The sequence below is a fragment of the Cupressus sempervirens genome, chromosome 2 (genome assembly GCF_028749045.1).
Source record: "Cupressus sempervirens isolate cs-2001-9-10 chromosome 2, ASM2874904v1, whole genome shotgun sequence".
In the NCBI taxonomy this organism is placed as follows: Eukaryota; Viridiplantae; Streptophyta; class Pinopsida; order Cupressales; family Cupressaceae; genus Cupressus; species Cupressus sempervirens.
The window spans coordinates 131773152-131845240 of NC_143119.1; positions in this window are offsets into that span (position 1 = coordinate 131773152).

Below are 72089 nucleotides of genomic sequence, written 5' to 3' on the forward strand. Positions count from 1 at the left end.
GATGTAGCAGTTGCAGATCTAATGAAAAAGAATAAAACCCTAGCTAAAGAAATTAAAAATCTTAATAGAGAGCAAGAACCTCGAGCCATATTACTATTGGAGTACTTTAGAATAACTAGGGGAATGAATCAATTATCCAAGGTCTAGATGTATAAATAAAACTTTTCATAGCTTAGTGAATCCATAAAAGATTTATCATCATGCATGCATCCATGAGATTATGAAATCACTGGAAACTTGTCGATTACTATCAAATCAATTTGAAAAAATGTAAACATGAAACATAACAGATTCAAAAACACATTTGACACAATGATTTACATGGAAACCCAATTTGGAAAAAACACCAATAACATGCTACCCTTTTTCACTCATCTGAAGTGATTCCCTATGAAAGGCCAACCCTATTAAAGGTTATAATACACATTGTTTAATGTGACCTTGTTAAAGGATTTCAATCACCTTATTAGGAGTAAGCTTTTTTAGAGGACCTTAAACCATTCACTTGAAATGTCACTCGATTAAAGGATTCATAAATGACTATTAGGTTAACCTTAACCCAAAATATTTACCTTAGACTAATACAATTATTAGAGAGTAACACAAAGGCTTGATCTGATAACAACTTACAACTTTATTTGTAGATTACAAATCTCTATTTTAGTCACTCATTCTACTTGGCCTTTATACATTTTAGCTCTAATAGCTTGTTCATCCTTAAAGCATTCATACCCTTAAGCAGTCTTGCTTAACATGCCAATGTAGACTCTTCTCTTAGGTCAATTCATGAAGAAAAGTCCTTGACTTCTTGTCTCCCTTAGGTTTTCAACCATGACTACTTTGCTTCTTACCATCCATTCCTATAAATAGGAAATTAATATCTTTTTCCATTCATTCTCCATCATCCCATTTAGGGTTAGGATATATTAGGTAGGATATAATGAATCTACCTCATATTTCATATATCTTCTAGAAACTTCTCATTTAATTCTCTTTGAATTTGCCTAAAAACTATTTACCTAGAGTTATGTTCCACTATCTCATCAATCTTATCTTCCACCTATTTTACACAATCTAAGAAAATAAACTTTTTAGATTAGATACATCAAATTCATGATCTTTCAAATAATGCAATCACTCACATTAACTTGCATTTGATGCTTGGCATACACTACATTGCTCGACATCCTTTGTAGTTTACTAGTGCTCGACATTTACTAAACTTTACTCAACATCCACTATTTTTCTCAGCATACAATAGAATGTACTTTTACTTAGCTCCAACTAATTTTCTAGTTGCCTTGCACTGGCTTTACTCGACACCTACTTTCCACTCGGTCAAGCTTGGCAGACAAGCTTTGTTTAACTTATTCTTCTATACTTGCTTAGTGTAACCAAACTTTATAACCTTAAGTAGATTATCAATACATCATGTTATCACTTTCTTAATTGATTCTTGTACTCTTTTACATATCATAACTCAACCTTTTCTCTAGGTGCTATTGCCACATATTTTGATCAAATCCTCTTCATTAATAAATTAAATGATAGTACTTAAATCATATAAGAAATTGTCCTACCAAAAAATAGAAAGTTTGACATTGATGAAAATAATAATGATTGAAGCATATTGATCATACTTGTATCAGTCTTTTCTCAACAACCTTCTTCTTCAACAATGTCCCTCAATATATTCTCTACAATCTCCCTCTTTGGAATCAATGGCAAACCAAACTAATCAACCAAATTGACTAGGTTAAAATAGTAAGACCAAAATAATACCAAAAAGAAATTAATTTATTCTATTGAAATCTCTCCCTCTATCAACAACTTCCATCTTTTGAATAGGTTACAAAACTCCTTTCTACCATCCTTATAACTCCCTTTGAATTTCTTCTTATATCTCCCTCTTACTAGGTATATGTTAGGATTTCTCTATCTTTGTTAAATCTCCAATCTCTTGTATATCTCTTGATAAATAATTATTTCCCTCTTTCTTGTATTTCCCATGATCAATAATTATCTCTCTTTGACAACATTGCCAAAGACTTTCATCTTAACATGTAGATATAAGCTTCTTTAGTTTCTTCCTTTGTCATCTTGCTTGTGACTAATTTGTAGTATCAGTTCTTAGATTACTTTATGAAGCTCCTAAAGTGAGATCCTCTACATCAATTTTTAATATATGAAAATTATCTTGTTTGATGTAGGGCACTCCTTTTGTTACTTAGATAGCCTTTAATAGGGGTATTACCCCTAGTTTACCTCTTAGATACTCATGAAAATCCTTAGGTAATGCTTTTGTGAAGATATCAACGATTTTCTCTTTTATGTTAACATATTCCATATTCACATCTTTATCTTGAACTAATTCTCTCAAGTAATAATACTTGATTACAATGTGCTTAGTCTTTGTATGCATCATAGGATTCTTTCATTTGTTTATAGCAATTGTATTATCACAATAAAGTGTAACTAGTTTTGTGATCTCTTCCTTCATACCTTTGAGTAATTATTTGATCCATACAATGTTTGTACAATTTACAAAAACAACAACATATTCAGCTTTAGTAGTAGATTATGAGGTGCAATTTTATTTTTTGCTAGTCCATGTAACCAACCTCTTGCCTAAGAAAAATTCTCCTCCACTAGTGTTGTTTCTGTTATCAATGTTTCTAGCCCAATCAACATCATTATAGGCTCTTAATTCAAATTTCTCATTTTTATTATAGTATAGACCATACAACTCTTTTCCTTTTAGATATCTCATTATTCTTTTAACAACCATCAAATGATTCTCTCTAGGATTAGCAGAGAATCTTGTAACTATCCCTACAAATAATGCAATGTCAGGTCTACTATGTACTATATATTGTAATTTGCTAATCATAGACCTATACAATGTTTAATTCACCTCAGCTAAATCATCATTCTTTGACAATTTGTGTCCTATTATCATAGGTGTACTTATTGGTTTGGAATCCTCCAATCCAAAAGTTTTCAATATTTCTTTGACATATTTTGACGAAGTGATTTATATACCATTTTTCATCTGATATACTTGTAAACCCACAAAGAACTTGATCTCTCCAAACATAAACATCTCAAATTTTTGCTTCATTTCATTTGCAAAAGCCTTACATAAATCATCTTGACCTCCAAATATGATATTATCAACACAAATATTAGATAAAAAAATACCTTTCCTTTTCTCTGTCTTCATGTATAGATTGTTGTTACCATCATTTCTTTCAAATCCAATCTTCACAAGATAATTCTAAAGTCTTTCATATCATTTTCTCGGTGCTTGTTTCAATCCATATAGAACTTTGTGTAATCTACATACCATGTTCTTATTTTTAACATCACCAAATTCATTTGGCTATTCTATGTAAACTTCTTCCTCTCATATGTCATTCAAAAATGTAGATTTAACATCCATTTGATAAACTTTGAAACCTTTGTATGCAGAATAAGCAAGTAGAGTTCTTACTACTTCTAATCTAGAAATAGGAGCAAATGTCTCTCCATAGTGAAGTCCTTCTTGTGCATATCCTTTGCAAACTAATCTTGCCTTGTTCCTTGTGACTTCACCATTTTCATCTAACTTTTTTTTGAATACCCACTTGGTGAAAATAAAATTTTTGTCCTCTGGTCTAGGAACTAGAGTCCATATTTTATTTTTCTCAATTTTTTTAATTTTTTCTTCTATGGCCTTACTCTAGTCTACATCTTCTAAGAAATCTCTTCCTAATTTATGTTCCTTCATGCTTAGTTTACATGTATCATTTTTCAATCTATTTCTTGTCATTGGTCTAGCATCTTTATCTCTAATAATTTGTGCAATAGGATGATGTCTCTTGACATATTTGGAAAATATTAGTTCAACTTTAGTTTCTTCATTTTGTCTTTCAACTTCTGAGTCATTATGTACATCTCTGTTAGGTAGTCTAACATCTCTACTAATTCAAAATTAGAGTGTGCTTCATCTTCATTTTGTAACTTGGCATCTGAATGTATCTTAGTTCTTGAATGCAACTCAACATTCATAATATGTGACTCGAAAGTCAATGAAACTTACTATTGATTTGCAGCTTGATTTACAAAATCTTCTTTAGTAGGCATTACCTCATAAAAATATGCAAAATATTTGTATTCTTCTAATTTTATCATAGGTTCAACCTTATATACTTCTATGTATTCATCAAAATTCACATTTTCACTTTCCACAACTTTGTTAGTGTTAGTATTTAAACACTTATAAGCTTTACTTCTTATGGAATATCCTAAGAATATATGTTCTTTAGTTTTTGCATCTAGTTCACCATTCCTAAAGTCTTTGAGAATATAACATTTTCTTCCAAATACTTTAAAATATTTTACATTTGGTGAGTATCCATACCATAGTTCAAAATGTGTTGAATGCATACCTTTTTTTACTTGTACATGGTTCAAGGTATAGAGAGATGTACTTACAACTTATCTCTAGTATTTCAAAGCAACATTTTTCTCCATCATGAGTGTTTTAGCACAACCCATTATAGATCTATTCCTCCATTTAGCAATTCCATTTTGTGGAGGGGTTCTAGGTGTAGATTTCTATCTTTTGATTCTTCTATCATTATAGAACATTTCGTACTCATGTGATGTAAATTCTCCTCCTCTATTAGATCTCAGATTTTTTAGACTTTTATCTGTTTCCTTCTCAACTCTTACTATGTACCACTTAAACATTTGGAAGGCATTTGATTTCTATTTAAAAAACATAATTTTCATCATTCTATAATAATTATCAACAAATAGTATAATATACTTATCTTCTTTGTAGCTTTGCATAAAGTTGGTCTACACAAGTTAGTATGAACAATCTCTAGTATTTTTTAGAGGTATAAGATTTACTCTTAAAACTTGACTTTATCATTTTACCTAACTGACATTGTTTGCACATTATATTATCAGGCTTCTTCAACTTAGGAAAACCTCTAACTTTTCTCATGTTACTAATACTAACTAAGTTATCAAAATTAACAAGACATAACCTCTTATGCCATAGCCACACATCATCAAATTTTACAACTAGATAAGTAGCATCCTTTATGTAAAGATATAATAGATTACTCTTGGTTTGATCACCCTTTCCAATCAATGACACCTTAGCTTTGAAAATAGATTCAATATTCTCAGATTTGTAATTATCAAAGTTAGATAGCTGAAAAGAAATGGGTCTACCTACTAAACCTTCAAGTGAGAGATTATTCCTTGGTATACATCTCAGTTCTTGAATTGCAAAAAATCTAATAACATATATAGGTAGTAGTGTTCTTTAAAAAATTCTTACTACAATATCATCATCTATTTTTCCATTAGCTCCTCTTATTGCATTGACAACATATTTTATCCTTGAGGCATATTGAGCAATATTTTCACCTTCTTGCATTCTCATATCATCAAACTTACCTCTGAGACTTTTAGCTTTAGCTCTTATAACATTAGTGTCTCCTCTATAGATAGTGGTTAAGGAATCCTACATTTTATTTACACTATCAACATCTTTGATATCATCAAATTTGGCATAGCTTAGGGTAGAAGCAATCTCAATAATTGCCTACTTATGTTCTTTCTTCTTTTTCATATCCTCAACCATTGGAACACGAGCAGGATCAACATGCTTAGTAGTAATGGTAGATTGTGCAGGATCTCCATGTCCTCCAAGGTTTAGCTCCATCAAACTTTTTCATGTAGGAAAGTTATCTCTATTGAGCTTGGGTACTTTTATTTTTGACATCTTGATCTCTGTGCTTCTAGTACCTTCAAACTAGTACTCTTTAGCAGATAGCTCTGATACCAATTGTTGGAATACTTTATAATAATTGAGAGGGGTGGGGGTGAATCAGTTATCTAAGGTCCATATGTATAAATTACCCTTTCCACATCTTAGTGAATCCATAAAACATTTATCATCATGCATGTATCCATGAGATTATGTAATCACTCAAAACTTGTAGGTTATTATCAAATCAATTTGTAGAAATTTAAACATGAAACATAACATATTCAACAAAACATTTGGAAAAATGATTTATGTAGAAATCCAATTTGGGAAAAACCACCAGTAGCATGCTACCATTTTTCACTCTTATGAAGTGATTCCTTGTGAAAGGCCAACCCTATTAAATGTTATAATACACACTATTAAATGTGACCTTGTTAAAGGATTCCAATCACCTTGTTAGGAGTGAGCCTTATTAGAGGACCTTAGACCATTCACTTGGAATGTCACTTAGTTAAAGGGTTTACAAATGACTATTAGGTCAACATTAATCCAAAGGATTTACCCTAGACTAATACAATTATTAGAGAGTAACAGTCAAGCTTGATCTGATAACAACTTAAAAATTCATTTGCATATTTTAGATCTCTATTTCATTCCTCCATTCTACTTGGCCTTCATAAATTTCAGCTCTGATGTCTTGTTCACCCTTCAATAATTCATACCCTTAAGCCTTCTCGCCTAACATGCTAATGAAGACTCTTTTCTTAGGTCACTTGATGAAGAAAAGTCCTTGACTTCTTGTCTCCCTTAGGTTTTTTCCCATGAATACTTTGCATCTTGCCAACCATTCCTATAAATAGGAAATTAAGAACTTTTTTCATTCATTCTCCATCATCTAATTTAGGGTTAGGACATATTATGTATGATATAATGAATCCACCTCATATTTCATATCTCTTCTAGAAACTTCTCCTTAATTCTCTTTGAATCTACCTCAAAATGGTTTACCTAGCATTTTGTGCCACTAACTCATCAATCTTATCATTCACCTAGTTCACACAATCCAAGAAAACAAACTTGTCAGCTTAGATCCATTGAATTTATGATCTTTCAAATAGTGCAATCACTCAGCATTAACTTGCACCTGATGTTTGGCACACACTCCATTACTCGACATCCTTTGTGATGGGGACACAACCCAAGCACAGAATGGACACACCAGGAAAGGGAAATTCTATTAACTTTTTCAATAAGCTAATACATTCAGCATATAGAAAATAGACTTCAAAACATGCCCTATAGGCTTACAATAGCATAAATCTGGAGATAATTTCTCCTTTTCGTACCTCTTCTCAAACTCCACTCCAAACTGCCTTTTACAATGCTAGAAATGTCATTAGATAGACCTTAAAGGGTTAAGGATTAGGAATACATTCTAGAAAGTGCTAGTTGGCATCCACCAACCAAATAGAAGGTTCCAAAAGCCACATTAGAGGTCGGTGCAAAACCAGAAGAATCTAGAAATGGTAACCGAACTTGTGAGAGGCATAACTTTTAAATCGTAGCTTCCATTGACAAATTGTTTCCATTTCCAAAAAGCTCTCAAAGCACTCTATAGCCCTATGGACCAGCTTCAATCATCCCCCATTTTTTGGCCTTGTTTGAGGTCATTTAATGCTCCTAACCTGACTTTGAAGCATTCTTAGGAGGTCTCCAAAAACTAAAAAATTGCAATAACTTTCAAACTGTGGGGCCTTTTGACCTATTTTTTTTCTGGAATGCTCTAAATTACAATTACATTCATCTAGCCAATTTACACCTTCTAGTGCACCAAAATGATGGCTCAATTACATACCCCTATTTTTTTTGACATTTACACATATCCCAAGGTGTTCAAATACTCTATCCTAGAACACTGATAGTGGAACTGTGAGAGTTGAAACTTTTATTTGACCCAAATGGGTATTTGAAAATGAAAACACATGAAACAGAAACTAAGTCTAAGTACATTTTTTTGGGTGACACAGGATTGCCCTTACACCTCCGGATGCTCATGCATCACTTTGTGGAATCACTTGGCATGAACTAAAGTTTATTGGTGGTTGACATCAACTAAACTTTACTCAACATCCGCTATTTTTATCGACATATAGTATAATAGAATTTTACTTGGCTCCAATTGATTTTCTTCTTGGCTTGCAATGAATTTTCTCAGCACCTACTTTCTACTTGGTCAATCTTGGCAAACAAACTTTGTTTAATTTGTTCATCTATAATTTCTTAGTGTAACCAACCTTTCTAACTTTAAGTAGATTATGAATACATTAGTGACAAAAGAATGATTGAAGTATATTGATCATACTTGTATCAATCTATTCTTAACAATCTTCTTCTTCAATAATCTCCCTCAATTTATTCTCAACAAGTACCATGGGAGGTGACCAAACAGATAAATAAAGCCATAGAAGATATTGAAAATGTCAAAGATCAGATGAGCAAGACATGGAAGAGAAAGGAAGATTGCAACAGATCAAGTGTAGATGAGATCACTTCATCCAATGGGTTAGGTTATTACATCTTATTAAAGTAAGCAATCAAGAGTTGTGTAGGACTGATATTTAAAAGATATACCATACATCAGTTCTAAGGATTTAGTTTTGAAAAGATTACATATGGATGAATAAAGATGTAAATTGCTATTATAAATCAAGGATAGATCTTTAAGTTTTGTTATTTTTTCATGTTATTGCCAAGCATGAAAAGCTTCATATGATTTTCAAGTAAAATTTTAGTGGATGCTGAGCCAGGAAAAATTATTATTTGAGGCTGAGCTCATAATGGTTATCGAGCGTATGAAAAGACACATGGATGCCTAGTGAGCCAGAAATTCAATTGATGCCAAGCTTATAGCTATGTAAGCACTTAGCATTCAATGTAGTTTTTTAAGGGCTATTTGATCAATTTCTTGTTCATTTGACATCATTTAAATTTGAAAAAGAATACAAAGAGCTAAAGTTGATCTGGACAATTTGATTTAATTGAAAGGTTGCCCATTGAAAGGTCTGCCCTAGATTAGAAGCATAGGAGACATGGAAATAAGAGAAGCATATGGAAAATTATGTGAAAATGGATTATTGAAAAAATAATTCAAGATTGTCGAGAAGAAAGGGTTAACTTATGCTTTCAAGAAAGGGGAATGACCATTGATATTTTCATAGATCCCCTGATAGCTTTTGCAATGCAGGTAATAGCCCACAAGTTTTATTAGTCCAACATATTAAATAGTGTACCTTGCATTGCAGTGGATACGGTCTACAAAATTGTGAAGAAGGATCATACCTATGATCTTGTTGAGTTGTAGTTGTAATAATTGACTGAAAATTTGGGAACCATAAGGAAAACCAAGAGTGCTCAATGTATATTTAGATCTATTTTGGTATGTATTTTGTTCTATGTGCATAATACATTTACCACATTTGGCAAGGTTGCATGGAAGGTGAATAGATCAATTGCAAATCAAATAAGAGAATTTATTGAGCAATTAGGTGATAACTTTTAGTTAGTAATGACTAGCTATTTTGAAGATTTTAAGAAAACAATGAAGAAAAGACTAAAGATACTAGTTTTACTAGTGGAGAAACATTTTAATGATGTTTTCTTCCTAGTCAATACTAATTTCACTTATGTACAAACAAATATTCCAAGGTGAGATGGCTAAGGCCATTAGGTTATGAAATCAATGTTGATGAGGCCTCTCTAGAAATCACAACATTAATTGAAAAAGAAGTGGATAAGGAAGCCAAAGCATTTTATAATTATGACTCAACCAAATAAAAAATCATAATGGAATTGAAGACAAAACAAATTAGTGAAGAAATTGAAAGAAAAAATTGGTGAAGGAGTCAAAGAAGAAAAAGAGGAAGATGAAGAAGAAGAAGAAGAAGAATAAGAGGAAACACATGCTCAAGCACCAATAGTAAAAACACAAGGTCAAGGAGAAGATCAACAAGAGGAGGAAGTAGATATTATAGAAGGTGTCAACAAAGAAGAATCTAGTGAAGCACCTACAAATATTGATAAGAAGAAAAGAAAGGAAAGACTCAAGTAGTGAGAAAATCAAAGAAGGTTGAAAAACCTAATTAGCCCAAATCTACATCAATTACCACAAGGGCTAGCTCAAGAGTCACTGCATAGAAGGCTAAAGAATTAGCCAAGCATAAAGAGAAGGAAGATAGAGCACAAAAAAGACTAAGGAGGAAGTATGTTATCCAAGCTAAATCTGATGAGGAGAGGACTGAATTAGATGACAACAACCAATTCCAAGTGGTGAGTCATAGTCCCTCCTCAAATCTAGACAATTTATGTGAAAATACTAGAAACAATGTTGATTTGTTAGGATTCTCTCACATTGAGTTTGATAATCTTGGTAAGATCGAGAAGAACCACGTAGAAGAGGTAATATATGCCATGATGGCTACATTTACAAAGACTCCTCTAGAACTTTCCAAATCCATACCTAAAAGTTTATATGATAGAGTTAAGGAAAAAAAAGCATTATTGTTTAAATACTAAAAGATAAATTAAGGAGGCATCCCTTTCTCAATTTATGTTAGAACTTAGTAAGGCTAAAATGTCTAAAACCATAAACAAATATGTTGTAATATTTGTACCAAGTATAGGTAATTTAGCATATTGAAAAACAATATAGAGGATATTGTAAATAAGTCCAAACAAATGTAAAAGTTCACATAAGGACTATCAACATCAAAAGAAGATGACTAGACACCTATTGAGGTAGGAGAAGATGAAGAAGATGATAATGAACAAGGCATAGTTGAGGGAGGCACTAATATGAATATTTATAATCAAGTACTAGCTAAGAAAGAGTAGCAAATAGAATAGAGTGTACAAGATATACAAATGTTGAGTACTAGCCCTCTATAGGTGACAAGTGTAAACACTAATACTATCAAAGTAAAGGATGTTTTTGATACTACTAATTAGAACATCAATCCCCTTACAAAGGAAGATTTGAAAAAGATACTTTCGCAGTCCACTCTCTAGGCCAAAAATTGTGACAACCCTATACTGGTGACTGTAGATGAAATTCATAAGACAAAGGTTATAACTATAGGGGAGAAAGTGAAAACACAAGAAACACCTATGATCACTCCTTAAGTCACAAGTGTACAACCTTCACAACCCATTGTTGTATATCAAAGGAAGGAGATAGTAGGTTGCATTGTTAGTACACTCATGGAACACACTCTAGTCTTAGGAACTAAACAAGAAAATGACAAAGATAAGGTTGAAAAAATTGGAGAAGACAAGGAAGAAACAATAGAAAATGATTGGACTAAAAGCCAAATAGGTTAGGTAGATACATCGGCACCTCTAGCATAAGATCAAGGTGTAACTAAAACCATAGAGATAGAAAAGTACAAGTATAAAGAGACAAGTTTGACACCAAGCTAAAGGAACTAGTAGAAATCTAGGCACTGGTGACATTACCAAAATCTAGTACTCCTTCCAGTCAAGCTCTTCAAAGATAGAGCACAAAGGAAATTCCATTACAATTTTCAATTTTGAGTCCTAGTTCATTTAAGGTAGAAGAGGTAATTACTTATGAAGATGTTAGCCTAGATGAAGAGATTTTACTGCCTAATTTGATTATGTAGTAATCACAAATGAGTAGATGGGTATACTACAAGAGGCTCTAGAAAACAAGAAACATCAAGAACTTCTCAAAAAGGAGCATAGGTAGAGGAAAGCTTTGATTGATATGTAAGAAAATTTCTTAGATTCATTCAATCTACCTACTCTAGATGAAACCAAGCCAATCATTGAACATTTGACCAATATAGTGGAAAGAGTTAGTAACATAGACCTAGATACTAATGTCAAACTATTAGAATGGTTTGGAAAGAAGTTTCAAAATAAGGTAAATGAGAAGATTTCTAGTGATATTGCACTAAAATAGGTTGAACTAGCAACTAAGATAGATAGTGTGAAGAAGGTACTAGAGAACATTTTTATACTATACACCAAACTATGCAATCCCACACTCTTCACACAAGAGATAAGGAATTACATCCTAAGTTTGGAGATCCAAATGTATTCATCAGGTGCAATGTTTCCCAAGTCCCCAACTCAAAGTGAGAAACACTTTAGCACCCTATTGCAATCCTAGAGTAAGTTAGCATCATTACAAGAAGATGAACCCAACATAAGGGCTAAAATGATCAACATCTAGGTGGCATTAACTCCTTATATGGATATTTTACACAAGGAACTAGGCTATGTAGAAACACTTATGAAGAAAGACCCCAATATTTCTACATTAGACAATTTAGTCCACCTTGTTTCCAAATTGGCAATCCAAATTAAGTCTTTGGAGGGAGCTTGTGATAATTGGGATGCAGTCTTAAAATTATACTTGAGGTCCATAGATCATTTCTAGACAAATATAATATTAATGTATAAGCAATTGACATCAGTGTCAAAAAGGGAGAGTAAGAGCAATAGGGGCAAAAGCAAGTAGAATGAGGGAGCAAACAAGTAGAACAAAGAAATATCTATCCAAAGGAGTAAGAGAAAGAGTATCCATATAGGAACAAAGAAAGAGTATCAGTTGATGCAAATCTACTTAGCAGGAGAAAGATTTTGATATAGTGTATAGTAAAAAATAGATCAAACAACTCAAGGGGAGTTATAAAATTTTGAGGTATAAGACATATTGCAAAATTTTGAAAATTTGAAAATTTGTATAGAAGCCAAATATACATCTATGTTCGTATTTTTAATTTTTTTTTTATAGAAGTTAAATATACATCTATGTTATGCTCATAAGAATAAGATTATTAATGTATGACCAATTATTTTTGACACTCATGTGAAAGGGGGATATTGTTAATCTTAGATTGGTTTTGACAAGTGAGTGTCTATACACTTAAGTCATTTCCTTAGTTCATGCCAAAAAAGTAACATATGTTGAGCGCAACATGTAAGTTAGAGCATACCAAGTAAATAGTGAGTGTCGAGTCACTCATGTGTTGAGTAGACAGTATGTGCTGAGTGATTCAAAAGTTGAGAAAGCAATGCATGCCAAGTCATTTAGTTTCTGAGTGACAACATTGAAGCCATAGTAAGTGCAGAACACTATGGACTTTAGATGCCAAGTAACATAGTTTTGACATAGTTATTTGTACTGGTACAAACTACTATGTAAACAATTTTTGGGCTGACTCAAGGATCAATTTATGATCTTTTATTGATAAGGATGAATCTTAAGTGTAAATCCCTATGTAGTACATGTATCCAATTAGGTAAAGGGAAGGTTTAATAAGTGGAAACATGGATGAATCACAACCATTGATTCATACCTAACCCTAAGTCACCTAGGTCTTCTTAAGAAGAACAAATCCTAATTTTTTTATAATTGATCAAAGAGAAAGAAGCAGAGTTTGCATGCACAAATAGGAGATTCATGGTGACCAAGGTATTATAATCTAAATTATATTATATAATCAATTAAAGGAGAATAAAGGAAGAAAATAGTGAACACCAGAGAGATATTTGATCAAGAAGGATCAAGTACATGATAGGATAGAGGTGATCTGACATCAAGCAATAGAGTGTTAATCACAAGATCATTGTTGAGTCATTCTAATAAGTAAATTAGGTAAAGCTCTTAATAGAGTAGTCCTAATAGGTTGTATTGAAATCCTCTAACAAGGTGCTTACTTAATTGTAAGTTGAAGTCCTTTAAGCAGGCACATTTCTAATAGGGTGCTGAAATCCTTTAACGGGGTAAGACATAATAGTCTTTGTAAGCTTTTAATAGGGTAGACCTTTCATAGGGTAGATCATGTTTCATGATCAAACATGGTAACCTTCATTAGATACACTTTATTACTGTAGTAGTGAAGATTTGTGGATTTCATCCCCACCCTAGTTTTACCTTCTCATTAGAGGGTTTCTAGGTAATCATATCTTGTGTCATATATGTGTGAAAGCTTACTTTTTTACATGTTTTAGATGTACACAATTTACATGGTATTTTAGTTTACTTATTAAATATGTGAGATGGATGTATGGTGAATTTTTTTATGGGTTGAAGTTTAAAGCATTGATTTACCCCCCTCCCCCCCAGTTTACCTTTCCTATTGTAATTCCGACAAAGATAACTTCTATTCATCTAGTTACCAAAAAATTTAAAGAAAAGAAAGAATACAACTAAGCAATGTTGGAGATTTCTTTAGCTCTAAGCTATACTGAGTTTGTTGATATAAAATAATGTGACAATGAAAATAAGATGTGGGATAACTTGAAGAAAATACATGGAGGAGATGGCAATGTCTTGAGAGCCAAATCAAAAAGATTAAGAGGTAAATTTTATGAAATGAGAATTTTGGAAGGTGAGAACATTGTGAAATATTTTACAAGAATCAAGAAAGTTTTCAATATTATTCAAGGTGCAACTAGAATGATTGAAAATGAAACAATGATAAGAAAGGTATTGATAACTCTACTTCCTATATATTCCATTAGGTTTTATAAAATACTAGATTTGAGATGTACTCCAAGTAACACTTTAAACTTGGAAGGTTTAATTGGTAGACTTACTTCTTATAGGATGTCTAATTTTTATAACTACACACCTACTACTATTGAATATTCTTTTAAGTCACAACTAGTTCTTAGAAAAAGGAAAGGAAAACATGTGAAAAGTGATAGTGACACTTTTGATGATGAGCTTGATGAACTTGAAGCACTTATTACAAAATAATTTGGAAAAGGTAGAGGTAAATACAAAGGTAAATAACATATTAAAAAAAATTATATGACAAGGTTGGTCATATAGTTGCAAGATGTCCTGATAGAGAAAACAAGGATGAAAGAAAAGAAAGAAAGTACAAAGGAAGGAGAGATGACCAAGACTATAAAAAGAACAAGGATGAAAAAGATAAGAAATCATGTTATATTGCTAAAGAAGAAATTGAAATTGATTCTAAAAGTAATAATTATGAAATTGTCTATGTTGCTATGAAAGAAGATTCTGATGTAGAGGAGAAAACTACTTTAATTTCATATGTGAAAAAAAGCAATAGATAGATAATTGATAGTGGATTCTCTAATCATATGACTGGTCATAGAAATAAATTTGAGGACATTGGACCATACAAAGGTTGATGTGTTAAATTTGGTAATGATATTCCATGTGTTGTGAAAGTTAAAGGTACAATTTAATTGACTGACAAAATAAAGTGTGATAATGTTTATTAGGTGGAAGGACTTAACTATAATCTATTGAGTATTTAAAAATCAAACAAATATAGATATAGAGTTGAGTTCTATAATAGAAAGGCCAAGATATATGATGGTGATGGTAAGCTGATTGGAATTGGTGAACAGACAAGAGGTAACTTGTTCTATCTAGATCTATCTAATGAGACATGTTTGTGTGCACAACAAGAAGTTGTTTTGTTATGATACAAAAGGTTATGTCAAGTAATTTTTGAGAATTTGGTGAACACTAGTAAAATGAAGAGAGTAAGAGGGTTTCCAAAACTAAAGAATCTTGAAGATTCAATGTACAAACAATGTCCATTGGGAAAAATGACAAAATCTAGTTTCAAGAGAAAAAACATACACATGTGGTGATATTTTGGAATTGGTTCTTACTAAACTATAAGGACCTATCAATCATGTTCAAAGCTATTGTGGAGATAAGTATCTCATTCTATTTGTTGTTGACTATTCCATAATGATGATCGTGATGTTTCTTAAAGCTAAATTTGATGATTTTTAGTTATTTAAGTGTTACTTGGACATAGTTGAAAAAGAAATAGGGAAGAAATTCAAGTGTTTGATATCTATCAGAGATGGTGAATTCATTTCCAATGAGTTCAATACATTATGTAATGATAGAGGAATTAAGAGATAGATGTTAGCACCAAGGACCCTTCCTCGTAATGGGATAGCTAAAAGGAGAAACAACACAATAATGGACTATGTAGAAACATTGATGATGGAGAAGAATTTTTCATTATTGTTGTCTATACCTTAAATAGAGTAAAAGTCAAGAAAGGTACCAATGCTACCCCTTTTGAACTATGGTATGGATATTCTCCTAATGTGAAATATTTCAAAATATTTCAAAGAAAATGTTATATATTCAAAGATAATAGGAATAGAAAACTTGATGTAAAAGTGATGATGGTATATTCCTAGGATATTCTACCAAAAGTAAAGCTTACAAGTGTTTGAACTATAACACCAACAAATTTGTGGAAAATGGAAATATGAAAGTTGTTGAATTTGCAAAAAGAAATAATATCCAATGTAAGGAAGAACTTGAATTTTATAACACATTCATATATTTTGGATGATGGTTCTAACAAAATTCTACTAAACAAGAAAACCAAGCTACAGTTTCCTAATAGACAAGAAATGATGAAGTGATGCAGGAGCATCTAGTGGTGTAAGGGCAATCCTGTATCACCCAAAAATATGCTTAGTATTAGTTTTTGTTTAAATTTTTTTCATTTTTGGATACCCATTTGGGTCAAATAAAGATTCCAACTCTTATAGTTCCAATATTGGTTTTCTAGGTTAGAGTTTTTGAGCACCTTGAGATATGCGCCAATGTAAAAAATGGGTTATTTTTTAATTGAGCCATAATTAAGATGAGTTAGAGGGTTAAAGTTGGAGGGATGATTATATTTTCAATTTAAAACACTCTAGAAAAATAATTAGGTCAAAAGGCTTTACGGTTTGAAAGTTATTGCAGTTTTAAGCTACCTAGAGACCTCTTAAGAGCACTTTTGAGTGAGATTTGAGGAACTAAGAAACCTCATATGGGCCCAAAAATGGGGGACAAGTGAGGTTTGTCCATAGGGATATAAAGAAATTTGAGAGCTTTCTATAAATATAAATAGTTCATTAATCAGATTCTCAGATCAAAAGTTATGCCTCTCGAAAGTTGGACTACCATTTTTGAATTATTCTAATTTTACATCGGCTTCTAACATGATTTCTAGAACCTTCTATTTTGGTGGTGGATGCCAAATGGAATATTCTAGAATTTATTCCTAACCTAAACCTTATTGGGGTTTATTTAAGAACATTTTTGGCATTGTAAAGGTAGTTCTGGGTGGAGTTTGAGAGAAGGTACTGTGAGGAGGATTTTTCTCTAGGATATGACCATTGTAAGCCTATAGGACATGTCTTTGGGTTTATTTACATGTAGTGAATATAGTAGAGTATTTCAATGATAATAATATTCTTCTTTTTTCTTGTTTCATTCATTTTTTTTTGTGGCTTGTGCCTTCATCAAGTGTTATCAGAGCAAGTTTTCCTGAGTGTATAGATAGAGCACCAACTGTGAGGCAGTTTACACTACGACTGCATGGTTGTGGGTTTGAGACATGAAGATGCCTCCATGAAGGGAGTATAGTGGAAGGGTCAAAGTTGTTACTCTTGAGGTTAGAGCCCTCCAGAGACAAGTCTAAGCATTGCAAGAGGAGATTTGTAGAGGGATGAATGTTGCCATAGGTGATGAAAATGAGGAAGAAAATGAAGAAGGAAATATTGGGCGAGAGGGAAAGGAGATAGAAAAGTCCTAAACTAGGTAGAGGAGAGGCTTTCTAGGGCCATTTCTAAGCATGTAAAAAGACCTTAAATTCATGTGGGTATAATTTTGAGAAGTCTAAACCTTGATGAGTTGATTGACTAGATCAATGAACTAGAGGAATATTTTGAGTATGAGGATATTGGGGACCTAGATAGGGTTATGTTCATGAAGGCCAAAATGAAAGGCCATGCCAAAATTTGGTGGGAAGAGATTAAACTAGAAATAAATAGAATATGAAAAGAGAAAATCACAAGATGGGATCACATGATGGACAAACTAAAGAAACACTTTATTCCTATTGATTATGAGCTTGATTTGTTCAAGAAAATGCAAGTGTTAAAGCAAGTAGGAAAATCTATCCACAAATATATAGAGGAATTTTATCAAGTCCTTATTAAACTTGGGCATATAGAAGCAAACAAGGAGAAGGTTTCATGTTACCTTAGTGGGTTAAGACCTAGCATTCAAGAGGAGTTAAGTCTGGTTAGAATGACTAGCATTGAAGAGGCATACCAATTTGGCCTATGAGTTGAGGAGAAACTAAACAAAATATTTGATGGAAGGTAGAGAGGGTGTGGTCAAGGAGGAAGGGGAAGTGGTAGGTCATTTGGAGGCCAAAAAGAGAACCAAAGGAAAAATGAAGATGTGAGTACTAGCCAAAACCAGAGGAACGAGGGTTTCAATTGCTCTTGTGATTAAAATTTTGGAGATCAAAGAGGACGAAGTAGAGAAGGTATTCATGCCTTTGAATGCATACAACACCAAGGAAGGATAGATAGAAGAGCTAATGGTCAAGCAAGGGTTGCTCATGTGGATGAGGATGCATAGTCATCATATTCAGAGGATGCAAAAAGAGGAGAGGTTCTAGTAAATGAAAGGTTCTTACTAAGTGGTGAGACTAAACATGGACAAAGGAGGAGTTTGTTTCATACTAGGTGCAAATGCAAGGGTAAATGTTGTGATGTGATTGTTGATGGTGGAAGCACTAACAACTTGATGTCAGAAGAGATGGTCTTAAAGATAAATCTCAAGAGGGAGAAACACCCCCAACCCTATTGGATTTCTTGGGTGAAGGATGATCATAAGGTCATGGTTAGTGAACAATGTCTAGTGAAGTTCAAGATTAGGAATTACCATGATGAGGTTCTCTGTGACATTATTCCAATGGATTTCTGCCATTTATTGTTGGGGAGATCATGGCAGTTTGATAGGCATGCTATACATGATGGTCATGCAAATATATACTCTCTAACAAAGGATGGAGTTCACCACAAACTAAAGCCCTTGATAAAGTACGGTGAAATGGTATGTAGTAGTGCTAGGGTATGTCTTGTTGATGGAAAATTTTTTTTGGATGGCATGAAACATCAATGTATATGTTATGCTTTGATTCCTAGAAAGGATAAGAAATGTAGTAGTGAAATTTCACTTGGAGTTTTAGGCCTATTAAGTGAGTATGGAGATGTCATCTTTGATAATGTTCCAAAAGGGTTGCCACTAGTAAGAAAAATCAGTCATAAAATAGATTTAATCCCTAGAGCTAGTTTTCCTAACAATGTTGCTCATAGGATGACTCCTACTAAAATGGAGGAGCTAAACAACCAAGTTTAGGAGCTATTAAGGAAAGGTTTTATTTGAGAGAGCCTGATTCCATGTGTAGTACCTACAGTGCTATCACCAAAGAAGGATGGAGAGTGGATAATGTGTACAAACTCTTAGGCTATAAATAGAATAACCATCAAGTATAGGTTTCCTTTGCCAAGAATGGATGATCTTATGGATTGTTTGAGTGGAGCTCAGTACTTCACAAAGATAGATCTCAAGAGTGGCTATCACCAGATATAGTTATGAGAGGGAGATGAGTGGAAGACTACATTCAAGACCAAGGAGGTTCTATATGAGTGGTTAGTCATGCCCTTTGGACTAACCAATCTTCCAAGCACCTTCATGCATCTTATGAATGAGGTACTAAATAAATTATTGGGAAAATTTATTATTTTATATTTGGATGATATTTTAATTTTTAACAAGTCTTTGGATGAACATTTATTGCAAATTTATAGTGTCCATGAAAGGTTGAGAAAAGAGAAATTGTTGATTAATTTGAAGAAGTGTAGCTTTGTCAAAAAGGAGTTCATCTATTTGGGGTTTATTGTATTAGCTAAGGGTCTCAAAATGGATCCAGAGAAGGTAAAGACCATCCTAGAATGATGTAATCCAAGGTTTTCTACTAAGGTGAGGTCATTCCATGGTCTGGTTAGTTTTTATAGGAGGTTCATTAGAAATTTTAGTGATATATGTGCTGCAGTGGCAGAGAAGAGAAACGCTATAGGAGGAAACATTTTTGAAAATGTAATGGGGAATTTAATGTTATGTTTTAAATGCTTTTAGTTTTTGAAGTTTTTAATAATGTCCTACATGTGGTGGCATACCTAGAGTAGCAGTTCGATAAGCTCTCCAGATATAGCCACCTAGGACTAGGTGTGTGGATCTTAAATTAGAATTTTTTTTTTTAGTTCGTAGGTGGAGTGTTTAATGATTTTTAGAATCCAATAATAGGTAGTAGGAAATTTTTGGAATATTCCTGACTTAGAAAATGACTGTCTAATTGTTAGAAATGGTAAAAGAAATCTGTAAATAAGCAATACCAGGAAAGAATCTAAGTGAGTAAATGCATGAAAAAATATTACCATAAAATAAGAGAGAGAAAGATTCAAGCTCCAACACCATGAGACAAGATATTTGGAAAGGGGAAAGCAAAGAAAACCCCTTGTGATATTATGAATGAGGCATCAAAAGCCTAAGAAGGAGGAGAGAGAGAGATAGAGAGCAATGCTCATACAATAATTGAGAAGAGGAAGAAACCTCATTGTTAAATGAGAGAAGAGGGTCATCTCTTAAATAGAGATGAGAGAGAGAAGTTATAATGTAACTCCCATGTCTATGAATGCCACCATTCATAAGTGTGTGAGGCCAAGTGTGAGATTTCTCTTAAGGAGGAATAATCTAAAATTAGAAATTACAATATATATTTGTCCTCACATATTCCACTAGATTACAAAATAAGATGTAGTGGAAAAAGGACAAAAAAGAAATATATTAGAATACCTTGGCTTATATCCTAATATATTATAGCAATAAAGAAAGGAGTTCTAACCTTGGTTTATAAATACACCAAGGAAAGATTACAACTTCTAACACCCCCCTTTAATCTTTACTTGGGGTAATTACATCCAAGGGTTTTAAACCCATAATTTTTACAAAAATCTGCAACTTAATCTTCAATATGAAGTAATTTGATGGTCTTCAAGCCATATGGAACATTTGTAGATCCAAGAGAATTACATGAGTCCTTTGAATGTGATCAAGTGGAAGCTTAGACACATCTTCATATGTGAAAAACGAAGAAGGTTCCTTGATGGATCACCTGAAAAAAAAGAACAACAATACAAATATCCACAAGTAGAATGCCATCATATATGCAAATTCAAAATCCTTTTGAATAAGGATAATAAAATTCTCATAGAGAAACAATGAGTAAAACATGTTACCACAAAACAATGGAGATAACCTAATATCAAGATAAATTATATGCTCAAAAAATTGTCAACAAGGACAAATTGAGTAAAAAGCTTGATCAATGCTCTCATGAAAAGAATATTATACTAATGCACAAATGACCATAGACAAGGCCAACTAATGATACTTGCATCAATCTTGCATCAATCATGTGGATATAGACAGTCCACTTAATGAATCATCCCACTACAAGTTAATGGGTGATCAATCCATAACATGCATGACTCATGATCTAAGCAATAAAGTATGTAGATCATTATCACATTAATATATGAAAATAAAGTAAAAGAGAGACATGCTGATCAAATTAGAATAATCATGATTTTCTAGGATAATCAAAAGAATGGATTATGAGGATATAACAACATATTGCCTTCAAATTGGATCAAATTATCTGAATTTGGAGGGGAGAACTCCAATAATAACATCCTCTTCGTTGAGGAACAAAAATGGAACAACATGGAGGGAAACTCCATATAAAATGAGTGGATACCAATATAGGATGGAGGAATACTCCATGGGCCAGATAAGGAAACTATGTATCAGTTATACTGAGGGGACCTACATAGTTATCCTTCAAAAAATTGGCTCCCTATGCAACTCAAAACAAATATCATATAAATCATGTATATCAATGGTATAAAACCATAAAGTGCCAACATGGGCATAGAATGATGCTATAAAAGCATAAAAGTGCAACTATGGGCACATCAAAATATCAAAATGGAGGCAAATGTGTAAGATTACTCATAATCCAATTAAAATTTATTTAAGGAAGATCAAATAAATATAGATATCAAGTATAAAACTCCATTGAGAGTAAACATGAGTATTTAATTCATTTTGCAAAGGTATATATTAATTTTTGAAATATTGAGCCCATTTGCCATTGCACCAAAAGCCATGACTGTTAGTGAACATGGAACACCACATAATTAACCACCTGTGGGTAGGGAAGTGTGTTGCATCACCCAACAATCTCCCCCTCGACGCACATACCAGGAGCTTACGCGGGTCGGGAAGGCACCGGGGAGATTTGAACCCATGACCAGGCCAAAACTAGGCTCTGATACCAATTGTTGGGCCCATTTTCCATTGCACCAAAAGCCATGACTGTTAATGAACATGGAACACCACATAATTAACCACCTGTGGATAGGGGAGTGCGTCACATCACCCAACACTAATATTGGTAAAAAAAATGTTTCAGATTCTTTTTTTGGATAGAAGATGTTCTTCTTTTCTAAATAAGAAGAAAACGTTTCACATCCTTTAATAGGAAAAAGAAAGTCAATTTTAAGGGTGAGCTAGTCGGCTATGTAAGACATGAATCAAATTTGGAGAGATATGGAATGTTTTTTTATTTTGTCTTTGTGCAAGTTTTTGATGGTCTAAGTTTTGAATGGATTTTTCTTATCTTCCCACTGGAAACAAGTTGATAGTTTGCAGAAGATTAAAAAGTTTTAGTTTTGGGTCAAATTCGGTATGTTTGCAGAAAATTAGTCTCAGTGCATAGGTAATATCTCCCAAATGAACTGTTGGATTTTCATGAGCTTTGGATATGTTATTATAGGCCTAATTACACCCATCTTCACTAGAGCGATTGAGGAGTTTTGATCTGGTTCAAGAGTTATTCATGTCTGAGTGCAGGCCTATCTAGAGACAACAAGAAGCAATGTTTTGCAGAAAAATGTACTCTGATGCATGGTCAATATTTCGGGTTTGAATCGTTGGATTTCTCTCAAATTTTTATATGTTGTTTGAAACCTAGTTATGCAAAATATCAATGGTTAGATTGAGTAAATCTTTTCTGGTTCGAAAGTTATTTATGTCTAAGCACCAAGAAGATATTTTTGGGGGGATTTATTTTCAAAGTTTTGTTTATTGAATCTAGTGAATGGTTATAGGAGTCTTATGAGTTGAGTCTAAGGTATCTCTGGTTGTGTTTTCATAATAATAATAATGATAAGAATAGTTGGTTCAAATCACAATGGGTGGTTATAATATATCATGTGTGATCCTGAAGGTTGTAGACGCCCCTTGAAGCAACTCAGTTGAGTAACTGAATCCTCCTGAGTTTTCCAAGGTGTGGCTCTGCATCATTTTTGGTATCAGAGCTTGAGAGTTGCAGGTTGTGAAGTTATATGTTGAACGCCTCTGATCAAGATTCTTCAATAGGGTCAAACAAGATGGTGACCAATGTAGAGTTAGTGAAGAAAGTTGAGGAGCAAGAAGAACTTATCCAGAAAGAGAATAGGGAGTTGAAGGGGATAGTGGTAGAACTAGCAAATAAGTTGGAATATATGTAGAATATAGTTGAGAAGAAAGAAATGAAAGAAGAAATGGAAGAAGAGGAAGACGTACCCAACAATGAAGAAGATAGAATATCTGAGAACGAGAAGCCATTTTTTAAAGCTTTAAAGGCTTTGGGAGGAAAACCCGTGGAGTTACCTATGTTTATAGGAAAGATGGATGCTGAATTAGTGTTGGAATGGATTGAAGCCTTAGAGAATCATTTAGAATGTGAGAAAGTTTTAGAATCACAGCAAGTTAAATTGGCTAAGTCCAGAATGAAGGGAGCAGCCCTTACATGGTGGAATTTTGTGCAAGAAGAAAGGGTAAAAGAGGATAAAAGGAAGATTTGTTCATGGAAGAATATGGTGTCAATGATAAGAGAGACATATCTCCCTGAAGACTATGAGGTACAATTGCATCAGAAGAGGTAAAATCTTAGACAAAGAGATATGGATGTCTGTACTTATACAAAAGAATTTCAAAAGTTAAGTCTAAGGTCAAAATTTGCAGAACCTAAGAGTATCAAGGTAGCAAGATACCTAAATGGTTTGAGGATGAACATACAAGAAGAGTTGCAGTTGTTGAGTCCAAACACCATAGCTAAATGCTATCAGCTGGCTTTGAAGGTGGAAGAGAAAATTGAAAGGAGACAAGAAAATAATAATAGAGGCAAAGGAAGACAACCATTCAGAGGAAGAGGTACATTTCCAAGAAGGAGTACAAATTTTCAGCCACAAACGGAGATGCATAATGAAGTTAATAAGTTTGATAATTTTAGAGGAAGTTTTAGAGGTAGAAGGCTAAATTTTAGAGGAAGATCACTAGGAAGGATGAATGGACCAATAAGATGCTACAACTATAATCAAGAAGGTCATATGGCACACAAATTTTCAGCAAAATCAAGCTCTAATACTCATGGTGAAAGGAGAATACACGTGGCACAAGAAGTGGATTTACAAGAAGATTTAGACAGTTATGGTTATCCAGAAAAGGGGGAAGCACTTATGATGAGAAGAACACTGTTGAAAATGCCTGTCAAAGAAGAACCAGCACAAAGGAAGTCCATTTTCAGAACTACCTATAAATCTGGGGGAAAAGTTTGTAAGGTACTAGTAGACTCTAGTTCTATAGAAAATTTTGTGTCTCTTGAAATGGTGGAAAAGTTAAAGCTACCAAGAATACAACACCCGTATCCTTACAAAATATCTTGGTTAAATAAAGGGCAGCATACTATAGTGGAAGAGCAAGCTTGGGTGGAATTTCAAACTGGAGCCTATAAGGATAGATTATTGTTTGATATTGTTAATATGGATGCATGCCATTTACTTTTCGATAGACCCTAGCAATATGATCTCAAGGTACATCATGATGGAGTGAAGAATACATATACCATTACAAAGAATGGAAAGGTCATTGAACTGATACCTTTAGTTGAGCCAAGTCAAGAAGAATCAAAAGCTGCAGAAGCCAAAGTTATGGTGATGGGTAAGAAAGAATTCTTGAAAGAGGTGAAAGGAAAGAAGAGCCCACTCTTTGCACTAGTTCCGGTACTCAAAGACAAATTACAGAATGATGCTGAAAATTAGACTGAGGAAGAAAATTCAGAGATGGAGTCTTCAAACTTGAAGGTGGAAGTGATAGAAAAGAAGAAAAGAGAGGAAGAAGAAATGAAAAAACAAAAAGAAGAGGTAAGCAAGATAGAAGAGGAAATAAAAAGTTTGAGAAGGAAACGTGAAGAGAATGAAGCTAAGTTGAGAGAAAATAAAATGCAGAAAGAAGGAGTGTAGTAAGTAAATGTTGATGAAAAGAATAAAGAGGAAAGCCCTATGGGATTTGAGTGTGATAAAGTTATGGTTGGAACAATAATGTATCCTTTGAAAATAGAGAAGAGTACAATGTTGGAAGGTACTCCTATGGAAAATATTTTGGAGGCAATTGATGAAGCCTTAAATATGCATAATGAAAAAAAATGTCAAGAGGAATGGCATGAAGATGAAGCTAAGGAATGTGTAACAACAAGTTCTAAAGAAGAATCTGATTTATGGGAAAAATTTGCAGCCATTGTGGGAGAATGGAAAAGGCATGGCAGTAGTACGAAAACTCAGCTTGAAGAAGAAAGGAAAGAGTGCAATACTGTTATTGTTCTTGAGCAAAGTTATAATAAGAAAGAGATATTTGAAAGTGAGATTACTACAGAAGATCAAGATGATGATAAATTTTTAATAAAGGAAGAAGAGATAAATACGATTCTTAAGATTCAAGATGTGAAACTGGTTGATAGTCAAGAAGCAGATAAGTTTATGGTTACTATTGATGAAGATAGATATGATGCACATTACATGGTGTATAAGGAAGCTCATATTCAAAAAGAGAACTCAAATAATCTTAATGCTGATGATATGTTTTCTTCTAATAATGTTTATGCAGGGATGCAGATTTCATGTATAGTGAATCATGCTAGAGATTTTTCTGTGACATTTACAATATTAAAGAATCAAAGCTACAAGGTGGAGAAGTTGGATATTATTTTTGTTTTTCTTGTAGATATGCTCATCCTAGTTCAAAGAAATTGGAAAGTTCGAAATAAGAATGTGATTCATTTCTACAACACATCATCTCAAGAGGACTTGAGATTCATTCTACAGGGGAGTATGCTGTAGTGGCAGAGAAGAGAAATGCTATAGGAGGCAACATTGTTGAAAATGTAATAGGGAATTTGATGTTATGTTTTAAATGCTTTTAGTTTTTGAAGTTTTTAATAATGTCCTACTTGTGGTGGCATACCTAGAGTAGCAGTTCGATAAGCTCTCCAGATTTAGCCACCTAGGACTAGGTGTGTGGATCTTAAATTAGAATAGTTTTTTTTTAGTTCGTAGGTGGAGTGTTTAATGATTTTTAGAATCCAATAATAGGTAGTAGGAAGTTTTTGGAATATTCTTGACTTAGAAAATGACTGTCTAATATTGGTAGAAAAAATGTTTCAGATTCTTATCCTTTTTTTGGATAGAAGATGTTCTTCTTTTCTAAATAAGAAGAAAACGTTTCGCATCCTTTAATAGGAAAAAGAAAGTTAGTTTTAAGGGTGAGCCAATCGGCTATGTAAGACATGAATCAAATTAGAAGAGATATGGAATGTTTTTTTATTTTGTCTTTGTGCAAGTTTTCGATGGTCTGAGTTTTCAATAGATTTTTCTTATCTTCTCACTAGAAACAAGTTGATAGTTTCCAGAAGATTAAAAAGTTTTAGTTTTGGGTCAAATTCGGTATGTTTGTAGAAAATTAGTCTCAGTACATGGGTAATATCTTCCAAATGCACTTTTGGATTTTCATGAGCTTTGGATATGTTATTATAGGCCTAATTACACCCATCTTTACTAGAGCGATTGAAAATTTTTGATCTAGTTCAAGAGTTATTCATGTTTGAGTGCAGGCCTATCTAGAGACAGCAAGAAGCAATGTTTTGTAGAAAAATGTACTCTGATGCGTGGTCAATATCTTAGGTTTGAACCATTGGACTTCTCTCAAATTTTTATATGTTGTTTGAAACCTAGTTATGCAAAACATCAATGGTTAGATTGAGTAAATATTTTCTGGTTCAAAAATTATTCATGTCTGAGTGCGGGTCTATCCGAAGGTAGGAAGAAGATATTTTGGAGAATTTATTTTCAGAAAAAATGTACTCTGATGCGGGGTCAATATCTCGAGTTTGAACCATTGGATTTATCTCAAATTTTTATATGTTGTTTGAAACCTAGTTATGCCAAATATCAATGGTTAGATTGAGTAAATATTTTTTGGTTCAAAAGTTATTCATGTCTGAGTGTAGGTCTATCCGAAGGCAGCAAGAAGATATTTTGGGGGATTTTATTTTCAAAGTTTTGTTTATTGAATCTGATTTTAGTGTGTGATCCTAAAGGTTGTAGATGCCCCTTGAAGAAACTTAGTTGAGTGACTGATTGCTCCTGAGTTTTCCAAGGTGTGGCTTTGCATCAATATGTACACCCCTGACTGAAACAATGAGGGGGGATAGAAAAGAGTTCAAGTGGACTACAAGAGCTACAAGGAGTTTTGAATTGTTGAAGAAGAAGGTGATAGGGCAACTTGTGTTGGCACTTCCTAATTTCAATAAAGTGTTCCAAGTGGATTGTGATGCTAGTGGCAATGCTATTGGGGCTGTATTGAGCCAAGAAGGTAAGCCTATTGCCTACTTTAATGAAAAAATAAATGATGGAAAGAAGAATTATTTTGTTTATGATCAAGAGTTCTATGCAATAGTTCAAGCCTTAAATAAATGGAGGCATTATTCATTGCTAAAATAATTTTTCTTGTATACTAATCACCAGGAATTGCAGTACCTAAATAGCCAAGGTGGACATTTGAAATAGGTAGAGTTCATGCAAAGCTATATATTTGTGTTGAAGCATAGAATTGGAAGGTCTAATAGGGTAGAAAATCCATTGAATAGGAGACAATTGTTGCTAATAGTAATGCAAGTTGAAGTTGTTGGAGTTGATGAACTAAAGAATCTATACCCTAAGGATCCTAATTTTGTTAAAGCATGGAAGGCATGTAAATAACTTGTTACTCTAGATAGGACCAGGTGGCTAGATTATTCTATTTAGGATGGTATGTTGTTCAAGGGTAGTCAATTATGTATTCCAAGGAGTTCTATGAGGGAAAACTTGATCAAGGAGAGACATAGTGGATGAATGGCAGTACACTTTGGTTAGGATAAAACTATTTCCATTATTAGGGAACATTATTTTTGGCCTTAATTGTCATAAAACATGAAGAAGTTTGTGCAGAGTTGTCAAGTATGTCAAGCAACCAAAGGATTTAGTCACAATACTGGACTCTATCGTCCATTGCCTATTCCATCGAAGCCTTGGGAGGACATAAGTATGGATTTTGTTCTTGGATTTCTGAGGACACAAAGCAGTAATGACTCAATATTTGTGGTGGTTGATAGGTTCTCCAAATTGAGCATTTCATTCCATGCCACAAGACTCATGATGTAGTACATATTGCAAATTTGTTTTATAGAGAAGTGGTGAGACTACATGGTATCCCAAAGAGTATTGTTTCTGGTAGAGATACAAAATTTGTGGGGTATTTCTGGAGGAATTTGTGGAAGAAGTTAAGGAAGGAATTGAAGTTCAGTTCTACGCATCATCTGCAAACTGACGGACAAACAAAAGTGGTAAATAGAAGTTTGGGCAATTTAATGAGGTGTTTAGTGGGAGATAAGCCCAAGAGAAGGGATTTGATTCTACCACAAGCAGAATTTGCTTACAATAATTCTATAAACAAGAGTATTGGTAGATTACCATTCCAAATTGTGTATGGGAGTAGTTCAAGGACTGCACTAGAGTTGAGAAAGATGGATCAAGGGGAGAGGACAAGTGTTGAGGCAAAAAAATTTGTTGAACATGTCAAGAATCTACATGAGGAGGTATAGGCATATATTACCAAGATGAACCAACAATATAAGGCTAGGGAAGATCAAAAGAGGAGAGATAAGGAGTTCCAAGTAGGGGATTTGGTTATGGTATACTTGAGGAAGTAATGATGTCCAGTGGGTACCTACAACAAGCTAAAGATGAAGAAATTTGGTCCTTGTAAAATTTTGAAGAAACATGACTCAGGAAATGCATATGAGGTGGAGTTTCCAAATGGGATTCACATTTATCCTATCTTCAATATTGCTGACTTAATAGAATATCATGATGATGGTGCAGATGAGGGGTTGATCCTAGAGCCAAGTCTAATTCCTACTTTGGTGAAGGAAGAGATTGAAGACATTCTAGATAGTTGTGTGTGCCGGAGTACCAAAAATAGGCAGTATGAAGAATACCTGGTGAAGTGGAAAGGATGAAAAATAGAAGACACAACTTGGATATCTAGAATGGAGGTTTCCCATTTGGGTTTCCCTTTACTAGCTATAAAGTGGCAGGGTCACTTTTCAATCTACCCTAGGTGTCTAATGTAGGAGCATCGAATGGTGTAAGGGAAATCTTGTACCACCCAAAAATATGCTTAGCATTAGTTTTTGTTTAAAGTTTTTTAATTTTTAGATACCCATTTGGGTTAAATAAAGATTCCAACTCTCATAGTTCCACTATTGGTTTTCTAAGTTCGAGTTTTTGAGCACCTTGGGATACATGCCAATGCAAAAAATAGGTCATTTTGTAATTGAGCCATAATATGATGATTTAGTGGGTCTAAGTTGGAGGAATGATTATATTTGTAATTTAAAACACTGCAAAAAAAAATCAGGTCAAAAGACTTTATGGTTTGAAAGTTATTGTAGTTTTAAGTTGCCTAGAGACCTCGTAAGAGCTCTTTTATGTCAGATTTGAGGCACTAAATGACCTTGTACAGGCCCAAAAATTGGGTGAAGAGTGATGCTGGTCCATAAGGCTATAGAGCACTTTGAGAGCTTTCCAAAAATGTAAACGGTTCATCAATCATAATCCTAGATCAAAAGTTATGCCTCCCAGAAGTTGGACTACCCTTTTTTGATTATTCTAATTTTACACCAGCTTCTAACATGATTTCTAGAACCTTCTATTTTGTCTATGGATGCCAAATGGAATATTATAAAATTTATTCCTAACCCTAAAACTAATTGGGGTCTATGTAAGAACATTTTTGAAATTGTAAAGGCAGTTCTGGGTGGAGTTTGAGAGAAAGTATTGTGAGGAGGACTTTTCTCTAGGAATTGGCCATTGTAAGCCCATAGGGAATGTATTTGGGTCTATTTACATGTACTAAATGTAGTAGAAAATTTCACTGATAATAATATTCTCCCCTTTTTCCTGTTGCATTCATTTTGGTTGTGGTTTGTGCCTTCATCATAAAGCACAACAATAGGTTGTCGAGTAGTAGATAGTGGGTATCAAGCAAGACAATGAAGATGCCAAGTCACAAATAGGAAATTCCAACCATTAGATAGAGAATTTTGAGCATACATGACCAGAATTAAAACCTAAAGAAGAAAGAAATAATTATCTTGAGATTATTTTTAAAGATGAACCTATTGAAGAATAGAGAAGTAGAACACCTGTACTACCCAAGTATGTAAGAAGACATCATAAACCTAATATAATCATTGGAGTTTTAGAATCTAGTGTTATGAAAATAAAGAAACTCAAATATGATACATGCTTAATTTGTGACTTTTATCCCAAATCCAGTGAAGGATGCTCTAGGAAATAAAGATTAGATCTAGGTAATGAATGAAGAAATTGAAGAAATTGAAAAGAATAATACTTGGACCCTAGTAACAAGAACAAAAGACCAAACTGTTATTGGAACAAAATGGTTTTTTAGGAATAAATTGAATGAAAATGGTGAAGTTACAAGGAATAAGGAAAGATTACTATGCAAAGGATGTGATTAAGAAGAAGGATTTGACTATGGAGAATTTTTTCTCTTGTGCAAGACTAGAAGGAGTCAAAACTCTTATTTTATATTTAGCTTACAATAATTTCAAGGTATATAAGATGTATGTCAATTCCACATTTTTGAATAGAATACTTGAGAAGATGTGTACATAGAACAACTTGAAGGATTTATAGATCTGGACAAGAAGAATATGGTATGTAAACTTAACAAAGCTCTATATGGATTTAAACAAGCCCCAAGAGAATGGTATGAAAGATTACAAATCTATTGTTAGAATCTGATAAGATTAATAACCCAGAAACCTAGTGCAAAGAATAAATATCTAAACTATGAATGCAAATGATACAAAATCAAAATAGCATCATAGAGTTAGTCTCCAAGAGAGTAATGCAAATGCTAGAAGCAAAATAACATTAAGAGGATGCAAAAATAAGAGCTTACAAATACAAGCCAAGTAGCATGCTTATATAGGCTAGGAAGAGGGAGGAGGTGACAACACCAACCAATGAGGAGCAACCATCTACCGGACTAAAGATAGCAAAGTATCTTCCCAAGATAGCTAATGGATGCTCACATGTAGGAAGGTGACACCTCACAACCATTCACCTAATAAGAAATGCTTTATTAACCTAAGTGAGATTATTAAAAGTGTAGGAAAAACCTAGCAAAATAGGAAAAATAAAAAACTACACTAACAGCTATTTGGTGAGGATTGGTTTTAAAAAGAAAAATTCTAACAATAATCTATACTTGAAGATTTGTAAGAACAATGAGGTACTGATTTATGAAATTTTTTTGATGACATTATATTTGGAGGAAAAAAAGCAGTATCCAAATGATTTTTTGATGAAATGAAGAAGGAATTTGATATGTCTATGTTTGGTGAAATCACATTCTTTGTTGGCTTGCAAGTATATTAAATAAAGTTTGGCATTTTCATTACTCAGTCCAAATATATAAAGGAGATAATAATTTTTTTTGGAGTAGAAGAGTCAAGACCAGTGAGGACACCTATGTCTATAGGACATAAGTTATCTAAGAATGGTGAATTTTCTAATGTGAACCAAACACTATATAGATTAGTGATTGGAAAATTGTAATATGTTGTTTGAAGAAGACTTGATATTGTATTAGCTATTAGAATAGTTGCTAACTAGCTAGATTTTCATAAAATCCTAAGGAGAGTCATATGATGGTAGTATAAAAGATATTGAGATATCTAAAAGGCACAAAAGACTAGATTTTATTACAAGAGAAGTGATAGATTTGAATTGAAGGTATTCATTGACTCTGATTGGGTAGGAAATATTGATGATAGGGAAAGTACTAGTGAAGGTGCATTCCTTCTAGGAAAGAGATTGGTATCATGGACAAGTAAGAAATATATCCTGATCAACAACCAAGGCCAAGTATGTGGCATTTGCAGTGAACTATTCAAACATGATGTGGATCATTCAATCACTGAAAAGAATGAAAGTCAAAATTATAGATCTAGTTATTATCTATTGTAATAACATAAGTACAATCAACATATCAAAGAATCTAGTGATGGACATAAAACAAAGCCAATTTCTATCAAGTATCACTACTTGAGAGAACTATTTCAAGACAAAGAAGTGAAGTTAGAATATGTCCATATCAAAGAAAAAATTGCAAAAATATTCACTAAATCCTTACCTAAAGATTCTCATGAATATATTAGAGGTAAATTAGGGGTAATTCCCCTAAGAAAAGAAACTTAAGGAGACATGGTTAATTGCATCAAATTTGCTAATCATAATACCTTACATATTGATGTAAACAGTTCTACTTTAAGAGGTTCCTAAGGTAGTCAAGTCAAGTAAAGAAGGAGAAAATCATAACTAATCATTCATAGATAAAATTTAGTTAGATGTGCTAATATCTACATAATTAAAATTTAAGTGAAGCCAAGAAGGCTAGTGTCTTTGGCATTATTATCAAAGATGGAGAGATACACTAAAGGGAAAGATATACTAAAAGAGGGAGATAATTATGTAAGAGAGATCTATACTATAGAGGGAGAAAATTACTAAAGAGTTTATAACTCAAAAATTAGAGGGAGTTTCTAAAATTGTTGTAGAGATGAGAATCATAATGAAACTAAGGAATTTGGTCACTCATGAAAGTGAAATCTTTTGGATTGCATGATAACAAAGAGGGAGATTGTATTCATATAGAATAATATTGTAAGGTATTTCCATCAATGCCAAAGAGGGATATTATTGGAAACTACAATTGGAATAGTTGTTGTATTTTTATTGATGTCAAATCTATTGGAGAGACATGTTACTATCTGACCTAAATGGCATATCTATTTGATTGATGAAGAGGATTTGAGAAGTTATAATGGACATTTTTATAGTTATACTTTGACAAGACAAAGTGGTTGTTTATATCATGTTGATGTTCAAGTATTTATAGTACAAGTCAAGATATATCACTTATGTAAATCTTGATTGAGCAATACAGTAAAAGATCTAGGAATTCTAAAGTGTATGCCAAGTGATGCTAGTGTTGACTGACATCTAGTATAAGATGAGTAATTTTAGTATTGAATGAGCATCAATATCAATTGAGTGATAGTATGATGTCAAGATAGAAGCTCTACAATGACTAAGAAATTCATTAATGATCGAGTGTCAGAACTTAGTAAATGGCTAACTAATAGTATTTTGAATGTGTATGTAAAACCATGATTTCCAACCAACTCAGTTGATTTCTTGGGATATGGAAAATGTCTTGAAGATAAGATTGATGAGTTAGATCATTTAATTATAAGAGAGGATTAGGTATCACACCTAATGAACAAATTTGATGGATGAGAAGTTTCTAGAAAAGAAGAAGATAGATAGATATAATGAATCTGTTGGATTAGATTGTAAAACCTAAGACCTATGGTGATCATGGAAAACAAAAAGCTAGAATTATCTATTTAACGAGGTGTAGAGAAAAACTTGAAAAAGAGAAAAGAAGTGTACAAGGGTGAATACACAAGAACAAAGTGTGTGAAAGAGAACATGAAGAAGGTGATATAAGTGTGAGGAGTGAGATGCAAAGAGATAGAATAGAGAGTGTGTATGAGGCCTCACCCCAACCTGTCATAGCATAGATATTGTATTTCCATTTTGTCACCTAGGACTGGATATCTTGACACATATTTTGATACCTGATGGATAGTAAATTTTTCTACTTAACCAATGATATTTATCTTGTGGTTTTTCATTATTATATGTATTAGGACATAATTGGTATAGTTGATGAATTAATGGATATTTATTCAGTACTTCATTATTATGTTAGAAATGAGTTTTAATATGATTCTAATGCTTAATGTGATCTTGTTAAGAAAGTTAGTGAAGTACAGTTCTAGAAGGATAATAATTAAATGATTATATGTAAATGATAGAAATAGAGAGTTGATTATGAAATGTGTTATGTGTGAATTGTAGAATAACAAAGTTATCATGTAGTTTTACCTTAATATATAATTTTTATGTGGCTTTTCATTGGACTACTAATGCTCAAGTTTAGTGTGCAGGAAAGGAACCATGGAAACATAATGGGGAAACAAGGTATAAAAACATGTAAATATGACTCTACCAAGGTGAATCTTTATAAGATTCATAAACCTCATTGTGATGTGTTTATTTTGTAAACTTGAGATGTATTTGTGTAGTATGTGTTTCATGTGTAGATTGTGAACATGTATGTGTGATATATAGTGATTTTTGTGTGTGTCATTGGACACTTGTACTTGTTATGTGAAAATGAAATGTTCTTTGATGATGGATCATGTGGCCATCTTATTTTGACTTAAATACCTTAATTGATAAATTTGACTTATTACCTTAAATTAGTAAGAGAACAAGGTTATCACCATAGGAAATTTGGAATTTGAACTTAGCTAGCATTGTGAGGGCCAAAAAGTAGCTCTAAGGTGAATTTGTGATAAAAAAAAACCCTACCCATTTCAATACTTTAAGTTAGGGGGCTAATAATGACCACTAGGGTTCCTAGAAGACCTAAGAGACCTAAAAAGAATGCATTTATATTGAATCTGAATATGAGAGTGATATATGGAGGCATGGAAAAATTAAAAATTCACTTGGCCACTCTTTATCTTTAGAGACAACTAGGGTTTGGAGGAAGAGGATAAGGAGCTCTACCACAACTTTTTATTGCCATTGCTTGGAGTGAGGTTGGTACCCATGATCCATGGTGTTCTTCTTTTGTATGTAGAGTTGATATGGTATTCTTCATTTCATGGTATATTTGGTGTATTCTAGATGTGGTTTGTGAAAGATCTTTTTGTTTGCATGTTGCATGTGAGAAGTTTATGTGATTTATTCCTTGAATCTTGGTTTTTTTCATGTTGTCTATTTGTGTAATGGTTGTGAAGCATCACTCACCCTTGGTAGGGAAGAGATGCTTCAATGAAGGAGTTAGTTGGGTTCACTTATGTAGTTGAGGAACTCTCCCATGTGTGGAAATAATTTTTATGTGTTCAATGGGATATGGACTTCTTGCTTACTTGCATTTTGGGAGGTATAAGGAGGGAAGTCATTGTAAGCCTCAAAAGGGTATATTCATAATGAGAATATGTGCATATTTGTGAATCATAGTTTGGAAATCCTCCTCATGGAGAGAGCCCACCTTCACCCTACAACTTGATTCAATTGTTGAATCTTTGTGAAAGCCTTGGGTTGGGTTGTCTTGTAACGTATTGTGTAGTGTTTTTTTATATTTTTTTGATCATGCATGTTATGTGGATGTGAAGGTGTGAAACTATTTGTGCCTTGTTTCCCCAAGCTTGGTGAGTGGCCTCCTTGAGGCCTAGGTTGGGAAGTGAACCTCCATGGTTCCCTAATTTTTTTTGTCTCTCTTTTACAAGTTCTTACTTGATGATCTTGGAATCTTGGAGTTTCATGTATTCTATTCAATACATAGGAGAGAAGACTCTATTGTATGGTGTTGGAATGGAGAATTAAACTCCATCTTGTTATGTGATCATATTGTATTGTGATGGTGTTGTCTTGTTCTATAACATTTGTCAATAGAGTGATTGTGAGTCATCTATGTAGCAAGATAAGATATTTCTACTATGTATATTTTTTAGAATAAAGCCTTCACCACCCTATGTTCATGTATGATAAGAATGTAGTATGAAAGAAATGAAAGAACTTTGAAGAAAATTTATGTTGAATTGTAATTGTGGTTTCATTTCCTTGGTAATGAACATGTTGAAGAAAAGAATTAAGTGTTATGGTGGACAATAGAAGGATGAATAGGAGATTATCATTCTATTATTTTTATTTAAATAATGGGGCACTTGAAACTTTTAGGTTTACATGCAAAGTTTGTGTCATGCTACATATAAGAGCATTTGTAATTTAAGTTGGAGAGTAAATAGGATGGTTGACTTGAACCAACAATAGATTTACTATATGGATTAAACCATGAAATAAATAATGCAATGATCAAATTATATTAGCCCTGATATAAGTATTTAAAAAAAAACAAGGCAAATAAGCTCAACCTAAGAATAAGTTCCTATAGATGCATATTATTCTCTGGAAAATGTATGAGCAACATCAGATAATGCCCTTTGCCAATACAAATCAATAAAATAATAAGAAATAAAAAATATTATCTTGGAGTTTCTAAGTAGAAACATTTAAATCCTTCATTAATAAGGTGGTAGCCATGAGATATGAAGTCCTTAGGGCATGATGGGACCTTGTACAAGAAAAGAAAAGAAAAAAATTCCTCACACTTGCCCCAAAAAATGAAATACATTACCCCCTTTTTGCTTCCAAATTTCATCTTTATACAAACCCAAAAACTAGGCGTCCATACCCTCTATCAGCACCAAAAAAAAACAATAATGAATATGCCTTTTATTCTGACATGTGTGAACACCTCTTGTCTAGGCATCCACCACTTGAAGAAAGCAAAATGTTTAAAGTCAACCCTGCTTCCACCAACCCATGCCTTGGGAAGAGCAAGGGAGGACTTTGGTTTGTGGTTCAAGGTGGGAGTTTAATGCATGGTCAATTTCCTTGGGATTAATACCCATTGCCATGATTTCTGATTTGTATACTTACCTTGGGAAGAACCATCAAGTATGTGAGCTACACTTGCAAAATGGAGAGATTTGTGGGTTTGAAAAAATACAATGAGGACCAAGGAAATGTATACCTTACTTCTCCCTTTCAAATAAATCTAATTAAGAGTCATGTCATATGTACTTTCCTCTAACATATGTGTGGACCTTCTTAGATGTCCCATGTGGGGTATGGGAGAATCATGCCCACCTACGAGTAATGCTTAGGAAGGTAGGTGTTTGACTTAGGAAAAAGAGAAACATAGGGATTGGAGGGTTAGGAGAATAGATGGGTAATGGGACTATGGGTTAGTATGTATTAATAAATTAAAGATGTATAAGATTTTGGTTGGGATATGGTTAGACTCAGGATAATTGTTAAAAAAGGGACTTAGGGTATTTGTTAAGGGGTAACTTAGACTATTTTGTTAGAGGGGGTAATGTTATAAATCAACATATTAGTAAAAAGGTATGTGTTTGAAGGTGAGATGGGATGTGCTATAAAAAGGTAGTGTAGGATTAGATGTTAGATAATTACATTAATTAATTAAACATTAATAACAAATATAGTAATTTTAATTTAAGAATAAATGATAATAATGTTGACAATTTAAAGTAATAGATGTATATTTAAGAATGGTAGAAATAGATGACTTAAAAGTAATAATAATAAGAATAATTAAACAATAATATTAAGAAAAAAAAAATTATTATTATTATATTATGGGCCATGCAGGAGATTTTTTGAACATGAATATCATACGATGGAAATTAAGTAGGTGTAAACAAAATATTAGAGCTATCAAATTATTTTGGATGATTGAAAGCCTAATCAAAGACATCAAATTGGTTAGAGATGGTTAGGAATAATCCTAATATTTAAATGATTAAATCAAAAAAATAGATGGTATGAAGTTCTTCAAGGGAAATATATTTTGCAACTAAATGAAGTGGAAGATGTAGGGTAGATGCGCATGTAACTTGTGATAGGGTAACATGTGTTAAAAAAACATTCAGGATAATCATAAAAGATCTTTGTGACATTATACATTTGAACCATTGTCTTGAAATTGGATTTTCACATGCATTGCGAAGTGTCAAAATTTGGAGTATTGAGGGTGAAGGGCTCATAACCATAACACCTTAATGTAGCTTTGCACTCAATAAATAGCAATCAAGTAACCACCCCTAGGGAACTTGAAATCTAGATTCTGAGTAAAAATAGATTTTGTTCCATCACCTTACTTCATCACCTTCAAGTTTAAAAATAGGCTATGTATCTTATCTTCAATCCTTTCTCCTATTTCAAAAAAATTAGTTGTGTATTTTTCCATGTATAAATTTTGGGCATGATAGTTCGTACATGTTTCAAGTGAGATGGAACAAAGATGTTGATTTTGATAAGAGAATCTAAGTAGAAGGTTTAAGTATGATGAGAAGAAAAGGATGATGAGAAGAAAATGATGATTGTTGAAGGGTTGCTAGGAAAATCAAAGATAGAAGTGACAAAGAAGAATTATCAAAGAATCAACACATTGATCAAACAAAGATCTAAAAATGAAAAAGTGAGTAATCACACAAATCAAAACCTAATGTTTTCTTTCTAATCATTGTAAATAGTTTGTGTTGAAATTCTTTTAATCAAAGGTTGCCCTGCCAGTTGTTGAAGGACTTAATAGTCTATGTAAATCCTTTAGCAAGGTGACATTATGATAGAGTGATCAAAGTCCTCAAACAAGGCCACTCCTAATAAGTTTATTAAATCCTCTAACCAAGTCACATTTAATAGTGTCTATTGTAACATTTAACATAGTTGACTCCTAACAGAGCTCACTTCAAAAGAGTAAAAAAGTGGTGACATATTGCTGGTGGTTTTTCCCAAATTGCATTTCCACATTAAATCCTAGTACTTGTGTTGAAAATTTTATGGTGATTTAAATTTACATGTTTACATTCAACAATTCTATTATATTGGGACAATAAACTACTAGTAATTTTGTTTTTTAGTATATAGTAGAGATCGAGTTATAGTAGGATAAGTAGAACATATTATGTTTAATGTTTGATTGTTCAAATGGTACCTATAGAACTTGAGTAACTAATTCACCACCCCCTCTAGTTATTCTAAATATTCTAACAATATAGATGTATCTTTTTTGTTAAAGAATTTTCCTTGGGTTCAACGAAAAGTTCATGAGATGATACACCATTAACCTATTGAGCCCAATTTGGAGAAACAAAACCTCTTACAAACTCAATCAATTTATCTAGTTCATTAGGATTATATCTAAAGTAATCAGCAAAAGAAATTTGAATACTTGAAGACTTATAGAATTCAACAATATCAAAGGTGAGTTTTGGTTTAGACCTCCTAAAGATCTTCACTTTTGGCACAAGGAAATTTAGGACCTTTGGATCACTCCTCGGCTGAATAATAGGTTCTTTCCACTTTCTTGTTGGTGTAGAAGTTGAAGGACAAACTGGACACTTAGTTCTAAACTAAGTTTTCATGAGTAGGGAGAAGGAAGGGTCTTCAAGGGTGATAAGAATATTGCCACCATGTTTAGATTTAGATTCATACTTAAGGTAATAGTTTACAAAGTCCCCAAGTCCTCCCGAGTCTTCATCTTCAACATGCACTTCTTCCCCTATCTCATTATTTGTGTTTATTTCTCTATAATATATCATCTTCAGATGGGAGGTGCCATCATGATCATATGTGGAGTTAAAGATATACATACTTGAATTTTGTGTAGCAGTTCCTTCAATTAACATCTTTTGATTGTTAGGTAACATATGGGGTTGTCTTCCCATCACTCCCTAGTTTTGATATTTCCTTGAAATATCCTATTAAGGTACATTATCCTTGGGAAGTTTCCTTTTAACCTTTTTTCATGAAATTTACCAACCTTTGAACCAAAGGATCAGCTAAGCCAAAAGTAAATGTTTGTGAATTGGGTGTCTGTGTCTCATCTCCACTTGCATGTGGCAAGAAAATCATACTCTAATTTGATAGTCAATCTTTGGGCCTACATCAACATCTACTAAATTGTCACATTTCAAGTGAAAGATAATGTTAGGTGGCATGGCATTGATGAAGAATTATTTCCCATTCTCCATGTTTGGTCTCTTCACAATAGGCATCATATGCGATATCTTGTTGAATTTTGCTACAAAAATAAACACGGGTACCTAGACCTGCTATTTAAGTTACATTAACTTTAACAACAAGGTATTTTCATCCTTAAATTGAATTGAACCTTGCTTCAAAGGTAGTTCTCATAGAAGCCTAATGAGTAATAGATACATTAGGGAGATGGTGAAACTAGTCTACAATGGTTATAGTTAAGGTTTCCACAAGTAGCTTGATTGCTAAATTTTTATTTGGGACAACAAGGACCTCACGTGTGGTATTAAAGGAATTCACATGTTCATATATTGATTTCTTCTTGTCACCACTAGACTTGCAAAGGATATCCCTTGCTCCTTTCAAAAGAGGATCTAGATTGGACCTAAAGTCAAGAGGTCCAACTAGAGTACCCCAAGGATTAGAAACCATGTTAGGTAGTATGGAATTGAGAGGTTGAGCATTAAAAAACATTGGGGTTAGTGTTCTAGGTAACACTAAAGCTTACAAGATAGTAGCAACTAGTGTCGGTCTTTTAGGAGAAGGTGGCCATCTTTTGCACTTAGTTATATTTTTCCTCCTATAGGTGAGGTCAAGAGAAAAGTTTTACAATTTCACAAATTGGTATGACTCATCAAGAAATCTGTTATATTTTTCACTTTGGGTGGAGTTACCTCTAGCCAATTTTCTTTAGTTAATTCTCAAGGATTGGGTTGTTAAGCAAGATTGGGAGAATTAACTTTGGTTTATTGGGCTAATCTTTCCAATACAACTTCTTCTTGAACAACAAGCACTCCTCTAATTAGTTCAACACATTCTTCTTCATCTTCAAGAACTTTACTACCATATAAATATCACTCTAGGCTAGTTATGATATTCCAAGCTAGAGTATTTAGATCAGAAATAATATCTTCTTATGTGTTATCAACCCCTAACCCTAGTTGGAGAATAGGCAATATTTCTTGATGAGGCAAGACCATTCTATGTTACAATCTGTTACTCTATAATTTTGATTATCAGGCTAGTTTTCCCTAGTATAGTCACCAAAAACTCTTAGTGGTCATTTTTCCTTTTCACTAATGTATATTTTGATGGCAAGAAAAACTACTTCACAACAAATGAGTTCTCCAATTCTAAGTCTTTGTGTTTAGAGCTGCAACTCCCTCCAAAATAGGTTTAGCAATAAGTTCTTTTATTTTACAAGAATAAAATGAAATCTACTCTCTTAACCAAAAAGAATGAAAGAAAATCAAAATACTTTTCCATAAACATGTAAAAACATCACTAAAAAGGAGATGATTTCACAAATGATCCTTAAGATTCATAGAATTAAAAATCACATAATATGATCAAATATACTTAACATAATCAAATCAAATGTCATTGATAGGAATAACAAGAAATTAGTTGTTAGAATATATAGTCCACCAATATAACTATTATGGGGGGTTGAATCAGTTATCCAATTAATATCACAAATATCAACCTTATTAAAATTTAACCATATGAGCAATATAATAAAAAAACACAAAAAGATACTCATGCACAATAACACCATATATGTTAACAAGGGAAACCCTTGATCAGAGGGAAAACCCTGGCAGGGATGGTATCCACAAGATGATGTACTAATATAAATATTCCTTGTTAGAAAATGGACCTTGTTAGGAGTTGATAAAAATATTTAGTACATATCAATCCTTATTAGGAGCTTATGAATCCCTATTAGGAGATTCCAACCCTATTAGGAGTTGTGCCAACACTATTAGGAGTTGTGGAAGATAGTTGGACCCACTACCTAAACAACTTCAAGGGCAAGATCAAAGAACCCACTATCCAATGATCTCTATATTATTCTTTTTAGAATATTAGAAATTAATAATATTACTTCTTCCTCTTCTTGTCCCATCAACTAGACTTTTTCTCCTTTTGGTCTTGTAACTAGATAAAAAATCTTGCATCCAATAATCCCTTGGATTGCTTACTCTCATTCAATAAATAGTCTAGTCTTTTTTGCATTTCATATACACTTCAATCTTCCAATCATGTTATAAACAAGGAAAACATCATTCCTTTATAGTATGTATTCAAAAAAACTCCTTGAGTAAACCTTGAGGATTTCCCAATTAATTATAAAAAGATAATTAATTAATTTACAATTACTATAGCACTATCAGCTCATAGACTATAAAACTTCTCACACATGCAACACTAGGGCTTACACATATGCTAACACCATCATTAGACTATCATAAGTCATTGGATGACCATACATCAATAGATTATATCACTATTAAAAGATATAACGAAAAGATCATAAACTACTTCTCAAGTGCTATGTCTTTGTAGTGTTCTCTGTAAATTAGGTACAACTTCCGTACATCTTCAACTTATATGATGCACATTGAACCATGTGATCAGGACATAGCGAATAACATGTCCATGAATATGCATCACTAGACAATCAAGAAATTTTCCATACAACTAAGATCTCTTTATATTACCCTATGAGTCTTCATAGACTTATTATTATGTTGACATCAATGACAAACACAATCATGAATGCAATATGTCAATACTCTCCATTGCTTAGGATACTCCTATAATACCCCAAAATTGGCTCATTGCCATGCTAAACTAATTTTGGTCTATTCAATCATTTGTAAGTCCTATTTTACTAGGCAATTCTAATTCTGATACTCTCTTCTTGACCTAAGTGTCAAATGTAGAAAATCCTAATCTACATTAATCACACTCTTTATTTAATTTCTACGAATTGACTCAAATTAGCTACATTAAACCTATTGATTAAATTTAATTTAATTATAAGTGTTTATACTTAAATTAAATTAAATTACTTCATTAGCTAATGTAAAAAAGAATTAAATAGATTTGATTTAATTAAATATTCTCATTCTAATTGTTGAATTTAATTATTCAATTTAGAATACTTAATTATGAGGTCATATTTAATTTCCTTAAACCAAATATCTTCTCCAATATTCTCTCTTCGGTTCAAAAATGGAAACTCTTAGTTAACTAAAATTAAAGAAGGAAATAAATCAATTAGTTCCTTATTTCACTCATGAAAAGCTCAACTAACTTTCCTTTCTTAAGGAAGTTTCCATTTTAACTAAATCTTCCCCTTATTCTTAACCATCCATCCAAATTGATCTTGATCGTTGATCAATTCTGGGATTCTATTTAAGGGATTCTCAATCCCTCATTACAGAGGTTGGAATTTGATAATATTGAATTACTGTCAGACTGGGTACTTATTTTATAGCTCTAATATGTGCTTTTGCTTAGTATTTTGATGTCATCTAGCCTAATAATGCATAGATCTAGCTTAGTTTCTTTCATTGTTTAATAGAATAAATTGCACATCATATAGATTACTTGCATAATCATACTTTGCATAAATCCTTCATTTTGGAAAGGTTTGGTTTCCTACATCTCGATCTAAGAGTACATAGGCAAAATCCTTCTAGTTAGAAGGAAACAAGTCACATTGTCAGGACTCTTAGATGAATTATCCCATGTTCATTCTAGGATGAATCCACATATAAGGACTATGTTGAAGTGTAGGTGAAAGATCTGAGGTCACGTTTTCATGTATACAACTCCTCGAAAGGAATATCCTCAACATTCATGCTAATAATCTCTCCCTTTGGCATTGATGACAACATAGATGGAAAATATGTAAGTTCCAATAATATTGAATAGTACTCTATTGCTAATGTTATTTTTCTCATATTTTCAAATCCTCTTCATCAATCAAATCTAAGAGCTTCTAGAACATTGTTATGTTCTACATCTTCATAGGATCAACAACAATTGTTCATAATAAATAACTTACCATACATATCTTTGAAATAGAGATATTCTTCCTTATTTCTTACATGAATATTTCTAAATCTCCCTAATAAAGTAGAGATTTCTCTCCCATTCATACTTTTCTTATGCATTCTCTGCTCCATTTAACTACAAGGTGGTTTTTATTTACATATCTTCCCCATTGACATCAATGACAAAGGCCTCATTATGTTAATTTACTACTCCAATGTATAACCAGCTTGAGTGTCAAAAGACACTATTCAATCCCAAATACTAAATATGAAATACCAAGAGTCCTCAAGAACTTAACTCCTCATAGATACTCCCTCATATGGGAATCATCAACATTTAGTCGAGTCTAACAATGGTGTTTTGTGCCACTAGACTGATGCACTCCCTGCATCATCTACCCAAAAGTAGGTAGGGGCATAACCCTAAGGATACCTTTCAAGTAATCAAAAGTATCTTTAGGTAAGGACTTCAAAAAGATATCTCTAATCTATTCTTTTGTACTACATACTCTAATCTAATCTCTTTTTCTTCTATCTTCTCTCTCAAGACACTATACTTAATAGATATATGCTTAGTCTTAGAGTGCAATACAAGATTCTTAGACATATTTACAGTACTTGTGTTATCACTATATGATAATAGGCTATTTAAATTCAATTCCAATATCTTTCAGCATTTGCTTCATTCACAAAAATTTATTATAGTTAGTTGTTGTTGCTACATACTCTACCTCTACTATGCTCTGTGAGATATAATCTTATTTCTTGCTTAGCCAAAAAAACCAATATACCTCCAAGAAAAATGCTCCACCACTGGTGCCTTTTCTATCATCCATATTGTCTTCCCAATACACATCAATATATGCACATAGAGTAAAATCACTTTATATTTCATACCATATTCCATAATTAGATGTTCCTTTCAAATATATGAATATCCTATTTACTACTACATAATGATACACCTTAGGATCATCTTGAAATCTAGTTGTTGTCAATCAAGATTGCACCTTTAGCAAGATGAAATATCTAGGTATCCTATTAAAATATGGAAAATATCTTAGGTGGTGGGTTGTCCTAAAATGAGAGATGAATCTATGGAAGCTAGGATGGTTCTTATATATTGATCACCTAAAACCTAATTTGTGTGCCAAAAAATAGATGAGAAGTAAATGAAAATAATAGATACTAAACCTAAACAAGGTGATACACCAATGACTTGTATGCTACTTCAATTTAATTAAGCCCAACTACCCAAGATTTAAATGATTCACAATACCCAGACAAGCATGCAACTACAAAAATGATTTTCTGCAAGGACCTGAAATCTTCTTCTTTGAAAGGAAAACCTAGGCTTTACAATTTTTTTGCAAAAAGAATAAGGACACAAACAAAGACCTACAATTACAAGTATCAATATTCTAACATGCAATAAGGAATATATCTTTAATAAAAGATGAAGAAAACATAAAAGAAAAGAACCCATAGTATTGCACAAGGATCAATGAGAAGGAACTATTGAATCTATACAATCAATGCTGAAAAATCTTTTCTACAAAGTGCTCCCACAATCAACTCAGAATTTGTAATGTGCAAAAAAATTGAGCATGGAAGAAGATCCTCATAATGAGGTGAATGTACAATAAATATAACTCAAAACCCTAATTCAGATTTCAAAAATATATATAGAAAAAGTGAGTCAAAATTGTTCCAAACTATAAAGAAATCCCTAAAAACTACTCTTGACCACCTATCCAATTGATAGCAAACTGGAAACTACATCTATCTCTTCAAAAGCATGCAAAAAGCCCTAAGTTCCATCTCAAAACCAACCTAAAAATATGACATGTCAAAGTTCTCAAAATTATGCAAAATATGCATAAAAGAGGCACCTAAAGTGAACTACATGAAAAACTAGTCTTAATTTCTTAATAATATGCCAAAAATAGCATGAAAGTTCTCTCAACTATATGGAGAACCCAACTATATCCTCAACTGAGAATGAACTTCATATAACATCTAGTTAATAAAACAATCCATCTCTACTAAAAATAGAACTCTTGAATGAACTAAAAGTTACCTCAAATCCTCAATCATATCACTTTCATCTTGCAATTGAAAATAATTAATAAATATCAAGCATTTTATAAATTCATGTAATGCCCCATGCCAAAGATCCTTGGAAACAAGGATAAATATAAGCCAAGAATTTTATTTTTTTCAAATATGAATCCACATGACAACATCATATAGGGATCAAAAAGATCATAATGGAATACTTAACCACAATCCTGGCAACCAACTATTCTTAAAATGCCACTGCCAAAATGACACACACAAACTCAAGAACAAGAACCAAAGACAACACTAGAACACAAAATATTTGATCTCTTAAATCATGGAACCACTAGCACTCCCAAAGGGTACTCAAAAGTCCAAGTTACTTTCTTTGAGAAATAGTGGAGAGGCCCCCTATTTTTTGTGTTAGATAATAATGACTAATAATATCATGAGGAAGTACCTCTTTGCATGAGAAAGTGGACCAAACCATGTGAGGAAACACTATCTCACATGAGGACATGCTTGGACCAATAGCCAAAATAGCCAAATTGGTGTGTGGTTTTGTGTAAATATTCACCACAAGCCACATGAGGAAACCCAACACACCACGTGAATAATTGCATTATCGCATGAGAAAATACAATTTTGTGTGAGGATACAAATTAGGAAGCCAGAAAACATAAATATAAAAAGCTAGGAAATAAATTTCCTCCACACCAAGGAGCACTAGATCCACAATCAAGGCAAAGACATTCAAATGAAATAATTGAAAGATGAAAACTACATCTAACCATCTAACATAGTATTGAAGAGAACTGAAAGCAACATCATAGTATATAGAAGCAACATCACAATGCACTAAAAAAAAAAAGTATGTAGTTCCTCCCAACTATCAATAGCATCATGAGACGATTGTGCATCTTAGCCATCCCCCACACATAACATCCCAAACCACCAACCAGACCATCAAAGATATATTATGAGGATTTCACTCCTAAAACATACTACAACATAAGAATAAGTAAATCTAACATGCTAGAAGTAAAGCATAAGATAATTCAATAAAACAACCACATATTCTATCATATGCTAAACATCATATAGATAGGAAATCTAACATGCTAAACCAAAGCAATAGATACTCCAAAAAAGAAATTCACATCATATAATCATATGCTAAACATCATAATATAGGAATGTGTCAAATAAACTAACATTATCTAAACATGATGTCCAAGCATTCCAATGAAAACATAGATCACAAGAAAGCATACTCTAGAATCCAAAGTCTAATGTGAAAACATATAGTAATAGTCACACTAGGACAATAGATCATCTTTGTACACTAGTCCATAGTAGTGATATAGGTAGCTATGCCTCCTAACCATATTGAACTTATAGGTCCACTCCCTCCATGCTAATGGAGATAATGATCCAACCACAAACAAACACAAAGCAAACATCTATCTCTAACACTTGTGCTAGATAGTATGATGACTAAAACCAAGAACATGGACAATGCATAAACTATAGGTCATAGTCAAACACTCAATAGGCTACTAAGGAGGGGTTGACATCATGGAGTGTTACTTGGCATCAACAAGCCCAAGCTGGTACTTGTAGCTCTCCACTTCCCAACGAAAGAAGCACATCTTGAGTCCTTTTTATTACCTTTAAGTTTTATTACTACTCACACATTTTATTTAGTTATCACTTGATTCAAAATTCTTCTGCCAACCCTCTGGGAACACTAATCACTAGGCCATGAGATAGAAGCCCTCTCCATATGCTGCGATACCCTATCCATGCTCATCTAATGATGAGTTCCCATAGGCATGTATATACCAAACCCAACCCCAATGATCATAAATAATGAAAGTACCATGAAAGATCAAGCCTTACAAGTCACCTTAAAAATGTACCTATACAGACTCATGTGTGGTAGACCACTATCACCAAGCTCATAACATAAGTATTGGATGAGAATACAAGAAAAAATCACTCAACTGAAAACAACTCAGGAGGATGGATTCTACATGAATTAAAACCATACATCATGAAGTAACTTAACCAACTTCAATTCAAGAGTATGGATTCTATGCAAATCCTAATGATGCAACAAGACCAAACATCATAAACTCACTCAGTTGGCCTCAATCCAAGAGTATGGATTCTACATGAATCCTTGTGTCCACAAAACAATAACAAGGGTATAAAAGAAACAATAACTCTAGGTATAAAATCACTCAATAGAACACAAAGTTGAGAGTATGGATGTGTTATGTATCCCAATGCAAACATAAAGTACAATAGAGGCCTAACTGATATCCTACAGATAATCCAAGTCCATGATTGACATCATGCAATGAAAACTAGAAAAAACTAGGCAGCATGCAAATTAAAGTAAAAACCCAAAAGAAATAGAAAAATTTGAATTTAAAACCCATTTGGTCTTAGGAAAAAAAAGCCACAAATATAAAATAAAATATGGGTTTGGAGTCTGTATGAAAAAATGGCTAGCATAATGGTGAAAAACCCCAAACCCTCATCCCAAAAAATAGGAAAATGTTCATACCTACCCAACTAGGTAGATGTAGCATATAGAAATGGAGGGGAACACTAGTTCTCAACCTCCTAACAAATGGATACAAAACATAGAAGATAAAATAGAGTAGAAACAATAAAATGAGAGATCCCTACCTCAAAGTTAAAAGGGAAAAATTAGAATTTGAACCATAAAATAAAAAATCTTGCAGAAATAGCCAATAATTGTGACAATTGAAAGTCTCCCTGAACTAGATCCAACGAGATCAATCTCACAATGATGCCACACCCATAGCTCCCACAACAAACAGAATAGTAAATCCTCATGAAGAGGATTTTGATTTTACAATCAAAACCTTTTAATTCAAAAGTGAGAAGTTAGGAATTAAATTCCTTTTTCAATACTTATTCACTTTTTAAGTGAATAATTGATTAGGGTAAATAATCAGCCAACTTTAGTTAAACCTCAAATCAACCCAAATGAAAATAGGCTATTTCTAGAAATAGGAATTCATCTATGGTAAAGCTCTCAAAAATTAAAATAAAATAAAATAAATTCCAAAAACCTCAAAATCACATAAATTTCCTTAACAACTTTTATGAGAATGCAAACCTCTAAATGCATAGACACACTCACTAGTCTAATCACATAATGAAAAAGAGTTTGAATTTAATAATCACTAAAAGTTTTAATTAATGAATTAAAATAATGATATGTCAACCATACAAGGGTGACATTGGTGAAATATAAATAGTTTAATCCCTAACTCTATGTACCATTGCTAGGGATATAAATCCTATGCACTAAACAACATGATCAAGTGCATTTGCATATAATAACATAGCTGAAGCAATAAGTCTATTAAGTGAGTAAGTTAACAATTTATTTAATTATACCTAAATAATCTGTTTACATCACTAACATTCACATAAAGCATAAAGAGACAAGAATGAAATAAATAACCATAGCATAAAATCCATCATATAATAAAATCATAGATATGTCAAAATACTAGATAATTAGATATCCTCATAGATCTACTATCATCTCAAAATGGCATTAACATGAAAATATGATAAACTAAATAGTGTAGAATTAAAGCATCTATGATATTGAAATCAAAGTATAACACCCAACCCTCATGTCATCTCAAAGTACATATAATAGGAGTATCAAGTATCTCTCACACAAAAATGTAACAAGATAAATATTCGTAGGACATAACCAATGAATCCAACATGGAAAATCCATTTCTAATTATTTAAGAATTTAATAATGATAGTTTAAACAACATAAAAAGGCACTTAAAACACATAAGTGAACATAGTCATAAACATGACTAACCACTGCGACAAGTGTTATGATTAAACCACAAACAAAAATAACAATTACATGTAAATATAACCAATAAAAAAAAAAAGATCACACAGAAGAGAATGCAAGGCACCAAGATTTAATGTGGTTCACCCAATCCCTGGGCTATGTCCACCAAATAGAAAGTCCAATATTTTTGTGATCCAGTGATTACAACTTGATTACAATCTGAATCCCTTATAACTCAATATCACTGCAAGAACCAACTTTGCAACACACCTTATGAAACAATACCTAACCCTAATCCCTTTTATACAAGTATTTTAACTACTTCAGGGTTACATTTAATAATTACATGGCCCAAAATCTTGATAAAATAGGGCCCGATTTTTTTTTTGAATTTATCAAGTATGTACAGTACTTTCCCAATTAGTCTCCACAATCTAACAATCTCTCACTTGGGGAGTGATCAAGCTCCACACTAAACAATAATCTCCCACTTGGAGATTGATCCTATAATAATATAGTTACCATGTGGGGCTCCCACTAGATCAAACCACCCTAGACTCTACTATTATTTTATTCATATTCGGTCTAGAAGACCAATCAAATTTGAAGAGGAGTTTCGCTTCTCCCTTGTTACTACCTTTGTCAACATATCTGCTAGATTGTCATTGGTATATATCTTCTCTAGCTTTAACTATCCATCCTCCAAAATAGACCAAATGAAATGGTACTACAACTGTATGTGTTTGGTCTTTGAATGCAAAGCTGAATTCTTTGAAAGATGAATAACACTTTGACTATCTATGAAAAAATAATTATCCTTTTGAGGATGTCCGAGTTCTTGCAAGAAGAATTGAAGCCATATCATCTCCTTGGCTACCTCTATAGTGGATAAAGAATTAACCTTTTGTAACCTAGAAACCCAACTCATGGCTGCCCCACCAATAGTAAAGATGTAACCTATAGTACTCCACCTAGTATCAATATTCCCTACCAAATCTAAGTCAACATAGCCCTATAAATTAGTAGTCGAGCCCCCAAAGTGTAAATTCTTATTGGATGTTCCTCTCAAATATCTGAGAATCCATTTGACTGCATTCCAATGCTCAATGCCTGGATGACTCATATACCTGCTAAAAACTCCCATTGCATGTGCAATATTTGGCCTAGTACATACCATATCATACATCAAGCTTCCTATAGCTGAAGCATAGGGTACCTTGGACATCTTATCCTCCTCTTCTTGTGTCTTGGGACACATCTCCTTAGTCAATTTCAAATAACTAGGTAAAGGTGTGCTGACAACTTTAGCATTCTCCATAGAGAAATGTTGCAACACTTTCTCAACATAATTAGCCTGAGATAGCATCAATGTTCTATTTTTTCTATCTCTGTAAATCTTCATACTAAGGATTTTCTTTTCTTCCCCAAATCCTTCATAGAAAATGCATGTGCTAATTTGCTTTTTAGCCCCTTAATGTGATCCATGTTAGACCCAGCTACAAGCATATCATCAACATATAAATATAAAATAATGTAGCTATCATCATCCAACCTCTTAAAATAGACATGATGACCTAAATGAAACCTACTATAACCGTACTCATGCATAAGACTATCAAATTTCAGATACCATTGCCGAGGTGCTTGCTTCAAGCCATATAAACTTTTCTTCAATTTGCACACTAAGTTCTCCCTACCTTTGACTGCAAATCCTTGTGGCTAAGCCATATATATCTCTTCATCCAAATCACCATGAAGGAAGGCTATTTTAACATCCAGCTACTCTAAATGCAAATCTTTAGTAGCCACTAGACTTAAAATAGTATGGATAGAAGTTATTTTAACAATAGGAGAAAATATCTCATCAAAATCAATTCCCTTTTTCTATGCAAATCCTTTTACAACTAACTTGGCTTTAAATATTTTCTTACCTCCATCCTCTTCTTTTAACCTATAAACCCACTTATTCTGTAAGGCCTTTTTACCTATAGGAAAATTGCACAAATCCCATGTCTTATTCTTTAGCAAAGAGTCCATTTCATCTTTTATTGCAGACTCCTACTAAATCTTAGTATCCACCTGCATAGCTTCATCATGACTTTCAGGTTCACCAGCATCAGTAAGTAAAATAGAATACAAAGAGGGAGAAAATCTTTATGGAGGTCTAATTTTCCTTGTTGACCATCTAACATTCACTGGTGTATGTGGTATTTTTTTGTTGCAGTTGTTGCACATCATGAGGAATGGCTGGAACATCAGCTTTTGGAGTATCATCTAGCACTACATAATCATCTTCTTTCTTCTCATGTTGCTGCAAAAAATCTTTGTACAATAATTTCTCATCGAATATGACATCCTTGCTTCTTACAATTTTATGATTTTCAAAATCCCAAAGCCTATAACCAAACTCATTAATGCCATATCCAACAAATATACATTTCTTTGACTTAGCTATTAGCTTGGTTCGATTTTTAGAATCTATGTGAGCAAATGCTTCACAACTGAAGGTTTTGAGAAAAGAATAACTCACCTTTTTACCAGTTCATGCCTCCTTTGGAATACCACAACCAAAAGGAGTAGAGGGACCTCTATTAATAAAATATACACTAATATTGAAAACCTCCACTCACATGTGTAAGGGCAACCCAGCATGCAACCTCATGCTCCTTGCACATTCCATTATAGTCCTGTTCATGCATTCAGTCACTCCATTTTCCTATAGAGTCCTTGGAATAGTTTATTGTCTATGAATACCATTTGTGTATCAATAATCTTCAAATTCATGACTATGATACTCACCACCATTATCAAATCTAAGACATTTTAAGTTTTTACTAGTCTCATTTTCAACCAAGCATTTCCATTTCTTAAAAGTTTGAAATACATCAGATTTTTGTCTAAGGAAATAAACCCATACTTTTCTAGTTGTGTCATCAATAAATGTAACATAGTAATGAGATCCACTAAGGGAATATACCTGAGCAGGTCCCCATACATCAGTATGCACAAGCTCTAATTTCTCCCTTTTACTTTCCTTCCTAGTGTTTGCAAAACTCACTCTCTTTTATTTTTCATACGCACAACTTTCATAGAAATCCATATTAACATATTTTAGATCTAGTAAAAATTTATTTGAATGAAGTACTTTCATACCTTTCTCACTCATGTGCCCAATTCTATTGTGCCACAACATTGTATCAAAATCCATAGCAGCTATTTGTTCTCCCTACTCAACTATAGCAATTTTTCTTGAACATTCATTTTTCTCTTAAACAATTAATGTAGAAGGAACGATATGACCTGTACAAAGATATAAGGTGCCTAATTTCACACCTTTTTCGACTACAAAGGAACCTTTTGAAACCTTCCAGTTTTTATCATTAAAAGTAACTACACAACCCTCATCACTGAGTTGCTCTGCTGAAATTAAATTCCTACTTAGCCTTGGAACATGTCTTACCTCATGTAGTAGCCAATGATTCCCATTCTGCAACTTAATCTTAATTTTTCCCTTTCCAACAATTTGATAGGGTTCATTATCCCCTAAACAAACAAGTCCAAAATCCCCTCAGACATAATCAATGAAATAACCTCTATGAGGTGTAGCATGAAATGAAACACCAGAATCTAAAACCCATGAATCATCAACACTTTACTTTCATTTTTCTTTCAATTCCAACAATCTTTCTTTTTGTGCCCTAGTTTCCCATAGTACCAGTAGTCATTCAGTCCTCTCGATTGAGACCTCCTCCCCTTTGACTTTTCTCTTGATTTCCCACGATTTCTAGAATTACTTCTTCTCTCAGTCATTCTGCCCTTGCTTTGTGCATTCAAAGCACTTATTGATGTAGATCCACTTGAGGTTTTCCTATGAGTTTCCTCACTCAAAATAACACCGATCACATCATCATATTTTAGGGTACTAGATCCAAGAATAGAACTACTCACAGCCATTACCAAGCCATTCCAGCTTTCAGGAAAATAACACAAAATCAAGAGAGCCTTAATTTCTTCTTCAAAATTGATACCCATAGAAGATAATTAGCTAGTAATAGTATTAAACTCATTTAAATGATCTGTAATAGATCCACCTTCTACCATTTTCATATTAAATAAATACTTCATGAGAAATATCTTGTTTGAAGTAGAGAGCTTTTCATACAATGTCACTAGAGCTTTCATCAATTCTTCTGTCATCTTTGGTTTTGTAATATTAAATACCACTGATGGTGCCATGCATAATAAAATCCTTCCAAGTGCCATTCTGTCTAAAACATCCCATTCATCATTTGACATAGATCCTTGATTCTTGGCTTTTCCTTCCAATGACTTCCATAAATCCTTTTGATATAGATAGTCTTCCATTTGCATCTTCCATAATTGGAAGTTCTGCCCATTAAAGCTATCAACCCTCAACTTACTATCATCTGCCATTGCTCCCACTCAATCATGAGACTTTCACTCAATTGTGAGACTTCCACTCAACTGTGAAACTTTCCTATAGAGGATAACTAAAAGAACAACTAGGCTCTGATACCACTTGTTAGGATTAAACCATAGACAAAAATAAAAATTACATGCAAATATAACCAATAATAGAAACTAATAGATCAAATAGAAAAGAACACAAGGTAGCAAGATTTAATGTGGTTCACCCAATCCCTAGGCTATGTCCACCAAACTACAAGTCCAATATTTTTATGATCCAATGATTACATCCTGATTAATCTGTAATCCCTTAGAGCTCAATACCATCGCAAGAACTAATTTTGCATCACACTTTATGAAATAATACCTAACCATAAGCCATTTTATACAAGTATTTTAACCACTTTAGGATTACCTTTAATAATTACATGTCAGCCCAAATCCTAATAAAATATGGCACAATTTTTTTTAAAAAAATTTATGAAGTACATATAGTACTTTCCTGATCAGTCACCATAATCTAACAATAGGAGCCTAGTCCAATGTAGAATGGTAATAGTACATAGTGTAATCTCTACACACATCTTAGGGTAATCATAGAACAACATCATGGTACCACATCAATCTTGGTAATCAATGGCACAAGCCTTAGTGAACCATCTAACACATCATAATTTCATAAATCAGCCATAAGCCTAACCAAAGCAATTGATATAGTAACCTAAATCTAATCACCTCAAGGGTGTAGACCACTCATGGTACCAATCATGATCCCTTCTCAAGGAAAAATCAACAAGGTTGTATCCATCAGGATGACTTATAGAAGTCAAATGGAAGAGGCACTACATAATCCCCTCCAAAGACTAGGCTTACTTCTAGAAGCCTCCAATCCAAGAATAGAAACTAAAATATACCAAGAGACAAATCAAAATTGAGAAATAGGGATGAATCACCGACTCCTTCACAAGTCTAACCAAGTTACTCCAACATTCTCAAACCATCATGTCAACCCTCAAATAGGTCAACCACAAGAGAATAGGTGTCATACAAACACAAGTTCCTCCAATAAGGAACCTCCTATGCACTAGGAAAACCCATCTAGCCATAAATTCAATAATAAAAGGTAAGGTAAAAGCCACTCTACCTCATCCATAGGTGCCTAACTACAATATGCACCTACCACAAGACCACAAAAAAAGATCAAAACACTATGCACTTCCAACCAAAGTTGAAATTATGGGAATAACCATCCCAAGATCCCAAGAATACTATCATGCCACACATGAGCATTCTTGAAACCATGTAAACTCATCCTTTGAACAAAGTGGATGATGGTTTACTAACAAAATTACAAACTCCAAAAGATACTCATGACTACTAGCCACTAAGTCTAGGAGCAATAGTCTCTATGGTACAAAAGCTCAACTATCATTGGTAACTAGGGTTACATAACCCAACCAAACAAGATATCACCTTTCCTCAAGGTTTCAAAGAATAGAATAGTGGAAAAATCATCTAATATCTGTATAGCAACTCATAAGATGGTAACATGTGTCCAATGTACCATGTCCTTCCAATAACCTTCTAGGAATACTACACCCATCCTATTGCTAAACTCAATCTCTAGCCTTAAGCCAACTATCAAAGAGAAACTTGAATGAGATACTCCTCTTGAAGATACAAGCCTAGGTAGAAAGAAACTCTATAGTATTAGGACTAACAAAGAATCTCTCTCAACCTCTACACTAAATCAGCCCAAGATGTGTTAAGGAAACTCAAAATTCCACCAACCATCAAAATACTCAGCCAACACTAACTAAACTAGTGGCATAACCATGCTAGCCTACTTCCTCAAGAGAGGAAATGAGATAGAGATGAGCCAAAGTCAATGTTAAAAAGGAGGATCTAGACTCATCAAAAGATTGAGTCACTCTCAAATGATGAGGTAACATCCACCTCAAACAAGGAGCACTTACAAACCACACTTCACCTCACAAGGGTGGGTTAGTGCTATAGGAAACTAACAAACCCAACCATGAATCCCAAAAAGTACCTAGTAGATTATGAAGGCTTGTTAACACCTTCATAAGAATAACATGAATGGTTAAACTTCTCCAACTACCATAAATTTGATATGTCATGATTGAATTGGCCTCTACTCAATAAAGGTTACTTGGAACATCGATCAACATCTTCATAAGTGTGAAAGAGATGCTCATTGTTTCCCAAGAAAAAAATGCATTAATATAGTCTTGCACAAAGTTTCTCATCAAAGTAGGAAAGAAAATGCAATGAACCAGGTAAGTAAATGCATGACCAGGTAAGTAAATGCATGACCACTTGCATGAAATTTCAAATCAGCACAAAAACTACCTTCACTCTAGAGGCCATAACTTTCACGTCTGAACTTTGATTGACTCCATTCGAAATGTGTCAAAAGATATCAATGATGCCTAAAACAAGATAGAACTTAGAGATTCCTAAGACCTAAGAGTTTAAATCACCACTCGAGATAAAATACCATAGGAAAACAAAAACCATCTCAGTTACAAAGATAAGAAACAAACAAAATGTCCAAAACAACTTAAGAGCACACATGCCCAAAATGACCAAAAGATGTAAAAAAAAAGGTTATTCACACATTGAAACCATCATTACTTCTCTTTCATAATTTCATTAATTATACATAACATAAGCACTAATGTACAATGAAACTAAAAGGTTTCCAAAGCAAGAGTCCAAGAGTCACTCACCATAAAACAAGTACCTATATTTTAAAATTTATTTCTAGAATAACATTATGTTTATTCAACATTTAAACCATCCAATTATATTAACAACTTTACATATACTACAAGAACACTACTATGTTCTCTATGATATTATCCCTTGTACATACTACCAAAGGTTTGAGATGAATGTGATAGGTTACAACACACAATAGGGTAGTAGTAACACACAGTCGGAATAGTCATCATGAAACATAATCAAAAGGCCCAAATGGGGGAATTTCCAACTCCAACAATAAATCACAAAAGAGCTCATTTAAACAATAATTCAAGTGTGACAACAACCACAAAGAGAGCAATAGATAAAATTTAATGACTAGTCCAAAAAAGGCAATACTCAAAACCAATGCTAACCCAAAAACATGAGGAAAGTACCTCCAACCAAATAAAATAAGGAATAAATCAAATCAAATTACAAGTGATGACTAGAAATAGTCACACAAGAGGGATAAATAATCGCACAATGCTAAGGAATACATCATCCCAATGGTGCTAGAGAACACACTCATGCACATCAAGCAGTATACCATCATAACCTCATGCAAATGAAAACTACAATAATCTTCTTAATTATTTTTCCATGCAATAAAACATTTAGATATCCATTAATTTAATACAATTTCCATAAACTTATGAAGCAATTAGATTGAGGATTTAAGTCATTAACCCAATGGATAACATGCAAAACCTACTTCTTTGCAATGATTCACAATAAAAACTCATTTCTTAATGAAAGGAACCATTTTATTAGTATAGCAACATAACAAAAAATCATAATAAGATTAATTTATTTACTTATAAATAGGGGAAAATAGGGACACAGTGCACCTTATTTCACAAGAAGAAACAAAAAGAGGCACTCAAGGCCAACACATGGGCAACAATCAATGATTCCATCCAAAAGGATCACACAAGTAACCAACCAAACAAGGCACATCAATTCTATCTACAAAACAAGGGAAGACTCATCTCCTTCTTCTCACAATTCTCTAGTCACATCTACTGGACAAGCAATTCTATCCCAAGTATATATCAAAGCAACAAAGATCACAAGCTCTCACCAAGACACTCCCACTCACATAATGTAGCATCAACCATATGGGCAACATATACATAACATCCCAATGTTTGAACATGGGCTTTGATACCCGATGTAATGCCCCACCCTAAGATCCTTGGAAAAAATTATAAATATAAGCCAAGATATATTAAAAAAATTCAAGTATGAATGCACTTGACAACACCATACAGGGATCACAAAGAAAAAAATAGAAGACTTAACCAAAATCTTGACAATAAACAAATATCCAAATGCCACTACTGAACTAACACACACAAACTCAAAATGGAAACCAAAGATGACATTAGAACACAAAATCTCGGATCTTTCAAGTCATGGAACCACTAACACTCCTAAAGGGTACTCAAAGTCCAAGCTGTATTCTCTAAGAAACATCAGAGGTCCCCCATTTTTCACACAAGCGAATAACAACTAATAGTCTCACATGAGGAAGTACCTCTTTGCACAAGAAAGTACATTGAGCCATGTGAGGAAACACCATCTTGAGCAAGGACATGCTTGGCCCAATAGCCAAAACACTCAAATTGGTGTGGGGTTTTGTGTGAGGATTCACCACAAGCCATACAAAGAAACCCAAAACGCCATGCAAAAAATTGCATTCTCACATGAGAAAGTACAATTTTGCATGAGGATACAAATTAGTAAGCCAGAAAACATAAAGATAAAAAGCTAAGAAATAAATTTCCTCCACACTGGGGAGTATTGGATCCAAAATTGAGGCAAAGACATTTGAATGAAATAACTAAAAGATGGAAACTAAATCTAACCATCTAACATAGTAGTGAAGGGAAATAACTAAATTCAACATTGAAATTTATAGAACCAAGTACTAAAATAACAAACTAAATGTACAATTCCTCCCAACCATTATTAGCATCATGAGACAATCATGGTTCCTAGCTATCCCTCGTGCATAATATCCCAAACCATTGACTAGGTCATTGGAGCTATCTTATGAGGACATCAGTACTAAAATGTAATACAACATAAGAATAAGGAAATCTAACATACTAGAAGTAATGCATAAGATAATCCAATAAATAAACCACATCATCTATCATATGCTAAACATCATACAAATAGGAAATCTAACATGCTAAACCAAAGCAATAGACACTCCAACGAAGCAATTAACATCATCTAATTTTATGTTAAACATCATAATATAGGAATGTGTCAAATAAACTAACATCATCTAAACATGATATCCAAGCATTCCAATGAAAGCATAAATCACAAGAAAGCATCCTCCAAAAACTAAAGTATTAAGTGAAAACATCTAGCAATGGACACACTAGGACAATAGCTCATTTTTATAAATCAATCCAAAGTAGTGGTATAGTTAGGTATGCCTCCCAACCACATGGAGCCCATAGGTCCACTCCCACCATGCTGATGGAGATAATGATCTAACCACAAACATGCACAAAGAAAATGTCCATGGCTAACACTCATGCTAGATAGTATGATGACTGAAACCAAGAATATAGATAATGCATACACTACAAGTCCTGGTTAGACACTCAATGGGCTACTAATTAGGGGCTGACATCATGGAAAGTCACTTGGTATCAACAAACCCAAGCTGGTGTTGAAAGCTCTCCAGTTCCCAATGAAGGAGCACATCCTGAATCCTTTTTATTATCTTTAATTTTTATTACCACTCACACATTTTATTACTACTAATTAAAACATCCTCTACCATCCCTCTTGGCACAATGATCACCATTTTATGAGGTAGAATCCCCCTCCATATGCTACCCTACCCTACCTATGCTTATCTAACAAGGAGTATTTGTAGGAATGCATATTCCCAACCCAACCCCAATGATAATAACTCCCAAAAGTACCATTAAAAATTGAGCCTCACAAGTCACCCAACAAATGTATGCACACCTGCTTGTGTGTGATGCACCACCATCACAAAGAGCATAACACAAGGACTAGATGAGAACACAAGAAAAATATCACTCAACCAAAAACAACTTGAGAGGATGGATTTTTCATGAATCCCAAATACAATAAAACCATACATCATGAAATCATTCAACTAGCCTCAATCTAGGAGTATGAATTCTACACAAATCTCAATGATGCACCAAGACCAAACATCATGAACTCACTCAATCAACCTAAATCCTAAAGTATAGATTCTACATGAATCCTAGTGTCCATAAAATAATAACGAGGGTCCAAAAGAAATAATAACACCAAGTATAAAATCACTCAACCAAACACAAAGTCAGGAGTATGGATGTGGCATGCATCCCAATGCAAACATAAAAGTGCAACAAAAGCTTGACTAACATCCTATAGATAATCCAAATCCATGATCGAAATCATGCCATGAAAACTCAAGAAAATTGGGTCGCACACAAATCAAGGTAAAAGCCCCAAAAAAACTAGAAAACTTCAAAATTAAAACCCATTTGGTCTTAGCCCACAAAAGCCAAAAATTATAAATAAAATCTAGGTTTGGAGTCTCTATGCAAAAATGGCTGGTATAATGGTGCAAAACCCCAAACCCTCATCCCAAAAATTAAGGACATGCTCATTCCTGCCGAACTGGGTAGAGCTAGCATATAGAAATGGAGGCAAACACTAGTTCTCAGCCTCCTAACAAATGGCTACCAAAAATAGAAGCTAAAGAAAAGTAGAAATAATAAAAAGGGAGAGCCCTACCTCACAACCAAAGTGGGAAAATGGGAATCTGAACCATAAATAAAAATCCTATAGAAATAGCCAAAAATTGTAGTAGTCCAAGGTCTCCCCAAGTTGGATTCAATGAGATCAATCATGCAATGATCCCATGCCCATAGTTCCCACAATGAACATAATAGTAAATCCTCATGAAGAGGATCTTGGGTTTTACTTTCAAAACTTTCTAATTCAAAAGTAAGACGTAAGGAATTAAATTCCTTTTTCAATACTTATTCACTTTTTGAATGAGTAATCGATTAGGGTAAATAATCAGCCAACTTCGTTAAACCCCAAATTGATCCAAACAAAAATAGGCTATTCCTAGAAATAGGAATTCATCTATTACAAAGATTCCAGAAATTAAAATAAAATAAAATAAAGCCCAAAATCATCAAAATAACATAAACTTCTTTAACAACTTTTGTAACAATGCAGACCTATAAATGCATAGATACACTCACTGGTGTAATCACATAATGCAAATGAGTTCAGATTTAATAATGACTAAAAGGTTTAATTAATCAATTAGAATAAGGATACGTCAACCATATAGGGACAACATTGGTGAAATATTAATAGTTGAATCACTAACTCCATGTGCCACTACTAGGGATATAAATCTTGCACACTAAACAACATGATCAAATGTAATTAGATATAATTACATATTTTAAAAAAATGTATTAAATGACTAATTCAACCATTTATTCAATTATACCTAAATAATCCATTTACATCACTCATGTTCACATAAAGCATAAAGAGAGAAGAACAAAGTAAATAACCATAGCATAAAATCTATTGTATAATAGAATTAGAGATATGTCTAATTAGACATCCTCATTGACCTACTACCATATCAAAATGGCATCAACATGCAAATATGATAAATTGAACAGCATAGCAGTAAAACATCTATGGTACTGAAATCAAAGTATAACATCCGACCCTCAGGTCATCTCAATGTATATATAATAAGAGTGTCAAGTATCTCTTGATTCAAAATATAACAAGGTAAATATTTGCAACACATAACCAATGAATCTAACATGGAAAATCCATCTCTAATAATTTAAGCATTTAATAATGGTAGTTTAAACAACATGAAAAGGCACTTCAAACACACAAGCGAACACAATCATAAATATGACTAACCACTACTATAGGAGCCTAGTACAATGTAATACGATAATAATACATATTACAATTTCTACACACATCTTAGGGTAATCATAGAACAACATCATGATACCAGATCAATCCTAGTAACCACTTGCACAAATCTTAGTGAACCATCTAACACATCATAATCTCATAAATCATCCATAAGCATAACCAAAGAAACTAATATAGTAACCTACATCTAATCACCTCAAGGGTGTAGACCACTCATGATCCCAATCACAGAAGTCAAATGGGAGAGGCACTAAAATTCAACACTTGATATTATGAATTTTACAATCATATTATGCAAGGAATTAATTATTATTTTTAATTTATCAATATTAATTTATTTATTAAATAATTATGTATTATTGAATCTATATTAAATGTATTAATATAAGGAAAAAATATTGATAAATAAATAATAATAATGAAAGTTATTATCATATTAATAGATGTCCAATAAAATAAATCAGCCTTCTCATATATAGACTAGAAAGTTTAAAAAATATGCTAAAGGAATGTTTAAAAGGGAGAATGAAGTTGTATTTAGCATTCAACTATTATTTGGAAAGATAGAGGAAATTCATAGGGTTAAAATGTTAGTTGAAAGTGGAAAACTCTAGTTTTTCTTTCTCTACTATCCATTTTTTGTGTTGTTCAACTATCATCCTTCTTCATATCATGAGCCATTCTTTTCTCTTGTTGTTTCATGGCATGTTCTATGTGGTTATCACTATGTATAAGTTCTTGGATTCCATGATTGTGGGTTATTTCTCCTTCTCTCCTTGTAGACTGATGTTGTGAGTGTGTTTCTCCATTTCATGGTTGTCGCTCTCCATACAAGTATGCTAGTTATTGTTGTTGCTAGGTATTTGTATGTTGTTAGTTCTTGTCTTGGGTTTCTTTACTTTATCAACATTTTCTCCAAATTTGTGTGTGCCATGAAGGTATGTTTGTGTTGGCTTATTTCCTTTATGTTGTGAGCCCCTGTTGGTGCCAAGGGTCTTCTTTAGTCATGCTTCTCTTCTCTGATGGGTTTCTTCACTTTATCAATTCAACCATGAATATGGCTTGAGAAACATTTACTATCACTTTTTGAAGTTAATAATTTCTTCATGATGCCTAAATACTAATTCATTTACTTTTATATTAGATATTTAGGAGCTATAAATTTGAGGGTTTCATATGTAAAATATCTTACTACTTTTATGATATATCTACTAAAAAATTAGCCATTTCCATAGAAAATGTGACATCCATGTGCTGAAACAATCATTTTTCAATGATCTTATCATTTTTTATTTAAGGCTTCTCTAATAGGGCCAACTCCTTAAGTATCTTTCCAATGCCTCCATCAATAATCTTTTGCCTGATTTCTGCTAGCTTATTAAGAAGGTAATCTTTCTGCAACTCAATCTCCCTTTCTCATTGTTTATTTGTCCAACAAATTTTCCACTTTGGATAGGAATACTTATTTTTCTAGTTGGCAGTTTTCTTAGCCTTTCCTTTACTATTTTAAGAGAAATATGTCCTCTTTATAGATTCACTTCTATTATCCTAATAGTCACTTCTTTCCCAACTGATGCTAAAATTATGTGTAATAGTGAACCATGTCTTCTATTGGAATATATGAATCTTCGATAAAAAGTGAAATTATTTGAAAATGCTCTAAAAGGTAGTGACTTATTTCCTATTGCAAAACCTATAGAATTTTAGGAAGATAATGTTCTTTTTGAATACTTCTTGGTCCTTGTGTTAACAACCCTTCCTGGCATGTACTAGATAGACCCAATGGGACAAATAATTATAGATACCATGATTATGTGAATACTTAACATAACAGAGGTCTAGCTTGGAACCTATAGAGACTTCACCCTTAAGATCATGCCTCATTTTCTTTTTTTTTTCTTTGATGGTCTTGTGTCTTATAGTTATCACATCTCCATTATGCTTGTGTTGTAGCTTGTACATTCATATCTTTGCTTTTGTAGCTTTTATTACGTCTTCAATTGTTCAATTAAAACAAAAGGGGTCAATTTAGAATAACTTGTCCCTTTTATATTTTTCTTTTTCTAGAAACAAACTAGTAGTATTCCCTAATGTAGGGAGGTATGAAGAACTAAGGCCAAAGGCACACCCATCAATTCAAACTACCTACACAGAGTCAACACAATGGAAATAAAAACAAATATAAAAAACTTAGGAGATAGAGTAAGCAAAATACCTACATTCATATATTCATACAAAGATCAATTACATGCCCAACTATAAGGCCTTTTGGTATATATCAATTTTAATTACAATATTTGATGATCCAACTTCACATTCTACTCCTTCTCTCTCTAAATTTTCTATCCCCTAAGACTCTAACCAAGGTATCTTAAATACATGCACAACCACAAGTTGACCTATTGCAAATACAACTAAATAAACTCTCATATTAAATAATAGGCTAAGCCACAAGTCAGCTTGCAATAGATATCTAATACTAAATTAAATTCAAAGGTTGGCCTTAATAAGAAATTACACATAGACAACTCGACAAATGAAGACTCAATGAAATACTGACACTCGGTGTCCAAACAAACTTGGCAACCACACAATCTTAGTAACCACATGAACTTGACACCCAAAGATTAATCAACAACCAAAGAAAATTTGATAGCAACTTTAAACTTAGAATTAATGATTAAGCTCAACATCTACTAATGAACTTGGCACCTAGTGAGAACTCAGAAATGCAAGACATTGCAACTCAACAGAAACTAGGAAAATTGAAAACATGCAGGATAATAGTGAAACACATGATGCTACTACATCAGACAACTAGGGTAGAAAGAAATGATTCTCCTAAATTATGTACATGTCACAACTTGAGCTAAATCCAACTTAGATATAGAAATCCATTTAACATCTTTAGTAGGTCTATTATTCCATTTTACCAAATACTCATAGTAGTCTTTTACTCTCGTGCTCTTACCAATTCTGTGTTCTAGTATATGTTCAACTTTTTCAATATTCTTCTTAGGATAATCATTTGACACATCCATTTTATCTTTTGACTCATGATATTTGTATAAATCAACAACATTGAATGTAGAAGATATATCCATGTCATCTAGTAAACTCCACTTCATTTGCATTATCACTATCCAAACTTCTTCATTTTTAGCTTATTGTATGTTCCAAAAGGAAATATTCCTTTCTTCAAATGAACCATCACCTCATCACCAATGTCAAAAATATGATGTCTTCTAGACTTGTTAGTATTCTCCTTATACTTTTGATTACTTTGTTCCATTCTCAATTTTACTTATGCAAAGACTCCATAAAATCAAAAAATTCTTCCTTTGCAATGCTTCTCTTCTCTTCACTAGCAACATCCCTTAGATCTAATACTTGTCTAGGCTACATTCTTGTAACAATCTCAAAAGGTGTCTTTTCTATACTCCCATTCACAAAATTATTATATTCAAACTCAGCTTGTGCCAACACTACTTCCCAATTACTTGGCTTATCTCCAAGTAAACATCTTAATAAGTTAACAAAGATTCTATTCACAACCTCTATCTATCCATCTATTTTTGGACAAAATGTAGAACTAAAATTAAACTTAGTACTCACCTTATTCCACAAAGTCTTCCAAAAATAACCAACAAACTTATTGTCTCTATTAGAAATAATACTTCTTGGTAATCCATGCAAGCTTAAAATTTCTTTGAAGAAAAGTTCAGAAACATGCTCAACATCTGATGTCTTCTTACAAGGTATAAAATGAGCCATCTTAGAAAATCTATCCACAACAACAAATATAGAATCATACCTCTTCACTATTTTAGGTACTCAAAGAACAAAACCCATACTAATGTCACTCCAAGGTTTCTCTGGAATAGTAATAGGTGTATACAAACTAGTATTCTGACTTACTCCTTTTGCAACTTGACAAAATCCATATCTCGTTAAAAATTTATGAACATCCTGATACATTTGAGGCCAATAATACTTATTTTTTGAGAAATTCAATTTCTTATCAATTTCAAAATGTCCAGCCAATCGACCACTATGTTTTTCCTTAATTAAATTAACTCTCATGGAACTTCTATGGATACTCAGTTGAGTTCCTTTTAACAACATACCTTCTTAAATGAAATACTCATTATAAATACTTATGTGATCTTTTATATTTGGTGCTATGCACTCTCTCCACACCTCAAAAATATTAGGGTTAGTATTAAACAACTCTTTCATCTCATCAAAACCAAGAACTTCAATCTTCATCTCAGTTAACAATGAACATCTTCTGATCAATGTATCAACAAATCTATTAGTAATTCCACTCTTATGCTTAATCAAAAATGTAAAAGTCTAAAAATTCTCAACCCACTTCATATATCTCATATTCAATTTATGTTGACTTCCCAAATTGTAAAGCTTTATGATTAGTATACAACACAAATTCATTAGGAATCAAATAATGTCTCCACTTCTTCAAGGGTTGAACAATAGCATAAAATTCTTGATCATATATAGAATATTTCATTTTTTCATCATTCAACTTCTCACTAAAGAAAGCAATAGTTTTACCTTCTTGACTCAATACAACTCCTACTGCACTACCACTTGCATCACATTCAACTTGAAATACTTTATCAAAATTAGGCAAAGCCAATATAGGCAACTCAGTAACCTTTTGTTCTAAAGCATCAAAACTCTTATCAAATCCCTATGTCCACTTGAATTCCTTTTTATCTCCTCTCATTGTCATAGTCATAAAATTAAAAATAGAACTAAATTTTGTTATAAACTTTCTGTAAAAGCTAGCCAAACCAAGAAATGATCTTAACTCACCCATACTCTTAGGTGTAGGCCATTCCAAAATTTCTTTTACCTTCTCAGGATCCATCTTCAAATCATCAACTGAAATCATGAATCCCAAATACAAAATCTCTTCTTGCATAAAAGAACACTCTTTTAGATTAATCATCAACTTCTCCTCTTTCAATCTTTGAAACACTTGTCTAACATGCTCAATATTTTCTTCCTTAGTCTTACTAAATATAAAATTTTCATTCAAATAAATAATCACAAACTTATCCAAGAATCTTTTCAAAACTTCATTCATCAACCTCATGAAAGTACTAGGTGCATTGGTCAAACCAAAAGACATAACCAACCATTCATACAACCCATCTTTTATCTTCAAAGTAGTCTTCCACTGATCACCTTCTCTGATTCTAATCTAATGATAGCCATGCTTCAAATCAATCTTGGTAAAAATATTTTGCTCCACTCAATCCATTATGTCATCCATCCTCAGCATAGAAAACCTCTATTTCATTGTGATATTGTTAATATCTCTGGAATTAGTACACATTCTCCATTCTCCATTCTTCTTACATGCTAATACAATAGGTACAAAACATGGACTCAAACCTCTAATCAAACCTTTCTTCAACAACTCATGCACTTATCTGTTAAGTTCTTCATTCTCTATAGATGTCAATCTATATGGTTCTTTTTTTTAAAAACTAGCTTCAAGAATGAGATCCATACAATGGCTTTTACTTCTCATTAGAGATAAACCATCAAGGATATCATTTTTAACAATATCCTTATACTCATTTATTAATTCTACAATTTCTACTAGAACTCAGTCAATACTACTAGCTGTCACTTGGTCACCACTGACTAGCACTCAGTTAACATTATTTTTTGGCACTTGATTACTAATGACACAACTCAATCTCCTTGGAATTATAGAAAAATATACTTTATTATTTTTCATTTCATTTTCAAATTGTATCCCATTAACCATTTAAATTCTTACAATTGTACAACTAACCTCATCTAGAATCTCAATTAAAGGCAATAATATTTTCTTTCACCCATTCACCTCAACAATATATTGATTCAATATTCCATCATTTATAGCATATCTATCATATTTACAAGGTCTACCCAAAAAAATATGATAACAATCTATTGGCATAATATCACACAAAAATTCATCAAAATAATGTCCAATCTTGAAATTCACAATGCATTACTCACTTACCAATATCTTATGTTAATCCTCAATCCATGAAACATGATAGGGTTTAGGATGCTTTAGCCTCTACAACTATAATTTTGTAACAAACTCTTTTGATGCCAAATTTTTTGAACTTCCCCTATCAATGATTACCTTGCAACATTTTCCATCCATCTTACATCTAATTTTGAAAAGACTTCTCCTAAGGATAGTTTCCTCATCACTTCTCTTATTAAATAAGGTTCTTCTCACCATCATATTTTCTCCATCCTCAAGTCCACTTGGTGAACCCTCAATATCTCCTTGAATTACAACATTTCCATTACCTTTCCTACCTTCATATGATCTACACTCAAAAGATCTATGCCCTTCTTTACCACATCTAAAACAATTATCACAAAAACCACATCTAGAATAAGATTTACCACTTCCTCAGTAAGAATCAATACCTCCTTGGTAGGAATCACCACTTTTCCACTTAGTCTTTCCTTTACCATCATTATTTCATTTATATATCCCTTTATCTTGCAAATGGTTGTTTTATCTATCATGTTCTCCATAAGATCTACCTTTGCCTCTCTAAAATCTACGATCTCTGCCTCTTTGTCTTTGTTCATGTTTCTTTGTCAAGATCTCCTTAGCTTTCAAGGCATATTGGTATGCTTCTTTCAGAACTTTCCAAATTGAAAAACTTATCTTGAATTCTAGATCTTAATCCATTTATGTACCTTAAAATTTTCTCAACATCATCATCCACATATCCAAATCTGATGTCCAATCTAGAATTCCTCAGTATGTTCCTTCATAGTTATGTTTCTTTGTCTCAAATTTTGCATCTTTCTCAACAAGCTAACTTGGTAATCATTAGGAAGGAATTTTTTCTTTACCTTGTTCACCATTTTCACCCAAGTTTAGATCTTCTCCTTTCCTCTCCTTTATCTATTAGTTAGCAAATGCTCCCACCATAGTGAAGCATGACCTTTCAATCTTGTAACTGTAATCCTTTATCATCTTGTTATCAAGAGTGTTTTCATACTCAAAGAAATTTTCCATTTTAGAGATCCAATCCAACACAACATTGGTATCCAATTTCCTATCATAAGGAATAACTTCTACAACAAGTTTTGAATTTTTCCTAGAAAATACTTGAAACAACCTTGCCTCATCTTGATCTTTTTTAGGTTCTGGAACAGGATTTGGTGCTATTGCTTCATCATCACTTACATCATCAAGATGTGATCCTCTCCTCTGGGCTATATGTACAACATCTAATCTATTTGCAATTTGTCTCAATTTATCCAATATTGTATTATCAACATTTCCTCTACCTCAAACCATCTTTACAAATTAGGTTCCTACAAGATTGTAACTTTATACAAGTTGTAGTTCAAATCCTTAGATCTACTACCCCACAACCAAATTCACTTAAGGTTCTACACAATCCACTCTCCACAAGGATGAACCTCTACTCTGATACCACTTGTGTAGGGAGGTATGAAGAACTAGGTCCAAAGCTACACCTAGCTATTCAAACTACCTACACATAGTCAACACAGTGGAAATAACAACAAATATAAACAAATTGAGAGATAGAGGAAGTAAAATACCTTCATTCATATATTCATCCAAAGATCAATTACATGCCCAACTATAAGGTCTTTTGGGTTACAACCATATATCAATTTCAATTACAATATTCAATGATTCAACTTTGCATTATGTTCCTTCTCTCTCTAAGTTTTCTACCCCCTAAGACTCTAATCAAGGTCTCTTAAATACATGCATGGCCAAAAGTTAGCTTGTTGCAAATATAAATAAATAAACTCTCATATAAAATTCTAGGCTATGCCACAAGTTGGCTCACAATAGATATCTAATACTAAATTAAATTCAAAGGTTAGCCTCAATAGGAAATCATGCAGAGACAACTCAACAAACAAAGGCTCCACAAAATACTAGTACTTAGCATCCAAACAAACTCGGTAAACACATGATCTTGGCAACCACATGAACTTTACAACCAGACAAACTTAGCATCCAAAGATTATTTAGCAACCAAAGAACACTCGACAATAATTGTGAACTTAGCATCAACCAATAAGCTTGGCATCCACTATATGAACTTGTACTCACTAAAAACTCAGCAATGCAATACATTGTAACTTGGAAAAACTAGGAAAACTAAAAACATGAAGGATATTAGTGCAACCCAACATGCTCTTGCATCATGGCTATATAAAAAAATTGCCTTTTCTGAATGTTCCATAATAACATAAGTATTTTAATTTTTGCATTCTAAAATGATTACTTCTTTCTTTGTTGTTTGTACACAAGGATTTTATTTTGAAAATGTTAAGCAAAGACTCCTTGTTTACATAGCTCTCTACCTAAAAATGATGTGAATCTTTGCTAATAAATCTTTGGTAATTTTTTTATATCAACAGCCCTATAATGGTATTCATATACATACACATTGATATGTTTGTTACTTTTGGTTACATGATAAAATTTTTATCTCTTAAGTTGTGAGTATGCCATCAATTTTAATTCAATCTATTATATTCCATTTTTCCCTTTTAATTAAAAAAATTTATATTTGATTATACACTTGTAGACTTCCAATCCCTCCATGATTTAATTGAAAGGTTTCATGCCTATAATTTATGTAGGTCCCTTTGACAATCTCCTTATGTCTTCAATCTTCTACTATGGTTCAATTAGAAGGTCTTGAGCTTTCACATCACATGATTTGACTAGAAAGTTTCATGCCTATAGTGTATGTGTATCCCTTTAATAGTCTCCTTAGTTCTTTAGTCTTGACATCTATAAATCTTAGCTAAAAGGCTTCATGTATGTATTTTATACATGATCCTTCCATAGAAAAAAGACTTCATACCTATACCTACGTAGGAAACAAACTTATTAGCATTAAAACATGCTTTGCTTTCGGATATTTCTCTTTTCTTTTCATCTTTTAATGTGTGTATCTGAATAATCATATTATAGGAACACTAAGTAGTGTGAACATAATTGGAATGGTTCCCATTTCTTAGTTTATATGAACTAAACCCCTTCTTTACATTTTGTAAGTTTATTCAAAGATGGAGATGTAGGCTCAAATATTCTTCAAAAATTTGGATCAATGACCTTCCATTTAGGAAATGGAGGCTTTTCCCCTTATCTCTCTAGTAACTTTATTTTTATGCAATGTGTTTATTAAAATATTGAATTAGGAGCAGCCATGACTTGTGTGGTATCTAAATGCATTGTATCAAATACTATCTATGTGAAGCCTCACCCTAACCCATCATAGCATAGCTGTTTTAATTGCTTTTTGATATTTGAGATTTGGATTTTTTGACATTTATTTGAGACTTAGATAGATAGTGGCTTATTTTATCTATTGATTTTGGCATTTACAATAGTTTTTAACATCTATGATATGTACTAAGAACCAAATATTATGTATGGGATGATCAGACAAATATGGATGCAACTTTACACATGGAGGATAGAAATTAGATTATGATGTGATGCAAAATGTTAATTTGATTATGATGGTTTATGATTAAATGTGATATGTAGATTTTGATATTTTAACATTATGAATGCATTTGAAATTATTAAATTATGTTAACATGGATTATGTAACATTTGAATTTATATGCATTTATGATATGTATTTTATATGACCTCCTTGAAATACTGATGCTTGATTTTAGTGTATAGGGAGTGGAACCATGGAAATTATAGGGGAAACAAGGTCCAAACCTATGTAAAAATAGTTTAGCCAAGGTGAATCTTTAGAAGGTTCAAAAGCCTTGTTGTGATGTATTTTATTTCATAAATATAAGCTTGCTTGTGTGTGTGGAAATTTCAATCTAAAAAATGCATTAGAGACATGCCATGATGATTTGTAATGTGCTTGAATGTGTCACTTGACACTTGTAGGTTTTTGTGTGTTAATGACATATCACCTAGAGTTTGGTTATGGTAGCATTTTACCCTAAAACTGATTACCTTGTTAATGATTAAGTAAACCCACTTGACAAGGGATAGGATGGGTCATTATCAAAAGTAAATTCAAATTTAGACTTTACTAGGGTTTTAAAGGGTCATTAGGTGGTCCTTAAGTGTCCTTTGTGTAAAAATAACCTACCCATATGATAGTAGAAC